The 72,089-nt window shown below is 39.5% G+C and overlaps 1 non-coding gene and 1 pseudogene across 1 annotated transcript; both read right to left on the bottom strand.

Moving 5' to 3' along the window:
* Nucleotides 1–22,247: 22,247 nt before the first annotated feature.
* Nucleotides 22,248–22,347, bottom strand: LOC113292091 (annotated as a pseudogene).
* A 26,113-nt stretch (nucleotides 22,348–48,460) lies between these two features.
* LOC113292007 lies at nucleotides 48,461–48,564 on the bottom strand. The gene has a single exon (XR_003331686.1). It is a non-coding gene; the product is annotated as a small nucleolar RNA R71 (small nucleolar RNA).
* Nucleotides 48,565–72,089: the final 23,525 nt, after the last annotated feature.

Here is a 72,089-nt window from a genome sequence, read left to right as displayed (position 1 = left end):
GACGTCATGTCAGATGTATAATTTTACGATTTTGACCCTAAGCTAAAAACCACCATCATCATTAAGTCCTCTGCTTAGCTCGGAACAAGAGCATTGTTGAGAGGTAAGCATAAGATGGTGACAGGCGAGGACAAAAATCGAAACGACAGGTCGTGAAAAGATGGTCAGGAAGGTTTGTCTAACCTTTTTCAAGAGGTAAGGAGAGTTCATGATCCTCGTGTTTGTCGGCCTTGCATAGATTCTATTTGTGGTGTATACCGTGAAGTGGTGAGATGAAGATCGTCGGCTTAGTCTGGCCATGCATCACCTTGGTTGGGTTGGGAAATATCGAGACGCTGGCTTGGCGAGTTGTTGGTGCAGTTTGGAAGGGGGCCGCATGCATTGCGTTGGCTTGAGCTCGGTACGGCGCAAGTGTTGGAATGGGCTTGGTTGATGGCTTGGCATGGAAGGCATGACGTGGACGGTGATGCAAGGCATGACGCGGTTTGGTAAGGTAAGCATAGCGCTGACGGATTGGCACGGTGGTGGCTTGTCTTTGCGGGCATGGTTGCCTCCTTTCCTTATTTGACTCACATAGGAAGTCCTTTCCTTATTCAAAACCCCGCAAGTGTTATGCCCGTAGAAAGGGAGCGTTATTCCTTCTCTTTATGTCACCTTGTCGGCTTTGTTTTTTCAAGTCTCGGTGCTGGCGGCAGAGAATTAACAACGTGGGAAAGCGTGTCTTAAACATGTACTTCCACGTTTTTTTTATCAAACCCTGATTCACCTCACGTCCAGGCATTTCCTCATGTTCGCTGGTAGAAAACGGTTTCATTAGAATCTGATGTCACGCCTCAATCCGCGGCTAGTAGGAGGCTTTCCTTTTCGGGACGTCATCGCTCTGCTGGATATAAGAGATGATCTTGAATCCTTCATTCGCACAGGTTGTCCTGAAGTCGTGTCTATCCTCTATCCTTTCTTTGGGTTTGTAGCGCATAATGGGATCTCCAGTGATAGACGTGCCTCCAACTCTTTGGGGATAAACTTTGGAATCGGCGAAAACCAGTCTTCTTCTCATAGGGAGGCGTTGAATAGAATTGAATCTCTGTTCCGTGAAGCTGGCGAAATTATTCGGGACATATCTTTGAAGGAAGAACGGGAAGGCGGCAAAGCATCCCAGTGCGTTGGGAGGCTTTGGTGCAACAAAACCTCTTTACAACTGATGAGTGCTAAAAAGTGCATATTTTTATATATTTTTCTTGGCATTTAACTCATCTTTTGTGCATTAATTCTACATTTTATCCCATATTCTGTATTTTCATTGTTTTCAAGAATAAATATTTTTCTTACTTAATCTTGCATTTTTAGGTAATAAATGAAGTTCGGATGAGTCGCGGAGCGAAAAGAGCAGAAAAGTAGTGAAAAGCCGGGAAGAATTACGCAAGGAAGCCGCAAAGAATGGAGCACACGTCCAAAAAGCTAGGAATGGGCTCAAGAAGGAAGAATTGTTCTTAAAGAAGATATGGGCTTGGCATACCCAAGGCCCAAAACCCTTACCCAAACCCATTTTCTATATCCATAACCGCCTCCATTCTCAGCCGTTAGATGGGACTACATCGAAATCCTACGGTCGCTCCTTCGTAGAGCATCAAAATCTGAAGTCTCTACAAAACACCCCCAGTCTCTGTGGATCGACCCGTACTTGCACGAGCTACAACTGACGACCGTGCACTTGCGGTATTACTGTAGGCCCGCGTTTCATTTCGCTTCAATTTTATACGCTTTCCCGGGTCTACCAAGTTTTTGGCGCGCTGCCGGGGACTTGGCTGCTGTTGTGTTGAAGTTTTTTTTTCTTGTATCTTAGTTTGCTGTTTTTGCATAACTTGCTGCGCATCTTACTGTTTTGCATTGCATCTTAGGTTAACTGCATCTTAGTGTAACTTGCATAACCATTGCATTTGCATCTTCCCTGTTTCAGTGTAACATTTTTTGCATTATTGCATCATAACTTGCATATTCATCTCTTGTCTTTGCATACTCACTTGCAATTACATCTTGCTGTTCTTACTATTTTGTTGCTGTGCCTCACTTTCTTCTGTGAGCTGCAGGTACAACTGAAGTCCTGCTCTGTGCCTTGTGGTGCCTCTGAACTTGTGGTGCTGCTGCTGTGGAGCTGGGGCTGCACTATTGTTGCTAGAACTTGTGCTGCTGTGGTGCTCCTGCTGGTGCCAGGCCAAGTCTGCTGCAATCTCTGCTGAAGCTGCTGCAGCTGGTGTAAGATAAAGCCCAACTAGGCTTGTGAAGTGAACTGATTTGAACCAAGCCCAACTGGGCTGTAAGCTGCAGAAGGAGAAGAAAGACCAAAGCCCAACTGGGCCTTGAGTGTTGAAGCCAAAGCTTAGGATGATCCAAAGCCCAACTGGGATTTTGCAACCAAACTGAGCAGCTGGGCTGTGCTTCAAAGTTAAGCCTAAACCCATTAAGAGAACCTAACCTGTGGGCTTCCATTTTTAATCTGTGGGCTTGTAATAATTTTTTTTTATTTTATTTTTAAAAATAAAACTAATTATTTTCAATTGTTTTGCACTGTCAATTATGTTCATGATGTTTTAATTCCATTTGCTAGGGATTTGATGAAACCTTAGTGCACTATTGAATGATGAATTGCTAGGAAGGCCTGTTTTGCTTGAGTAATGGGAAGAAGTTGGTGCTCTGATATGCTTGTGATTGACTGTGCTTTCAAAAGACAGTCAATGCTAGGGGCAAATCAGTGAGCAAGCTGATTTTCTTCCCATTCTAGTTGGATGCTTAAGTTTTTAAACCTAGAATTGCATTGTTTAGCTAGGACACAAGGTGGATTCTAAGCCTTAGCTTAGCCACAGCTGCAAACTCCTCCCTGCCCTTGGCTAACAGCCTTGGTTTATTTGGCTTTGTTTCCTGTTAACTGCCACTGTTACCTTTGCTTCATTGTCTTTATTCTACTTCACTGTCACATTTACTTCACTGCCTTGCACTTAGAGAACTAGCTTAGTAAAACATAAAGCTTCAACTATACACCCTAGTCCCTGTGGAGATGACCTGTTCTTGCACATACACACTACAATGACAACTGTGCACTTGCAGTTTAACATGTAGGCCTTTCTGTCTCTCCTTATCCTTTGTCTTATTTTCTTACTCCTTTAAAAGCCTACCAACAACCCACTGTTAGGGCGGGACAGTTTGCTTCTCAGTTGAAACGGCGAAAGACCGAGTTTGTGAAATTTTTAGGAGAAAATCAACGTAGCTCCCCTGTCCAGGACGGTGTCATAACCCTTGGTTCTGATGTAAATGAATTGGGAAATTCTCCTCGAAAAGTCGCTGAGAAGACTTCCGAGGAAGATGATGATGCTGCGGCCGATGAAACTGAAACAACTTTCGGAGTAGAAGACGAAACTGTTTTCCGTGACATTGGGGAAGTCGTGGTGGCATATGCTGGGTCGGTTGTCGAGGAGGATGTCGGTAAAGAGACGGAGGTTGTTGCTGCTAAGACGACTTCCGGGTGGGATTTTGAGGCTGCTATTGTTGATGTGGCTTCCGGATGGAATCTTCGCTGCCCGAAAGACTGTTGGGGAAAGTGTTTGAAAGAGCTCTGACCGAGGCATCGACGATTCGCGCATTAACTTTCCATGACTAACTTCTCTCTTTTTATTGTTTTCATTCGTCGCTTAGTTGTCCTTATGTTTTGCAGACTTATTTTTTTTACCTTCCTTGTATTCGTAGCGAAGTTATGGTTTCTTTAATTAGCATCCCGCTTGCGGTTTCTATCTTTGAATAAAACTTCTCATTTTAAAAGACCCAAGTCTTCCATTAGAATGGGTTGATGTTTCTGCTTGTGATTGGATTCTCCATGATTTGGGATTTATTTGGTGTATGTTTTTTTCTTTCTGAGATTCAGAAAACTCATTCGGAAAGAAAGGTATGCTTTTGAATAAAAACGAAACCCTAATGAATAATACAAACGGTGAATTCATCTCCGGGAAATACAAATATCAAGTGGAAGGAGAAATTGCTGAAGAAAATACTAAAGGGAGAGTGCTGGAAGACAGTAGTACATCATTTTAGGGATTGAAGTGTTTGGGCCATCGTGAGTGAATTATCACACCTCCCAGCTTGTCTGTGTTGATGAGCTTGCAGTAACCCCCCAGAAGGACGTCTGCCACCAGACATGGCTCGTCTTCTTTTTCCTTAGGTGAATCGGTCCGAACAGGTATCTTCACCGTCATCTTCCCGACTTGAAACGACTTCGCTTTGACCACCATATCTCTGATTTGAAACGAGTTCGGTTGTTGTGTAACCGCTTGAATCCTGGTCTCGTCGGTTTCGATTGCATCTTCCAAATTCTTTGCAAAACATTTGAATGACCCAGCGCCCCACTCACATCTCTTGACAGCGTCCGCTCCGGTAATCGCGCTGAGTCCCCATGACGGGATAGGAGAAGAAATGACTGGTTGTAGAGAAGATCATTCAGCCAAACTTAGTTGCGTTTGGAACCTATGAGTTAGCATCAACGGGTCTTCTACAGGTGACCGAGTTCCATCGGTAGCTCGTCGATGCGGCAGCAGGTGGGACGGTTTGTTGGAGATTCTTTCGGGCGTTGACATCGGTAGAGGGGATGTTCCCAATTTCGTCTTGTTGTCGAGTACCCACAAGTTCAATATCATGTCGTAACCTAGTTCTTTGACAATGTGGAATTTTTTATGCGTTATAGCGTCTCCCATCATGATCTCGAGGTTAGTGTAGCCGTACGCGTTCAAGTCTTCCCTTCCCGGGCTCTCAATCACGGATGGGGAATGGGTAGCCTCTTGTTTCGTAAATCCCGCAGCTTTCAGAGTCTTGAAGGTAACAATGTTGAAGTCAGAGGCCACGTCGATTAGTGTGTCGTCGAATTCAATACCTCTTAAATAGGACGTGGTCAGCAGTCCCCAATTGTCTTTTTCGATTCCGCTTTCTAAGAGAGCTTGGGATCTTGGCGTGGCTTCCGTAGTGGTAAAAAGCCGTTTGCCCGATACGACACGATTGAGAAACGTGAAGATATATTGGCGATGTACCTTGGAAAGGTAGAGAATTTCGCATACGTGCTGCATCATGGATCGTACAGTCTCGTGCACGGAGTCCCCAGAGACTCCACAATTCCTCACCGAAAGTGGGTCTCGATGTACTCCCTCGTTTCCTAACTGAAGTTCCTTTTCCTATATTTTTTCTTTGAAAATATGTTTTAGTCTGTTGCAATCACTGGTTGGGTGATGAAAAAAATCTGTGGTAGTGGCAGTATTTGGGGTTTGCCATCTCAGCCTCAGTAGGTGGGCGTCTGGGAGATGGTAGTCTGATAACATCATCTTGAATCCATGCTTCAAAGAGATCGATCACCTATTCAATGGGAAACGGGAAATCCAGGCTTTCCTTCAGCTTCGTGATGACGCATAGGAGCTTTAGCGGTGACCTTCCGTGGCGGAATTGCTCATCGTGCTGGTGTTCGCGTTTAGGCTGCTGGTCTGCAGCTGGGGCCTTCCTTTTTCCTCCATCGTTTACTAAGCTCACAGAGGAGGGACCAGTGTTATACCGCTTGTTGATGAGATGTCTATTCCTGCGAGTTTCACGCATGTCTTCGGCTCTGGTTGGTCTATCTCTTTATAATAATGCTGGTGCTGTCGTTGTTGATCGCCTGTCAGCTTGATGGATCTCAGAGAATGTCTGGAAATGCAGGTTCTCTAGCAAGGCGCGGTAAATGGGAGCCATACCGTTGATGCATGAATTCCCCAGCCGTTGTTCGGTCACGTTTGCGTTATGACAGTCTAGTGCTTTAACCCTTAATCTCTTGACAAAATCATTTGGATGTTCGTTGTGACGTTGGTACATCCTTCCTAGGTCCGAGAAGGTAACTTGTTCAGACACAAAGAAGTACTTTTTGTAAAATGCGGTAACCATGCCACCCCAGTTGGGGATGCTGTTTGGCGCGATGTTGTTGTACCATGTGTATGCTCTTCCGGTAAGCGGTTTCGAAAACTCCCTCAGACGAAGAACGTGATTGTATTCATGTTCGCCTAGGGACTCCAAGAATCGAGAGACATGCTCACATGCATTTCCTGTGCCATCGTACAGGGTGAATTGAGGAGAGGAGTATCCTCTTGGAAGAGGAATTCTTTTTATTTCAGGTGGGTAAGGAGGTTGATGCTGATGCATGTCTATTTCATCATTCTTGATTCGATTCCGGAGAAGTTTCTCCAGATCCTCTCGTATGACAAAATTGGACAACTGATTTCTTTCCAATGGGGTTCTGGCACGAATCTCCTCGTCCGCGGAAATGCGTTCCGTCGAGGTGCTGGTGCCATGGGTGTTGGAGGCGTCTCTCATTGGCTCTGGAGGGCGTGACTCCTGCGACAGCCGTTCTGTCAGGGCTTTGAGAAAAACAAGTACTTCTTTTTGTGTCGATACCATGTCCGTCTGGGCTCTAGCGATAATTTCCTGTCGTTCCATCAAATCAGCGATGGTGATATACGGTCGGCTTCCTCTGGTTCCTCCGGTTTCTCGTCCCGCTGGTGGGGTAATCGGAGTCTTAGTGGCGGTTGGAGGTGCCATGCTTGGCGAAGTGTTGGGAGCGGTGGCGGAAACTCTGGCCATGGTGATTGGCGGCGTAACGCCTGAAGGAGCGCTCTCAGTACTTCTAGGATTAGAAAGTTGGGCAGGAACATTAGAGGCGGCAGCGGCTCTGGACTTGGTGATTGGTGGTTTTACACCTGAAGGAGTGCTTTCGGTGTTGCTGGGGTCAGTAGGCGGCGTAGTGATGCCGTTGGAAGTAGCGTTAACACTAGGGACAAATTCTGCGTTGGTGTTCTCGGCGGCTGATCCGGATCTGAGTTCCACCATGTTGGAGTTGGAAGTGAAAGGTGATGTCGAAAATTTGGAAGTTGATATTTCAACCGAGAGATTGATCTCCCACTGTGGTCGCCAATTGTTTGAGGGTGAAAACGATTTCTGCTGATTTTGATAATTTCGGGTGTGTGGGTGAGAAACGAGTTTAAACCCTAAAAAATGTACTGCAAGGGAGTACTTTAGATTCGAGAGATCAATCTGTACAAATCCGGCCTGAACCAAGAAATGTCCGTTGCAGACTTGCTTCGGTCGCAAAGTGAAGGAGAAGGGTTGGTTTTGGGGAGGGAAGCGATGAGAGTGTTGAGACCAGAATAGTTGATTCTGGAAGAGTAGTTGTTTCATGACTTGTATTAGAAAGTGGGAAGCTAATAGATGGAAACCTATCAAATATTTTCTGAGTGTTGTATCCTCCTGACCTGAACTTGTTGTTTGATGGAAATAGGTAATGCGTATTTATACTAGTCGAAGTGAAACTTACTTTGGTCTCATTAAGAAATGGAAAACAGGTGAATAAATGGGAGGAGGTGGTAACCGGTAACTTCTGGAATTGATGTTCCATGAAAGATAGCGTTTCGCCATTACTCCCTGTATTTACTAACCGCCTCAACTTATGACACTGTCTTATAACGGGCGTAGTATACGCCGCACGCTGTAAACCGCCAAACCAATACCCAATGAGCATCCCCCAGTTTGTGACATGTGTTGATGTCTCGAGCGTTTTCGTGGAAAAAATGTAGCATGTTGTTGTTGTCTGGCAAGTTGAGCTTGGGAGACTTGCCGACTCGGTGGTGACCTTCGACGGTCGAGATTCTTCATCTTAAGAGGAAAGGTAGCCGTTTATTATTATAACCCTTCGTTTGGTAGCCAGTGGAATGAAAGCATGATTAGTATGGCTTCAATATGGCCTAGTTTAGGCATGGCCAAAAGTTAGAGTTTTGGCTTTGGTTAGGCGCGACCAAACTAGGGCCAAAGGTCGCCATGCGTTATCTGGTAACCTTGGACGGCTAAGATCTGCATTTTAGATGAAAAAGTGGCCGTTGATTGTTGCAGGCCTCCGTTTTGGTAGCCAGTGGCATGAAAGCATGATCAGTATGGATTTAATATGGCCTAGTTTAGGAACGGCCAAAAGTTAGGGTTTTGGCTTTGTTTAGGCGCGACCAAACTAGGGCCAAAGGTTTCCATGCGTTAGCTGGTAACCTTGGACGGCTAAGATCTGCATCTTAGATGAAAAAGTGGCCGTTGATTGTTGCGGGCCTTCGTTTTGGTATCCGCATAGGGAAGGACGGCATGGTATGGCGCGGAAAGGTGGTTGGCATGCCATTGGCACATGTGGCATGGCATGCCTTGACGCGGTTTGGCGTGGCCAAAACTAGGGTTTTGGGCCAAAGGTTACCATGCGCTGTTTGGCGACCTTGGACGGCTAAGATTTGCATCTAAGATGGAAGGGTGGTCGTTGATCATCGCACGCCTTCGTTTTGGTAGCCGCATAGGGAAGGACGACATGGTATGGTGCGGAAAGGTGGTTGGCATTCCATTGACACATGTGGCATGGCATGCCTTGGCGCGGTTTGGCGTGGCCAAAACTAGGGTTTTGGGCCAAAGGTTACCATGCGTTGTTTGTCGACCTTGGACGGCTAAGATTTGCATCTAAGATGGAAGGGTGGTCGTTGATCATCGCACGCCTTCGTTTTGGTAGATCATAAGGAAGGCCGACATGGTATGGCGCGGCAAGGTGGTTGGCATGACATTGACACATGTTGAATGGCATGCCTTGGCGCAGTTTGGCGTGGCCAAAACTAGGGTTTTGGGCCAAAGGTTACCATGCGTTGTTTGGCGACCTTGGACGGCTAAGATTTTCATCTAAGATGGAAGGGTGGCCGTTGATCATCGCACGCCTTCGTTTTGGTATCCGCATAGGGAAGGCCGGCATGGTATGGCGCGACAAGGTGGTTGGCATGCCATTGGCACATGTGGTGCGGCTGGCATGGTTGGCATGCCTTGACGCGGTGGTGCGGCTGGCATGGTTGGCATGTCATTGGCACATGTGGTGCGGCTGGCATGGTTAGCATTCCTTGGCGCGGAGGTACGGCTGGGATGGCATGCCATTGGCGCAGTGGTGCGGCTGGCATAGTTGGAATTCCTTGGCGTGGAGGTGCGACTGGCATGGTTGGCATGCCTTGGCGCGGAGGTGCGGCTTGCATGGTTGGCATGCCTTGGCGCGGAGATGTGCCTGGCATGGTATGCCATTGGCACCGTGGTGCGGCTGGCATGGTTGGCATGCCTTGGGGCGGAGATGTGGCTGGCACGGTCTGCCATTGGCACAGTGGTGCGGCTGGCATGCCTCAGCGCGGTAGCATGAGTATTAGGGTTTGGCATAAATGATGTCAATCAGTGTTAAGGGTTCTGCCGTGGAACATGACCCATGTAAAAAAAAGAGGGTACCCCGGTAATTCTTACGTATGCATGCTGATTGATTCAATAAATGTGCTAATGGTCATAGTGACGTCATGTCAGATGTACAATTTTACGATTTTGACCCTAAGCTAAAAACCACCATCAACACATGGGAATTTTCTTTTTCTCTATTCTCCGAGGATGAATGGGCATCAACACTCTCAACTTCCGTAAGGACATCCTCCTGGACATATTCTCAAACAATTAACTTTTTATATATGAAGCATCATATTTGGCTATGTGGAAGAGTACTCACATCATTTTCTTCTTCAACGCTCGAATCAGAAATTTTTTACCCAACAGTAGAGAATTGAAGACCGTCAATACTTGACGGAGAAAAGTTCTGTAACAAAATAACAAATATTGGTTTTACGATCCCGGTAATGCAGATAGAAGAAGTCACGGCGGAAAAGTGTTAACAACTCACCAAAGAAACAACCGGGGACTTTATGATGTTAGGAAGCAGATTACAATTCTTGTTCCTACCTTCTCCACCGTGAATGACTGTTTCTGCTTCCGAGAAATTCACTTCAAGACAAGGTATCACAGCACGACCATCCTGCAAAAAGAAATTTATGCGATAATCAAAGGCAATTATTTTAATTTTAGGAAGAATGTGCAAAAAGATACATACTGGTGAACATCCTGGAGATGTCTTTCGCTTATCCCCGCCGGAGATGTGTTTCAATCTTGGTCGAGAAGCAATCATATAAGCATAAAGAGGCTCTTTCACCAAAGGTTGGCCAACCATTATGAAGTCGTGTAAACGCTCAACCTGCTTATCCCAGAAGTCTATGTAACCTGGAGTTACATATGTAATTCGTTCAGAACCAGGGAACCAGTAAGAACCTCCTTCCGCAGTATGCGATCTAAACAGGTTTTAAGTTGTTTTACTGGTGGTTTCTTCCTTCGAAAAGTTGGAACGCATTGATCCATGCCCATATGACGAGCCGCTCTATCAATGTTATATTCTTCTACTGAAAAGTCTCCATATATTGTTGATACCAAGTGACCTGGAGTACAACTCAACATAAAATATCTCTCGCCATCGCTCAAGTCAATGCCAGATTTCATAGTCATACATTCTCTGGTATTGAAAATTTGAAACTGAGAAACATAAGGAGGAATCAGCACCCAGGGGCAGAAATTAAACTCAGATTCATTGTCTAACACCTCAATGAAGCGTGTCTTGGATTGAGGTTGCTTTGTAGACTAACGCATAATCCTGGCATTATCCCTCTTAGGAAAAATACGGCGAGAATCAGCAGCATTCAGCCCTTGCAAGATGCTGCGGGGTATAGGTGCATAACTATTGAAGCGTTCCCACATCAAGGCCTGGAGAAACATCGTTTTGGCGTAGCATTCAATCTTCATAAAGCCATTCGAAACACTGGAGTCTATAACTAAGGAATCCAGGTTAGAGTACAAATAACCCAATAATAGACTACCTATGGGAACTTGTTCACCTTGTGCCATCTTAATAGAAAAGGGATTACAAATGGTTTTTTAGCAAAGTTCCGATGTCTTCAAACACGTCCCTGGACAACCATAAACACAAGAAAGCGGCAATAGATAACATACTGTCAGGCTCGTCAAGAGGAATATCTCGTGGCCACCAGTGTGTTAACCAGTGGGCATAACAACCTTTGCCAGACGCCTTATTAATACTCTCCATCTCGGCTGTCAAGATATTAGAAACTGTTGTCTCCTCTGTTAAAAGCTCTTTAGGGAAGTTACCTGTGATAGGTAGGTGCAACAAAGCAACTACATCCTCCAAGGTAATAGTAAACTCTCCCCATCTGCATATGAAGGTGTGAGTTGGAATGCACCAGCGAGCAAGTAGAGCTACAATACCTCGCGCGTCATGAAAAATGAACAAATCTCCAGACGCTTGGATATCTCTGGTCACCTGTGATCTATCCAACATGCCTCTAACGCGAGGAAAACCCAGCATGTGTCTCGCCCATCCAGAGAATTTTCTAAAGGCCTTCTAGAAAGCTTGAATTCTATAATTGACGCAAGGAAAAGTCCTCGTTCAAGACAAAATCGAACGGATGCTCGAGGAGTCACCATTTTCTTCTGAACAACCTCTCTAGGATTTATCAAAAGGCGAAATGCTGGATATTGAAGACGTTTTTCAGTTCCCGGTTGAAGAGCGAAAAATGCATCATCTATGTTTGGAACGTTTTTGAGCCCAGGAGTTTCTTCTTCTTCTTCACCAGCAGAAGTCTCATCCATACATGCATCGTCTCTGGAGGCATCATTTTCCTAGGAGTCATACATCCTTGCGAAGTAGCTGTAATGTACACAAAGCATTCTACTTCAGTATATCATCACACAAGGTGCAAGCTTCGATAATATGATAGAGTTATATAATCTGACAACAAAATAGTTATGCAGACATCTACAAAAATGGTAATTCTTAGCTCTTACCTCTTTACAATTTCACTAACACAGTAATTGTGACATAAGAGTTAACACTCCAAACTAGTTCGTTCTTTGAAACCTGCATTAACGAACAAAGCATTATCATTTGAAAATCGGAACCCGATTTTTCATAAAATCATGAACATAATTTCATAGTATAAACATCCACAGATGGACTATGAAATTCACACCAAGACGATATTTCATCATAAATAAATTGTCTAATTTCGAGGATTACTCAAAACCCATGTTTTAATTTTACGAAATCATAATTAACGTGAATAACTCATGTAAATTTTCAATTTTTTTTATCTAACGTGAGCAAACTCACGTAAATAAATATGTGGCATTATATTTTATTATATGTCACGGTTCCACATATATAAAAAAAAATCTCTTTTCCTTCGTATGAGCATTTTTCTTTGAAACGAAGGTTTATTTCGGTCTTGTGAAAAGATCACATCTTTTAAGATGAAGTTTTGGTTTCCATGAAATCTCATAAACAAATTTTATCACTGGACACAGGTCTATTTCAAAAGAAAAATCTCTCTCAAGTTAGGGATTATTGCTAGTCTCTTGAACTAATGATCGAACGAACATACGTTTAATATAACAAGGGTTTTCAACAAAACTCACACTCATATATACACGTGTATAGAATTTTAACATGATCAAATCATGAACAACTCATGAAATCAGCAAGCAAAAAAAAAAAAATTGCCACGTACCTGGTCGGCGCCGGCTGTAAGTTGGCCGGACGGCGCTCCGGCTAATTTTTTCCTTCTCCTGCTGTTGACGTAAAGGACGTGAAGATGATGAAGGGAGGAGGTGGTGGTCGGTCGTGGGAGAGAAATAAAAAAAAGAGAGGGATTAATTCTCTTTTATATCAATTTTATTTCCAAAACCCAATTCCATAAGGATTTCCTTTTCGGGCCCGGCCCGTGAATCCTAAACCGACCAAGGTTCCACCATCAATTCAGCGGTTCTACACCAATTTATGCTCGTTGGGTGACGCTCTATTATACCACTGTGGGTTTCATTCAAACCATGGTTTGCTCATTCAGTCAAAATCCGGTAACGTCTTATCTTATGACTAAGTTCTATTACTTATTTTATCTGTAACTGGAAAATCACCATTCAGTGCTGACTGAGGAACATGATTGTCCCTCACTAAGCAGGGGACTTAATGTAGATGGTAGATTTTCGATAAGGGTTAAAATCGTAAAACCATAATTATACATGTTCCTGATCCGGCAATCAGATGAGTATTGAGGCTCATGTCTCTCATTGAAGCATGAAAGCTCATGCCATAAAATCTCTGACTGAGAAGGTTGTCTTTCAGAGTATATATAGACGTGTAGTCTCTCAGCTGAGGCAACGACACATCTCATGAATACTGAGCAATATCAGTAATTGTTTCTATATAGAATCTAAATATTGGACGGCTCCTAGACAGCATGCCTGCTAGTATAGAGCAATAACGTCTTCAGGATGCAACAAGGTTTTCCCTGACTATATTAGAGAAATATGACGTTTCAACAAGCTCATATATCTCAATTCTCAGATAATTAATTCTCCTAGACAACATGCTTGCTAGTATAGAGCCATCAATTAATTATCTCTAATCGTTAACTGAATATTTTACGATTTTTCGTAATATTTCTTCACTTCAATTTGTGGTTCTTCCCAGCAGAATTCCATGGGTTAGTGATAAATATTCAACGTACGGGCATCTGAGCAGCTCTCGAGTAAGCCCCGACTAAAATGGTGCAAGTGTACTCAGCAATAATGCACAAACGAGCACCTGAATGCACAAACGAGCATTCCAAAACACGAAGGAACGATGAACCTATGCAAAATGGGAAGAAAATAATAAAATATAAATCGAGGCGCTGGGGGACTGGGCCTACCGGTCGGCCGGTCCTGCCGTGTCCAGTCCCACGCCCAATTTTATATTTTATTATTTTCTCTGATCTCATGAAAATCCCTTCATTTGAGAAAATCTCCTTCGTCTCAAGGAAACTCCCCAGTCTCATGGTGTTTCCTCGTATCAAGGAAATAATAATAAATTAGGAAAGATGTCATGGGACCGGGCTCACTAGCCGGCCGACCATGCCCTAGCCGTGGCTGGTCCCACACCTCATGACTTTTTATTTTTTTATTATTATTTCCCTCATCCCATGAAAATTCCTTGAATTCATGAAATTTCCCTTAAGTCATGAAAATCATGCAAAATTAGGGAAACTCATGGGACCAGGCCCTAGCCGCCGGTCATGCCCTAGCCGGTCCCACACGCTCCTTATTTTATTATTATTATTTTTTATGTTTCCCTCATCTCATGGAAACTCCCTGATTTCAACAAATTCCTTGGTTTCAACAAACCTCTTGATTTTATGATATTTCTCTAAAATCATGAAAAACATTATAAAATTGGGAAAAGTGCCTTGGGACGGGATCTTTGGCCGGCCGGCCATGCCTTGGCCATGGACGGTCCCACACTTCATGACTACCTATTTTATTATTATTATTTCCATAATCTCATGGAAATTCCTTAACTTCATGAAATTCCCCAGTTTCATGATATTTCCCTCACATCAGGGAAAATACATAAAATTGGGGAAAGGTGCTGCGAGACCGAGCTTGCTAGCTGGTCGGTCATGCCCTAGCCTTGGCCGGTCCCACACCTTCTAATCCCTTATCTTATTAATTATTTTTTCATCATCTCATGAAGATTCCCCAGTTTCAGCAAAACCCTGAATCCTTCATATTTTCTCAAAATGTTGCTCAAACGCGCATCAGAAAATATCGAAACTCTCAGGACTGAGACACGGACATTATGGTGACACGAGCATGTCTCCTTGACCGACCAAGGCTGGCCCTGAGGATTTCAAAGAGCCGTTCCCACGTGTTTTAACAATTTTGACCTAATTTGCTCAATTGCTCATATTGGGTCCAAACTCTTCCCAAACAACTTGGAGTTTGCTCAAACGAACATCAGCTGGTCCCATGATCACCAAGGGCCTGTCTCATGCCCCCTTGGTCGGTCCCTCATCTCTCCATAATCAGGTTTTACTACCTGATGCTCACACGAGCAATATTCTAATAAATGATTAAACCAGCATTTGATCATCTTTTCACCAACAGATCTTCAGGAGACTTTGGTATTTTGCTCACTTGAGCATCTGGGAGCTACACAGTCGATTCATCATCCCATGTAGCCGGTCCCTCCTTCATATCATGAACGGTTTTCAATAAATCATCGATTAATCATCAATTCATCGATTGATCAAAATTAGGGTTTCGAATCCAGACTCCAGAGCTCTGCAAAAAACATAATTCTGAGCAGATTCAAACATTAACAATTTTACGTTGATCCCGTGGTCAAAATTTTAATAATTACGCTCGGCTCAGTTTCCAGCATCTTAAATCAACATTTCCTCGGACGAGCAACATTTGTTCAAATGAGCAACATCTGCTCACACCAAAGAATATTGGTTCAATTATTAATATTCAACAATTCATCAAATGAGCAACATTCGCTCAAATAGACAATATTTGTTTACGCTGAAGAATGTTGGTTCAACTATCAATATTCAATAATTCATCAAATGAGCAACATTTGCCCAGACTAGCAATATTTGCTCAGACTAAGGAATATTTGCTCAGACTAAGGAATATTTGCTTAGACTAAGGAATATTGGTTCAACTATCAATATTCAACGATTCAGCAGCAAAGTTTGCCCAGGTTATCAACATTTATTCGACAATGATATTTTCTGTCTCAGCAAACATGTTCGATTCATGAGTCTCAGAATATTTGCAAATTATGTTCAACTCAACAATACAAGGACTCATAGTCCCATAAAGTCAGCAACTGACTAACTAAATACACGTCTGTCTTGCAGACTCCACATTCATGAGATATCAATCGTGTCACATGGGGGGATATTAACTAGGATTTTGGTCTGGCGGTCTACGACACGTGTGTTCATACACACGATGAGATTATGAGCAAGTTGTGCAATCAGTTGGAAGAGTTAGCAAAGTAGTGGGTGGAAAGTTAACCAAGTCTCCGCACGACGAGCAACTGGTTTCAACACGATTTTCCACTTCCACACTCTTTGACTCCAGCAACTGTCACATTTCATGGGGTCATGGTGTTTTCAATTCAGCAATATAAAAGGCCTCAGGATCATGATTGAAACAGACAAGAATTTTTCGACAAGTTCACACAGACAATCCTTCGTCTACACGAACTCATCGTCTGAGCAATCACTTTCAATTGAGTAAATTCAATCATTTAGAACCTTCTTACGCAGAATACACAAAACACCTACAATCTCGATCACCGTTGATCTCACACATTTCTCAGCTTCCCTCCTACAGATCATCCCATCCTCTCTTGTGACGAATTGACTCTGCAACGACCATTATTTTGGTTTAGGCCGGAGTCCTACAGATTGATCTCTCGAACTTAAATCACTCCCTTCATGCAGTGCATTTGTGTAAGGTTGAGAATTTGCTCGGTTCAAGGAGTCTCCACACGGTCATCTCCTCAATTCCGTAAAAACCAGCAAATCATTTTTCCCCATTTACAGTAAGGAGAGCAACTGTACCTTGGATCGGTGTGAGATTGATTGGGGTTCAACTACAGTCCAAACCGAAGTTAGTTTGTAGTAGCCTAGTGTATGTAGCGGCTTAATACAATATGTGTTCAATCTGGACTACGTCCCGGGGTTTTTCTACATTTGCGGTTTCCTCGTTAACAAAATTACGGTGTCTGTGTTATTTCTTTTCCGCATTATATTTTGTTATATAATTGAAATATCACAGGTTGTGTGTTTGAATCAATCATTTGGATATCCGACCTTTGGTTGTTGATTGAAATTGATTGATACTTGAACATTGGTGTTTGGTACCGTTAAAGTGATTTCTCTTGTATTCAATTAGACTCGCAGATTTCTATTTGCTTGAGTAAGAATTGAATCGGGAAAGAGAGATATAACTCCTTGGTATACTTTATTAAGATGAAGTCTAGTTGATTCCCTTGATAGTATATTGGAGTTAGTTCATACAGATTGCTAATCGAAATATTGGGTGTGGTTGTTGTACCCCGCTTTTTCAAATATGTTAAGGGGAAGTTGCTTAACTGTAGCACCCAAGACTCACATATCAGGACACCCACCTGATAATACGGTTAGGGGTAAGCAGGTTGGGTGTATAAATCCATATCTAGGTTATTATCTCCACCAAGTTCAGTTTTCTCTCTCTCAGTATGACCAAAGAGACAATATCTCCACTAAGGGTTATTGCCGGAAAGGCATGGCCGCTGATGGATGTTAGTCGTCGGTTCGAGAGAAGCTCAGACAAAAGTTAATCATTGAGAAGATAATTTTTACGAAATTGGCAGTGAGTTAGACAAGAATTCAGCGAGAAAGAGGAGGAATGGATTGGGTTTGCCATTTATTAAGAAAGACAAGGAGATGATGGCTTTTGACTTTCATCAGAGTCTTTGAAATTCCTTAGGTAGCATAAGGGTGGATTGTCTACCAAATCCTCTGGATTATGATTTCGTTCTTCAGAAGGTATGCCGAGAGAGGCATTTTATCAGAGATTACTTTGTTAGAGTGTAACCATGCTCGTCCTAAGATCATTCATATCCCGTATTTTCCTCGATTATGTAAAATATGGCTTTTGTCCAAGCAGAAACCATTTTTATCTTCAGAGTGATGTGGCTGTAGGCATCCTGGATTCCTCTTCATAGTTTTTGAACTTTATTAGATCAGCTTCTTGTCGAGTGATGCACACAACTTTGAGAGTTTTGATTGGTAGGATGTTGATGGTAGTTCCAACACCAATCAACATCCATCCAAATTCAGTATCTTTGAGACTGGTAGTGGAAACTAGTCCGTGGTCCTACTTTTCTTCTTTCCTAGAAGCATTTCGGTTTCAGTTGAGAAGGATAAGCGCTTGCCTGACATAACATGGTTGAGAGCAGTGAAAATATCTATATGTTGATATTTCCATAGGTAAATCATTTTGGACAACAACTCTATTAGGGATCACAAAGTTTGTTAACTGTAGTGTTGATGGTGATTTTTTTATCTTAGGGTTAAAATCGTAAAACCTTGCATCTGATGTGACGTCACTCTGCAAGGAAACGGAGCCATGAGTGTTAACCTCTCCGCTGGAATATTCATTGAGCCGTTCAATATACTTACATGAAATTTATCCAGACTGGCGAATGTAGCAACCATCCCAGATGCTCTGTAAATTTCGGCACCTCACCTGTATTCACTTAATATAAGTTCCTTTGAATGCTTTCTATGCTATATTCCCCGGCTGAAACCTTAATGTTGATATGGCATGACAATTTGTGTTCACTCTCAGAAGAGTAACACGAATTTCCAAATATCAAAGATAAGGTCTTTGCATAAGGCATTCAATCAGAAAGCATGCTGCTCTCTGGAAATAAACTTAAAGAACTCTGTGTCAACACATAGAATTCAATCAATTACTTTTGCACCTTGCGCAATATACCAGACCTTGCTTGTCGAAAGTAAACCTAGGCAAACTAGGAAATTAATCCGCCATGGACTAGGAGGTGCAAAACCTTTGCCCGGAATCAGAAAATAGGGAGGCATGGCCATGCCTTAGGCCAATTTGGCGCCACTTGCCATTGGCCACGCCCCTTCCTAAACCGGCCATATTCCCTCGACCAATCGTGTCGCCTCAAATTAGGCACGCGCACATAAGTTGTGGCTGGGCCCGTACTTGCGGGCCCCGCTTCCCATCGACCAATCAGGTCGCTCAAAAGCCGCGACACTCTCGCTAGAAGTGTAGCCGCGCCTTATGTTTGGCCAACCCCTTTTCTTGGCCAATCAAGTCGCTCTAAACTTGCCATCATACATTAAAGGACAAACGCACCCTGCCGCCCCACCATACTAACTGGCAAGCCAAACGCGCCCTGCCACAAACAACATATTAATCAGCATACCAACATGCCACTCTGCCACAGTAACGTGCCACGAGCCACTTTAGCCTTGGCCACGCTGCCAAGCCCTAATTCTTACCACGGCGCCAAAACCTAGCCTTGGCCACGCCACCAAGCCCTAATTCTTACCACGACGCCAAATTTAGCTTTTTCCATGCTACAACGCCATTGGCATGCTGCTATGCCACGGCTACGCCACCGGCATGCTGCTAGCATGCCGTTATGCCATGGCCTCACCAGGCGCCACTATGCCAATGGCACGACTCCGCTATACAACAAGATGCGGCCATAATCAATGGCCATCCTTCCTCATGAGATGCAATTTATAGACACATTTTTGTGTCCGATTTGTCTCGATTCTATATATTGTTAGGGCTCATTTTTGTACTTATTATGATGTTTTATTTATTTATAGGTACTTTTGGCTAATAAACATTTTTGGAAAAAATTGGCTCGAAAAGTTGTCGGAAAGCACCCGGAGGACATTTGCTATCCGGACTCTCACTTTGGATAAGGGGTAACCTAATTACTAAGGGGTATCCCATTTCCAGGCATTTGCTAATCGTACCCCTACTCTGGATAAGGGGCAACCATCTTCAACATTCAAAAACCAGGTTTTGGCGGGGGAAAATAGTGCAGTTAAAGAACAGTTTTGGCAATCGTGATTTGGAGGAGTTTGAGGTCGATTAAACCTCTGATTTTCATAGGATAGACTCCTTATGGGTCTAGGAATCTGATATGGGTGTTTAAATCGATTAGATGGGCTCAATCGACGGATTTTTCTCACAACAAGAAAATATGGAAAGTCACGTGTGTGACCTGTTTTAGGGAATTTTAGAGAGATTAAACGCTGTAAACCTTCCCAAAGATTTGTATCTATCTAAGGAAGAGTTTAGAATAAAAAGGAAAGCTCAGAAACGCGTAGAAATCCTAAAACAAGAAATTGTCGCAACTTGGCCGTGAAGAGAAGGAAAGAGATTTTGGAAGATTTGGGAGAGATTTAATCGGTATTTTTGATATAAATAGATGTCTTGGGTCATATAGAAGAGGTGTCGAGAGTTTGGGAACCTAAGGAGAGCCAGAGAAGAAGAAATCAGAGCTTTACCAAACTCTGTTTCTGCTGTGCTGCTGTGAAGAAGAAGAACGCGAAGAACATTGACCTCGGTAACAGTCGCAGAAAAGTGTCGTTGTTTAACAGCTGAAGAACATTAAGCTGTTCAGGGCAGTCTTATTCTAGGGTCTTAAATCAGCGACAAAGCAACAGTTTTTCTGTAACAGTTCCATTGTAACAGCTGTTTTGCAACACCAATACACTGTTGCAAACAGTCTGTGTTATTACTTTTCACTCTTTTAATCATCTTTTGAGCAACAAACACATATTTTGAGATCATGATTAATATGAGGAGCTAAACCCCATTGCTGAGGCGATAGAGGAAGCTATTTTTCCAACAAAAAGTGGTATATTCTATTTTATCTTTTTATTTGCAATAATTATATGATTTTGCCTTGAACTATTATTGAATATGATTTTTATTTGAGTGATTGTGATCTATTTTGATGGAGTATGCTTAGTTTTAAGACTTTTGATGCTTCATACTTGGTATTTAAATTACTTTTGAAAATCTACTTGTTGCAATATTTTAGAATCAAATTAAACAAGAAAATTGCATAAATATAAGTATTGGTTTAATCACTTTGAACTTGGAAAATAGTGGAATCTTAGCCTCAGTGTTTCTTTTAGTATTGATATCATTTGATTGAGTTTGCTATAATTTTTAGTGAGTTTTCTATTTTAATATTAGAATTTAAGTCTAATTAATATCCTTCACAAGTCTGAGAATCGAACCACTTTTACCACTATCTACAAATCACATCAATTTTTGGCGCCGCCGACGCGGACTTGTTTTTAGGGTTTTAGATTATTTTTTTATTTTATTTTTTATTATTTTGTCTTTTTTTATGTTTTTGGGTATTTATCTTGTGTCTACAGGTTCTGGATCATAAAGAAAATTGAGCCAAGGAGTTTGGTGATTTCATAAAGACTTGGAGCTAAAGATTAAAGCAAAAAGAACAGAAAAGAAGACAATTTTTTTTAGACAATTTTAGTTTAGGGTTTGTTTATTTTATTTAAAAAAAAACTGTATTAGGGTTTATTATTTTTGTAATTTTTCTTTATTTTTTTGGACTTTTGGACTTTGGGACATTATTTTTTTATTACCCTACGGAAGGGTACTTTAAATATAAACTGTTTGCAGAGAAGGAGGACAATTACGATATTGTCTCTGCACCTTGGGTTCGTACACTAGACATCGGAGTCAGTGGCCCGAGTCGACTACAACCGATTCATCCCCCGTCTGGAACGGGAGGTAAGATTCTAAACACTCGCGAATCCCCTGTCAGCGAGTTACTGGACTCCTTCGTATGCATATATGTTGAGGACTGAATACGGACATTTATTTTTCTAGTAAAGGGCAAGGCCTGGCCATACAAGATAAGGGTTCGGATTTCATCACCGTTCTCTTCTTGCCCGCTTTAGGAACACGTAACCTACGCGAACCTAAGCCTAAAATTTTGACTAGAACGAGACCGATAGGGTAACGAGCTTAACAGGAAAGTCATTCGAAAAATATTGGTTACTCTTTTAAGCATACTTCGAAGTTCTTGACGGTTTCTGTAAGTTGAATGCGTGACTGCGCCGCCTTGTAATACCGGTGAGGCCTTGGGTATCAAAGCTCCACCGAGCTTCCCTCGCCTCTATTCAACTTACGTTAACTCGGATTGATTCCAGAGGGGTTTGCTTAAATTGTAACGAATTCCCGTTCGAAGGATTAGAAGCTGGTCTAGAAACAATCTAAGTGGAGCCATCATGCTTTTTGTTTGCTAGAAATCAATAGGTTTGATTTGGTTGAGTCGGCCTTGATCTGTGTTTGCTTACCCTTCCAATTTAGAAAATTCTATTGTATGCCTGAACGTAAAAGAGACGCACTAGGTAGATTTTTAAAGAGAAACCTAGTAGTTCGAAGCGTCTCGATTACCTTAATCTAGAAAGTCCGGCTTTTGAAGAGTCTGTTTTTGAACGTTCTTTGACTGAGGAGAGAATCCATGTTCCGATAGCGCCAGAAATGGCAACTTTGAAAGCTTTGTTGAATCCAACTAGGACTACCCGTCCTTCGTGTATTAAGTTAGCTGAAACGGAGGCACCCTATGAACTGAAACCTGGGACCTTACAGATGCTCCCAATTTTTAGGGAAAGAAAATGAAAACCCTTATTACCATGTTAGGGATTTTGAGGAAATTTGTAGTACTCTAAGAATTAGAGGCTTAGATGATGATGCTTTGAAACTTAGGTTATTCCCATTTTCCCTGAAAGATAAGGCCAAGTCGTGGCTGTATAGTTTGGACTCCGAGTCAATTGAGACATATGAACAACTTACATCTGCCTTTTTCAATAAGTTTTTCCCTAGGCACAAAACATCGTCTATTAGGACGCAAATATGCACATTTTCACAACAAGAGGGAGAATCTTTATATAGGTATTTGGAAAGGTTCAATGATTTATTATCCCAGTGTCCTCATCATGGTTTAGAAAAGGTTAGGCTAGTTCAGATCCTTTATGAGGGTTTAGATTATTCCACAACGACCATGGTTGAGTCTCTATGCACTGGTGGATTTGAAAACCAAACTGTTGATGCGGCGATGGAATTTTTTAATGAAATCGCCGAAAAAACCCAGCAATGGGAAAATAGTAGGGCACCCCAGAAAACAATTCTTTTAAGTAGAGGAAACGTTAATAGGGTAGAAGGAGGCTATGAATCAGATGCCAAAATTGCTGCTATAGCAAAAAGGTTAGAAGCCTTAGAAGTGGGCCAGACTAGTGGTAGAGTGGAGCCTTTTTGGGAAGGCCAGAATATTGAAGAGCAGGCCAATGCTCTTTATAATAACACTAGATTTGATAACCGTCAAAAGATTGACCCATATTCAGAAACCTATAATCCTGGTTGGAGAAACCATCCGAACCTTTCGTGGTCTAAGGGCCAAAGTCAAGGTCAGTTTAGTAATTCTAATGCTCCCCCAGGTTTTGGCTATACTAAGAATCCTTCAGGACTAGCTCAGTTTCAGAATCAGTCAGATAAGAAAATCCTAAGTTTAGAGGAATCTCTCGCCTTGTTAACTCAGCAAACTGCAAAATTCCAGTTATCCGTAGAACAGAGTCTACAAGCTAGTAACAGGATAGGACAAGAAAATAGTCAGGCTATTTCCGAGTTAAAAACCCAGGTTGGTCTGATAAGTGATTCTTTGAGAGAAAAAGGTAAGTTTCCTAGTCAAACACAACCCAACCCTAGAGGAGTTCATGAATTAGGTGCAAAACCATCGAATCAATTGAATGCTGTTAGAACCCTTAGAAGTGGTAGAGTTGTAGACAATAAGGTAACCATGCCCGATAGTGAACATACTGTAGTTCACCCCTCAGGATCTCACCTCTCAGGACCAGTAGCTGAAGAGACTGATAAAGTTTCTGATGATGTGAATTCGGTTCCTGAAAGGTCTGATTTTAGGCCTAGAGCCCCATTTCCTCAGCTATTAGTACCAACAAAGAAGGAATCGAACTTTAATGACATAGTGGAGGTTTTTAAGCAAGTTACCATAAACCTTCCCTTATTAGATGCAATTAGGCAAATTCCTGCTTATGCCAAGTTCCTTAAGGATATGTGTACGCGAAAGCGAAAACTTAGCGTCCATAAGAAAGCCTTTTTAGCTAGTCACGTAAGTTCAATCATTCAGAACACCACAACTCCAAAGTACAAAGACCCAGGTTCTCCTACCATTGCTTGCACAATAGGTAACTTCCGGGTAGAAAAAGCTTTACTTGACTTAGGAGCCAGTGTGAACTTACTGCCATTCCATGTATACTTACAGCTAGGACTTGGTGAAATGAAACCTACTCAGATGACACTGCAGTTAGCTGATAGGTCTGTTAAAATCCCTCGAGGTGTTATCGAGGATGTTCTTATTGAGGTCGACAAGTTTATTTATCCAGTGGATTTCGTGGTCCTAGATACCCAACCTGTCCCTGACCCAGAGAACCAGATACCTGTGATTTTAGGTCGCCCATTTTTAGCTACGTCTAATGCGATCATTAACTGTCGAAATGGTGTGATGAGTTTATCTTTTGGTAATATGACTATGGAGATGAACATTTTTAATGTCAGTAAGCAACCTCATGAGCTAGATGACACATGTGTTGAGGAGGTGAACATGATAGAAGCCTTAGTTCAGGAGTCATTACCAAACATCTTGTCTGAAGACCCATTAGAAAGTTGTCTATCCCATTTTGGTTTAGATTTTGACGACGATAGCACTATTGAACAGGTGAATGCTCTATTAGATTCTACCCCTGTGTTAGACACTGATAGATGGAAAGCTAGGTTCGAACCGTTACCAGTTTCTGAGACTACCCTAATTCCTTCTTTAGAAGAGCCCCCAAAGTTGGACCTTAAACCACTACCCGATACTCTAAAGTATGTTTTTAGGCCCATCTGAGACTTTACCTGTGATTGTAGCTTCCAATTTGGATAGTGATCAGGAAAGTAGGCTAGTAAATGTACTTCAAGACAATAAGGAAGCTTTAGGGTGGACTATAGCAGACATTAAGGGTATAAGTCCTACTGTGTGTATGCATCAGATTAGAGGAAGACTCCAAACCTTCTAGGGAGATGCAACGTCGACTGAACCCTAACATGAAAGAGGTAGTTCGAAAAGAGGTGCTTAAGTTGTTAGATGCGGGTATTATTTACCCAATTTCAGACAGTAAGTGGGTCAGCCCTGTTCAGGTTGTCCCCAAGAAATCAGGTATCACTGTAGTCCAGAATGATAATAATGAATTAATCCCAACCCGAGTGACCACGGGATGGCGTGTGTGTATTGACTATAGGAAATTGAACAAGGTCACAAGGAAGGATCACTTTCCCCTTCCTTTTATCGACCAAATGCTAGAGCGATTAGCTGGACATAGTCACTATTGCTTCTTAGATGGCTACTCCGGTTATAATCAGATCGTTATTGCCCCAGAAGACCAAGAGAAAACCACTTTTACCTGTCCCTTTGGTACCTTTGCGTATAGACGCATGCCTTTCGGGCTATGTAATGCCCCTGCAACTTTTCAGCGTTGTATGATGAGCATATTTTCTGATATGGTAGAACGGTTCTTAGAGGTCTTTATGGATGATTTTTCAGTGTTTGGTTCATCTTTCGATGAGTGCTTGCATCATTTGACATTAGTGTTGACTAGGTGTAAGGAAAAAAATTTAGTGCTTAATTGGGAAAAATGCCATTTCATGGTTAAATCAGGAATTGTATTAGGGCACATCGTCTCTTCAAAGGGTATAGAGGTAGACAAAGCCAAAGTTGACCTTATTAAGACTTTACAGGTCCCAAAAACCGTAAAAGATATTAGGTCATTCCTAGGGCATGCAGGTTTTTACCGTCGATTCATTAAGGATTTTAGCTTGATTTCTAGACCTCTTTGCAATTTGCTTGCAAAAGATGTTAAGTTTGTCTTTGATGATGCTTGTTTAGAGGCTTTGATAAGCTTAAAACTTTACTCACTACTGCCCCGATAGTCCAGGCATCTAACTGGAACCTACCTTTTGAGATTATGTGTGATTCTTCAGATTATGCTATAGGCGTCGTTTTAGGACAACGAGAAAACAAATTACTTCATGTGACTTATTATGCTAGAAAACTCTGAATGATGCCCAAATGAACTACACAACTACCGAGAAGGATTTTTTAGCCATCGTGTTTGCCTTGGATAAGTTTAGGTCTTACCTGTTAGGTTCTAAGATCATAATCTATACATATCATGCTGCTTTGAAATACCTTTTATCTAAGAAGGATACCAAACCTAGATTGATTAGATGGATCCTATTGTTACAGGAATTTTCCCCAGACATTAGAGACAAAAAGGGTGCAGAAAATGTAGTAGCAGATCACTTGTATAGGCTAGTTATTAGTTCCCCTAGTGAACAATTGTTCTCTGTTTCCCAATCACCTTGGTATGCAAATATAGTGAATTATCTTGTTACTGGTCGAACCCCTCAACATTGGGGTAAGCAAGATCGTTCTATGTTTTTAGCCGAGGTTAAGCATTTCTTTTGGGACGATCCTTATCTGTTTGAGTATTGTCCGGACCAGATTATTAGGAGATGTGTATCTGAGAGTGACCAGTCTAGTATTATCTCCTTTTGTCATGAACATGCATGTGGGGGTCATTTTAGTGCTAAGAAGACTACTGCTAAGATTTTTCAGTGTGGATTTTACTGGCCTTCGTTTTTTAAAGATTCCCATAGTCATTGTGTTTCTTGTGAGCGTTGCCAGAAGTTAGGAACCATTTCCCGTAGAAATATGATGCATTTGGACCCTATTTTAGTGATTGAGGTCTTTGATGTGTGGGGCATTGATTTTATGGGTCCATTTCCTATTTCGTTTGGTTATCTTTACATACTTGTCGTTGTAGACTATGTGTCTAAGTGGGTTGAGGCGGTTCCGTGTAGAACGAATGACCACAGGGTCGTAGTCCAGTTTTTGAAAGAGAATATACTTACACGTTTTGGTACGCCGCGAGCTATAATTAGTGATGGAGGTTCACACTTTTGTAATAGACCGTTTTCTCTTTTAATGAAACAATACGGTATTACCCATAAAGTAGCAACCCCATATCACCCTCAGACTAGTGGTCAGGTAGAGGTTTCCAATAGGGAAATTAAACGTATTCTAGAGAAAACAGTTAATCCAAATAGGAAAGACTGGTCGTCGAGGCTTACTGATGCCTTATGGGCTTACCGTACTGCGTTTAAGACACCCATTGGAATGTCACCTTATCGTTTAGTGTTTGGCAAGGCATGTCACCTGCCTGTTGAGTTAGAGCATCGAGCCTATTGGGCTATTAAGAACTTAAACTTTTCACTTGACAAGGCAGGAGCTCAAAGAAAGCTCCAGCTCAATGAGTTGGACGAGATTCGTAGAGATGCATACGATAGTGCTAAGGAGTATAAGAACAAAATGAAACTTGTGCATGATAGGAATATTTTACGAAAGTCATTTTCTCCAGGTCAAAAAGTTCTTCTGTATGACACTCGTTTGCATCTATTCCCCGGGAAGTTGCGCTCTCGGTGGACCGGTCCTTTTGTGGTCCGTACTGTTTTTCCTCATGGCGCTGTTGAGATTGAGACACCAGATGGTAGTAGTTCTTCGAAGGTTAACGGTCAGCGATTGAAGCCCTTTTTAGAGCCTTTTCCTACAGGTGATGTTGAGGAGGTCCCTCTGGAGGACCCTGTTTACCTTGATTGACCATCGAGGCGATTTTGTATGTTGTATAATATTTTTGTAGGTTTTTGGTTACACTTCACCCAGGTACTATCTTTCCGACTTCTCTCTTTACTATTTCCTCATGTTACTTATTTTTTGGTACTGTTCTTTGATTAGAAACATTGAGGACAATGTTAGATTTAAGTTTGGGGGTGGGGTAGAACTTTTTGTTACCTTTTCGTTGCAATAAATAAACTCCAGAGCCTAGAAATTTATCCCTATTAAGGATAGCACTAACCAATCTAAGTGGATGGAAGCATTTTGGTTGTAGGAGTTGAGGAACCAATATGACTAGATGGCAACATCTAAAGAGTCTATTCATAAAAGCACAGAGCTCAGGTGTTAGAAATAACATGATAGTTTCACCATATATCGTTGAGTCCTTTTCACTTCTGTTTTTATTTTGTTTTGTTTTTAAACTATGTTTCTCTAAGTGATTAGGTGGGGCTCACGATTCAAGTTGTTACCAATGCTAGGGGTGAATTAGAGTGATTGAGATACCCAAAAAAAAAAGAGACCAGACCATCTGACAAACTGGAATAAATTCAATAAAGTCGACCACTGGAACCCTTGTATATGCCAGTTGTGTTGACCTAAAGTTAGGATTATCAATCACTGGTTCCCTTATATATGCCAGTGTGTTGATATTAGTCAGACTAGTATCTCAGTCCATTAGGATAGGTTCATTTTGGCGGACACCTTCAGACAGATATGAGAAACACCGTTCACCTAGTAAACATCAAAACCATCTATGTTTTTCTATATCCATCTTCTTGATCTATCCATGTGATTAGTTTCGACTCCGGATATTGATGTCCATAGTGCAACTATCTGAGTAGAGCTCTGTCACTTCATATGAATTTTAGTATGCTTGAGTGCAAACTCGTGTACAAAAATTGGAATTTCGCATCAGGGTACTTCCTCCTGTAGTCAATAAGTATGCCGACCAAGGAGATTATTTAGTGCCTTACAAGGTTCTGTGTAGATAGCTAGGGTCTGAAGTAAAAAGGTTTTGTGGGTATACCTCTGGTAAGCCCTCCGGAGACAACACTCCGCAACTAGGGACACCTAGGGGTTTAAAGGCTTATTGCATACGCTAAATACAATCGACGATGCCTGCGACAGTGAGTTAGGATTTTATTTCTATTTTATTTTTGCTCGAGGACTAGCAAATAATAGGTTTGGGGGCATTTGATAGACACATTTTTGTGTCCGATTTGTCTCGATTCTATATATTGTTAGGGCTCATTTTTGTACTTATTATGGTGTTTTATTTATTTGTAGGTATTTTTGGCTAATAAACATTTTTGGAAAAAATTGGCTCGAAAAGTTTTCGGAAAGCACCCGGAGGACATTTGCTATCCGGACTCTCACTTTGGATAAGGGGTAACCTAATTACTAAGGGGCATCCCATTTCCAGGCATATGCTAATCGCACCCCTACTATAGATAAGGGGCAACCATCTTCAACATTCAAAAACCAGAAAATTGGCGGGAAAATAGTGCAGTTAAAGAACAGTTTTGGTGATCGTGATTTGGAGGAGTTTGAGGTCGATTAAACCTCTGATTTTCGTAGGATAGACTCCTTATGGGTCTAGGAATCTGATATGGGTGTTTAAATTGATTAGAATGGGCTCAAACGACGGATTTTTCTCACAACAAGAAAATATGGAAAGTCACGTGTGTGACGTGTTTTAGGGAATTTTAGAGTTATTAAAACGCTGTAAACCTTCCCAAAGATTTGTATCTATCTAAGGAAGAGTTTAGAATAAAAAGGAAAGCTCAGAAACGCGTAGAAATCCTAAAACAAGAAATTGTCGCAACTTGGCCGTGAAGAGAAGGAAAGAGATTTTGGAAGATTTGGGAGAGATTTAATCAGTATTTTTGATATAAATTGATGTCTTGGGTCATATATAAGGGGTGTCGAGAGTTTGGGAACCTAAGGAGAGCCAGAGAAGAAGAAATCAGAGCTTTACCAAACTCTGTTTCTGCTGCTGCTGCTGTTGAAGAAGAAGAACAGCTGAAGAACATTGATCCTCGGTAGACAGTCGCAGAAAAGTGTCGTTGTTTAACAGCTGAAGACATTAAGCTGTTCAGGGCAGTCTTAAATCAGCGACAAAGCAACAGTTTTTCTGTAACAATTCCATTGTAACAGCTGTTTTGCAACACTAATACACTGTTGCAAACAGTCTGTGTTATTACTTTTCACTCTTTTAATCATCTTTTGAGCAACAAACACACTTTTTGAGATCATGATTAATATGGGGAGCTAAACCCCATTGCTGAGGCGATAGAGGAAGCTATTTTTCCAACAAAAAGTGCTATATTCTATTTTATCTTTTTATTTGCAATAATTATATGATTATTTGCCTTGAAATATTATTGAATATGATTTTTATTTGAGTGATTGTGATCTATTTTGATGGAGTATGCTCAGTTTTAAGACTTTTGATGCTTCATACTTGGTATTTACAATTATTACTTTTGAAAATCTACTTGTTGCAATATTTTAGAATCAAATTAAACAAGAAAATTGCATAAATATAAGTTTTGGTTTAATCACTTTGAACTTGGAAAATAGTGGAATCTTAGCCTCAGTGTTTCTTTTAGTATTGATATCATCTTTGATTGAGTTTGCTATAATTTAGTGAGTTTTCTATTTTAATATTAGGATTTTAAGTCTAATTAATATCCTTTACAAGTCTGAGAATCGAACCACTTTTACCACTATCTACAAATCACATCAGCAATCTCAACCATTCAAGTTCGCCACCGAACTGACAGACTTATGGATAATTTCAGGCGACCAGCTGGCTAAATCTAGTGGCCACGGCTACGCCAGGCGCCACTGGCGCCACCGTGCCACTGGCATGCACGAGCCATGCTAGCCACGCCACATTGCCACTGCGCCATTATCATGCGCCAATACAAGGTAGCCATAATCAACGGCTACCCTCCTTCATGAGATGCGATCTTAGCCACCGAAGTTCTCCACTGAACTGACAAGCTTGTGGCAAGGTTTAGGCGACTAGCCAAAACGAGCCTAATAGCCTTACATGCTATTTCCCTGCGGTAAGTCCCTTGACTTTGACTTACCACACGTAGAAAAGTGCTACATATTTTCCACGAAAACACTCGAGACATCAAACATGTCACAAACTGGGGGATGCTCATCAGGGTATTGGTCTGGCGGTTTACAGCGTGCGGCGTGCAATGAACCCGTTACAAGAAAGTGTCATGAAGTGGGACAATTAGTGGTGGTAAAAGTAACGGTGTAAACAATTCACTTCCTTCATCATGGAAGCATAACGTCTGACAGTTATACGTTACCCTATTCTTCACCACTCAATCATTTCCACTTCCTACGAGACCAGGGTACGTTTCAATATGGTTTGTATAAATAACTTCACTTATTTTCACCAAGAACAAGTTTTGGTCGGCAACAACACAGTATCTAGAAATCATCTGGTAGATTTCCATCCTACTAGCCGGTTCTACTTTCAGATACAAGTCATAAACAACCACACCTTCAGAATCAACTATTCTGGTCTCAACACTTTCTTCGCTTCCATCACTAATACTAACCCTTCTCCTTCACTTTGTGACCGAAGCAAGTCTGGAACGACCAATTCTTGGTTTAGGCAAGATTTGTACAGATTGATCTCTCGAATCAAAAGCACTACCGTGCAGTACATTGTTTAGGGTCTAGACTCGTTTCTTATCCACACACACGAATTTACCAAAACCGGCAGAAACAGTTTTCACCCACAAACAATTGGCGACCACAGTGGGAGATTGATCTATCGGTTGCAAATTCAATGAAGCACATCGTCCAAGAAAAGATGGATTCAGGAGAATTGCGTCTGGGGACTAGAGATTCTCTGCTTTACCGTGGATCGACATAAAAATGTTCCACAGACAATAAGGGAACGACTGGGGACTTCTCTCGACAATGAGGGAATCACATAAAGACTCGGATTTACTCCCTGAAGTTTCAATTTTGGTGAAAGACCCTAAAGCGAGTAAGTTTTGTCAGACAATGTTTACACGATCTATTGTAAATACGATCTTAATGTTTTGGGTTTTCACATTTACAATGGAAGCCGATAACCCAATCATCCCAAGATTTCATATCTTTCCCTTTCTCATGCAACACTCACGGTTTTGCAATTTTCCCTGAATGAATTTGCTACTTGCATTCGCAAAGCGAATTTTGACATATCGATTGATCAGAGGGCCATTATTCCAAAAATAATCCAAAAACTCTTATAAGAAGCAATCAGTTATCAATCCAAAAACCAAAAAATCAAACCATAACTAGGCGTTTCTTTTTCCTTTCAAAAAAAAAAAACCTAAGAAAAGGAAGTTCAGAAATAAAAACATTCAAGGAAAATTGCTTAACAATGGCTCGTTCTTCTTAGAGAAAATGTCCTTCATGCTTTGAAGAGCCGCCTGTTTCAGCTTCAACTCCTAGGACAACTTCTCGACTTCTGCCTCCTGTTGATTAATCAAATCCGCGGAAGGTACGTCAGCTGCTTCAGCCTGTAACCTTTGGACCTCATAAAGACCTTCATAGAACCAGGAGACGTTGAACTCAAAGCCCACGCACACGTCCCGGTGAAACTTCCAGCTTGAGATTACATCTTCAGAAACAGTATGGCCAGTCACATTGCACATGTCATGAATCGAAGATAAAGCTTCTTCCACGCGCTTGACCAGCGCAAATCGTCTAGTGATCTTCTTGGATGTGGAATATGTCCATATCTTTCCCATATCTTGGTATACAACGCCTCATACTTAATTGGTACGCTGAAACCTCCAACCAGCACGTGACCTTCATGGGGATTCAAAAATAGAGGGTCAAAGGTGGCGCCTGCAACTGATTCCGCAACCAGCAGGGGTTCCTTGGCGACAATCGCACCTGCAACCATGGGAGTATTTCCTGTCATCTGAAACATGGAAACATCTTTACGATGATCAATCTCCATCTATGGGTTGCTAACAGGTACGACTTCCATGATTGGAGACAAAACCACATCTTCGTCACAACGAGTCTCCATCTCAGAGTTATCCTCGATGGCTTCTTCCTGTGATAATGCCGATTGAGTATTTATTCTGAATAAATAAATGGTCTAACAAAAAAAGGGGGATGTGGAAAACTCACCGACTCATTTGTGGGCCCACTGGAAGAAGACTCGTTGTTGTATTCAGAAGTGCTCTTCTCATCACCGGATCTCGAACTTTCTTCCTCTTCAGATTCTTCTTCAAGAGATTCAGTCTTGTCACTTCCTCCCTCAAGAGGCACCGTCATTTGGCCGTGGGAAATTCTGGCAAAAATATTCGAGTTTCCAAGACTCTGAGTCAAAAAAAAAAAAGAGTCAGTGACGAAATGGAAAACTTATGTAATTCAGTCAAGACAGTGAAGAGAATCATACACACCTGCGTGTTGAAAGAACTGAAAGTCACAAGAGCCGTCGAATCCGATTGGAAGCCACCTGCACGATTTTTCGACGTTGATCCTTCTTACGGGGACTGTCTGCATCCAAGCTAGAGGACTTTCGCTTGCCCGAAGGAAGCTCTTTCAAAAACTTATGCTTCGCTAGAACCGCATAGAAAGTTTTACCAAGTGGATTTGTCACAACATCTTGCACGAACTGATGAATGGTGAGAAACTCATCTTTCCAGAAGATATTATATTTTGGAGTCGTAACAGGTTTTCATTCTGGGAGCAAGAAGGGAAGACTTTTATCCGGTGTAAAGACGCTGTAATCAAGAATAGCGGGTAACGATTCATCTGGAGCTGTCAGCGGGCGACGAAATGGGACTCCCTGATCAAAGACCATATGTCGAGCAGCCCTGTCAATGTTGTAAGAGACTACTCCACAAGATCCCCTGAAAAAATATGGCACGTACCCAAATATGCAGCTTCGCAAGAACACAGTTTCTTTAATGCTCATATTCTCGTCAGCAGAATGCAACATCACGTTCAGTGCGGAAGAAAAAGTGTCTGGTTGGACTATGGAGGCATGGGCCGGGGCCCAAGGATGAAAGTTAACTGCATGCGATTTGTCAAGAAAATCAATGATATTTGCGCCAGGTCTTGGACGTCTCTCCAACCAATGGAGTATCCTAGAACCGCCATATGCATCAGGAAACAAGGTTCTCGGGTTAGGAGCGTAATTTTTGAAATGCTTCCACAACCACGCTTGAAGAAAGGCGACGCGGATATACGAGTCTACTTTCATAAAACCATTAGAGGCGTACATGTCTGCTACTAAGTGATCCAGATGAGTGTACAAAGAGCCAAGAAACAAACTGCCGATGGTAAGAGCAATGCCTTTCGCTAGTTTGATAGCAAATTTGATGTGCTTTTGTCTTATGTCCTTCTTACTAGAGCCATCTTCGAAAACATCTCTGGATAGCAAGAGAATTAAAAATGCAGCAACATGGAGTGTATCATCCAGCACTCGATCCGACTCCGGCATATCAGGGAACCACTCAGACACCCACCAGTTATAGAAGCACTTCTCCTCATAATTATTTCGAACATATCATGCTGCTTTTGTGACCAAAGTGGCATGTATTTCTTCTTCTTCCTCAGATAAGATAACATCAAATTTCCCAACTATTGGAAGACTCAACAGAGCAGCCACGCTTTCCAAAGAAATAGTCAGCTCAACCCATCTAGATATAGCCGTGTAAGTTTCCGGACACCATCTGGAGATGAAAGTAATCAAGACTGGAATGTCTTTTCTGATTTGAAGTGTTGCAGAAGCCATGACAGCATGCACGATTTTCTCCCCAGTCAGATTAGCTCTTACATGTTCTCGGCTCATCATGAATTTCATCCATTTGTCATAAGAGCGCAATGGACTGCGGCAAATTTTGAAGTCTATGGGAGAAGCTGGATACTATTTCTTATGAAGGAAAAACCTCATTATGCGCCCTGGAGTGACTGATTGAACTTCTCCATCATTCTCTGAATCAGTCAGAAGAGTTGCCACGAATTTGGGATGGGTCCTTGTAATCGTAGCATACTTCATAAAAAACTCATCATTTGTGTTCGTCTTGGAGTTGTTGGCACTTCTCGACGCGGCGGCAGAACTGCTTCCAGGTGACATCTTAACAAAATTCCTTATGCTTTTGAAGTAACTACAACGAAGCAAAACAGAAAAGTTATTACTTTGGAGAAAAAACAGTGCATAAAGGTTTTGTCAGAATCAAGTACGGTGATAAGAATCCACGGAAAGTTTTCTATGAGAATCTTTATTTGGCCACAACTCATAAGCATGCATAGACAAAAGGAGCACGCATAACCAAAAGAGTGGGGCCTGATACTCGCTTCAACAAGCCATGTTTTGCCGCGGGAAACGTGCCCCTAGCCAAAACCGTGTCTCGCAGCAGGAAGTACGCTCTCGGCCAAAGGGAGAGTGTGTCCCACCACAGAAATTGTGCACACGACCACAAAATGAAAAGGAAACCCTAAAGCTAGGTTTTCATGGGAGAAGAACAGATGGCGGCCACCCATCCATGCACGCCTACTTTGGATAACAATTGGCTTCCTTACTATCAAAGTGACGGCTAATATTACTACGATACTGCTAGCAGAAGAGAATTACTCATAAAAAAGTATTTCTATGGGTTTATGGAGGATATGTTTATGGCTAGGGTTTACACCAACAACAACAAAAAAGGGAGGAGAAGAAACGTTGGAACACATACCTGGAGTGCGCTCGCTTACGCTTTGCTGCTAACGCGGAGACGTAGAAACAAAGCCAATATTACAAAAATAAAAGATGAGCGATACCTTATATATATATATATATATATTAGTTTTGGAGTCTGAGTAGGAGAAGGTTTCCTTTTATAATCACAACACTTTTGGAATTCGAGTGGAGGAAGGTTTCTTGTTTGAGCTATGCACGAAAAAAGGCAACCGGGCCCGCGGAGGAAACGGTCCATGGCACCAACAGTCCACGGCCAAGACAATGCCTAACAATCCGCTTCCAAGAAGACATATCTACCGCTCCACGCTAGCGCCAACAGTCCGCGTTCAAGCCCCGTGCCAAAGGTCCGTATTCAAGCCAACAGCCATCTCGGCCATTCCGCATCCAAGCCAGCGGCACCATCTCCGTACAGCCAAGCTAGCCGCACTACTCCACGGACATCCCAAACAAGCCACACCATCCGCTTTTCCGTAACCATCCAAAGCGGCGCCATCTTAGCCGTTCGAAACAGCGCCATCTCCACCAGCCAAGGAAGCGCCATCTTAGCCGTTCGAAGCAGCGCCATCTCCACCAGCCAAGGAAGCGCCATCTTGGCCGTTCAAAGAAGCTTCATCTCCATAAGTTCTGTGACCCTTCCAGCTAGCGCCATTCACCGATTCACGGACCAAATTGCCGTACCATCTCTGCCAATCAGTAGCCAAAGTTTTAGCGCTGACATCAACACCCTATGGCCAAGTAAAAATTACGCAGAGCCGCCAACACAAGGGTCACAGATTCCTCATGCCTTCCGTTAAAGGTTAGTTGAGTTTTCCTGGCAATATCTTCACGTCTTTCCCTTTCGATTTTACTCTTATCTGTCACCATATCATGCTTACCCCGCAACAACGCCACTGTTGCGTGCTAAGCAGGGGACTTAATGTTGATGGTGGTTTTTTAGCTTAGGGTTAAAATCGTAAAACCTTACATCTGATGTGACGTCACTCTGCAAGGAAACAAAGCCATGAGTGTTAACCTCTCCGCTGGCATATTCATTGAGCCGTTAAATATACTTACATGAATTTTATCCAGACTGGCGAATGTAGCAACCATCCCAGATGCTCTACAAATTTCGGTGCCTCGCCTATATTCACTTAATAAAAGTTCCTTTGAATGCTTTCTATGCTATGTTTCCCAGCTGAACCCTTAATGTTGATATGGCATGGCAATTTGTGTTCACTCGCATCAGAGTAGCACGAATTTCCAAATATCAAAGATAAGGTCTTTGCATAAGGCATTCAATCAGAAAGCATGCTGCTCTCTGACAATGAAATTAAAGAACTCTGTGTCAATACATAGAATTCAATCAATTACTTTTGCGCCTTGCGCGATATACCAGACCTTGCTTGTCGAAAGTAAACTTAGGCAAACTAGGAAATTAAACCGTCATGGACTAGGAGGTGCAAAACCTTTGCCCAGAATCAGAAAACAGGGAGCCGCAGCAGCAAAGGGAGGCGTGGCCATGCCTTAGGCCAACTTGGCGCCACTTGCCATTGGCCAAGCCCCTTCCTAAACCGGCCATATTCCCTCGACCAATCATGTCGCCTCAAATTAGCCACGCACACATAAGTTGTGGCTGGGCCCATACTTGTCGGCCCCGCTTCCCATCGACCAATCAGGTCGCTCAAAAGCCGCCACACTATCGCTAGAAGTGCAGCCGTGCCTTATGTTTGGCCGACCCCTTTTCTTGGCCATTCAAATCGCTTTAAACTTGACACCATACATTAAATACCAAACGCAGCCTGCCGCGCCACCATACTAACTGGCAAGCCAAACGCGCCCTGCCACAAACAACATATTAATCGTCATGCCAACATGCTACTCTGCCGCAGTAACGTGCCAACATGCCACTCTGCCGCAGTAACGTGCCACGAGCCACTTTAGCCTTGGCCACGCTGCCAAGCCCTAATTCTTACCACGACGCCAAAACCTAGCCTTGTCCACGCCGCCAAGCCCTAATTCTTACCACGTCGCCAAATTTATCTTTGTCCATGCTACAACGCCATTGGCATGCCGCTATGCCATGGCTCCACCAGGCGCCACTCTGTTATACAACAAGATGCGGCCATAATCAATGGCCATCCTTCCTCATGAGATGCAATATCAACCATTCAAGTTCGCCACCGAACTGAAAGACTTGTGGCAAATTTCAGGCGACCAGCTACCTAAATCTAGTGGTCATGGCTACGCCAGGCGCCACTTGCGCCACAGTGCCACTGGCATGCACGAGCCATGCCAGCCACGCCACATTGCCACTGCGCCATTATTAGGCGCCAATACAAGGTAGAATAATCGACGGCTACCCTCCTTCATGAGATGCGATCTCAACCACCGAAGTTCGCCACCGAACTGACAAGCTTGCGGCAAGTTTTAGGAGACTAAGCAAAACGAGCCTAATAGCCTTACATGCTATTTCCCTGAGGTAAGTCCCTTTACTTTGACTTACCACACGTAGAAAAGTGCTACATGTTTTCCACGAAAACACTCAAGACATCAAACATGTCATAAAATGGGGGATGCTCATCAGGGTATTGGTCTGGCGGTTTACAGCGTGCGGTGTGCAATGCGCCCGTTACAAGAAAGTGTCATGAAGTGGGACAATTAGTGGTGGTAAAAGTAACAGTGTAAACAATTCACTTCCTTCATCATGGAAGCATAACGTATGACAGTTATACGTTATCCTATTCTTCACCACTCAATCGTTTCCACTTCCTACGATACCAGGGTATGTTTCAATATGGCTTGTTAAATAGGCTTCACCTATTTTCACCAAGAACAAGTTTTGTTCGGCAACAAAACAGTATCTAGAAATCACCTGGTAGATTTCCATCCTGCTAGCCAGTTCTACTTTCAGATACAAGTCATAAACAACCACACCTTCAGAATCAACTATTCTGGTCTCAACACTTTCTTCGCTTCCCTCCCTAAGACCAACCCTTCTCCTTCACTTTGTGTCCGAAGCAAGTCTGGAACGTCCATTTCTTGGTTTAGGCCATATTTGTACAGATTGATCTCTCGAATCAAAAGTGCTCCCGTGCAGTACATTGTTTAGGGTATAGACTCGTTTCTCATCCACACACACGAATTTACCAAAACCGGCAGAAACAATTTTCACCCACAAACATGTAGTTAACGCACTGATCTATCAGATAACTTCAACACACTGGTAAAGTATGTACTGGTAATTAAAGGAATACAATCATGTACACCAATATTGCATCAGGAAGCATAGACAGTTGGTGTGAGATGATCAACGCATTTTACCGAAAACATTTCTTTGTCTGTGAACAGATCACACTATCCGATCTGGAAAGAATGTTCCAGAGGACTAGTGAACATCCAAATAATTATGTTAATAGGTTCAGGGTCCAGGCTTTGGATTGTCATAATCCAAATGTCAATGAAAAACAACATTGAGATTTATTCATCAACGGGATGATTCATGTCTACCGAGCATTATTGGAAAATCTACGTATCCAGACTTTTTCAGAACTTCGTGAAGCAGCTAAGCGATCAGCTACCACAACGCCTACTTTACTGGATAGATCTAATCCTGTTAAGACCGATGAGCCTTGTGAAGCACAAAACAACAGGCGTCTCTTCAACAAGCATTATAACCTTGGTCCCTCTATGAATGTCGTCAATGAGAAAATAAAAAAGAAAAGTACTGCTATGGATGCACAACAGCTTAAACATGTGACACCACCGCCAATACCGACACCATCTTATCTGGCATATGCCCATGACAAGATAATCAAGCCCAAGCTGCACCAGCATTGACTATATGTTAACAACTGCGACAAGCAAGAGAGGCTCAAGCGCCTCAAAATTTTCCCTTGCCCATGGAGGAGGTAATCGAGCTACTGGAGGTATGGATTCAGGATGAAGTAATCAAGCTACCTCCTATTAGACATCTACCTACTGAAGAAGATATGGAATATCCTAAGCATTGTCGCTTTCATCAATTCTTTAATCATCTAACAAGTGAGTGCAATGTTTTGAAATGTATCTTCAAGGAAAAAGTTGAGTTCGTAGAATTGAACCTGGGGACTGAAGGAGTCTATAGAAACCCCATGCTGACCAGAGCATTCAGTTTATCTGAAGAGCCAGTCAATGAAGCATTTCAATCCTTGATGGACCACTTATGCGAGTTTCTTTATCTATCAAAGGCACATATGAAAGATATCTTCGATGCTCTTAATCATGTTGTGTCAGGAAAGCGTTTGTCCCTGCTATAAGCACCTCCTCCACCACCATCCACATACAAGGAATTATATGACTGAGGACTGTTAATATCATTCCTCCCAAGACACTCAGAGCTGTGAGAATCACTCTTTCAGAGGCAATTGTCACGCCCCAACCTAAACACGTGCTTAGATAATAGGATTACAACCTAATTGAAGCATCAAACCAGGATTATCGATTTTAAGAAACATAACTGCATACATTGTCTCCACGTTAACCCAGCACTCTGATATTCATAATGAAAGTCTCTCGAATGATATAAATGTGATATTGTGTTGTTTTATAGAATAAAAAAGAATACATATAATAAAAGATACACAACACCTCTGTATCAACAGCTCTAAGCTACGAAAACGAACGTCTTCACGTACACCATCTCTTCCGGAAACTGAAACTGAAGTGGAAACGAGTGATCACATCGTCTCAAAGGGGTGTTCAGTGGAAACGTATAACTCTCAAGTAATCACTGACAAACTCTAAAGCGATAAACAGTTTAAGTACAACAATGTAGGAAAACAATTAACATAACATACACCAAACACTGATCACAACATCGAGAATATGAAATCAAGAAGAAAAGACATAATGAAATCTCATATTACACTTTCTACAAACAATCAAACATAACATGAACTTGTGTAATTTCCTCAGATAAAATATTGTATATATAGTATCGCACATCTCGCACTACTAATGGTATTGCACACCTCGCGCTACTTAAGGCAATATAAAATAAGTAAATGAATATCGCACATCTCGCGCTACTAATAATATTGCACATCTCGCACTTCTCAACTTAGCAAGAATCTGTGAGGGGTACACAGGCACTCCTCGCGGGGAAATTAAACAACGCATATCACATCTCATACTCATCCAATTGTACAACGAACATGCTCACAGATAGTAAAGACACATCATGCTCGCGATATAACTATAAACTAAATGATTACGAGAAGGTTACAAGAGTTCCCACCTGTTTTGATGACAAGCCACGCCTACCTTGAAATCCACATTCCACAGGTTCATCATCCTTTGAATCGTTCGTTATTAATAAAGACCAACTGTTAATCACACAAGCACTCTAAGAGCTTAGCCAAAAGGGCTCACATAATAATCATACAAGTTCCAATTAATTGCTAGGTAAACTATGTAATGGTTCTAAGCCCAAGTCCCCGAAACTAGCAGGTTAATCCAAGGCCTGGTCCATCTGAGTCAATTAACGGTCGCTAACAATCAATGGGGTCAACTAACAGTCAACTTCTAAGTCAAGGTCACAATCCAACCAAAGTAAGGTCAGGTCAGGTCTAGTCCGGGTCAAAGAGTTAACTCAGTCAGATGGCTGAATTGAAGGTGAGTCTGTTAGCTGACTAAACTGAATGAGCAAAGGCTAATGCATATGCCTTGAATCCTAGCAGTTCTGTAATGCACCAGAATAGCCTACAATTATTCTATTTTGCACCATAGTGGTGTATCACTTCTATTTCCTTTCTACATATCCTAGACCTCTTCCATGCATGTTATAGCATCACCATTACTACACCACCACATTGACTGATACTCCTCTATGCAATTCTGTCACAACCCACAACAACCAAACTTTATGTATCTCCATTACCAGCATCCATACTATCAACTCCATTTGTTGCTAGCTCCATCAAAATCTCAACCATGACAACTCAGGTCAGTCTACTCCATCCATTTCTGTATTCAGTTAATCATGTAGCCTGAACTCCGGCTGTTGTTATTCCCAAAACAGAGTTAACACTACCACCAAATGCAATTACCTATTAGATTTAACAATCTCCTAAACACAATACCAAGATCTCAATCTTATTTCTAAGCTTCTCAAGTCAGAATCTTTCAATTCAAATCCACTAACAGCTTCACAAACACAACAATCAACTCAACAACACCACATCTACATCAGTTCTGCAGTTGCAGGATTTCACCAAGGCCTCTGCCATAACAACATTTCGACCAACTTCAGCTTACACATCCTATAATCACATTTAAAATCTAAGAGTTATAACCAATTCCTAGTTGCTCCAAATGCAACTCAAATCACCACCTCCATTCACACTCAAACATCTGCAGCCAAGACTATGAGCTATTTTAACTCAGCTCGGTTCAACAAACCTGCAGTTTCCTCCATCGACTTCATTAACTACAATTGCATCTTCCAAAACTCAATCACCTAAGAAGCAATACAAACACTTGCAATTTCATTAATCTTCACATATCTATCAATATCCTTTGCTGCAACACTTCAATTCTGCTCAACCAAACTCTTCATCAAATCAAACCCTGTTCTCAAATCAACTCATATTAATTCAAGTTCAAAGCTTCAACACCTAACACATCTCACCAACAGACCACTGATTTCATTCTTTAACTCCATTCACTCACTGCAATAGCATTGTATGACCACCTCCAACAGTTCAAACTTAAACCCATTCATTTCTTTCATCTTCTATGATTCAATAACATTAGTTCATCATATAACCCTAATCTGAGATTTTCAATTCATCACCAGTGACTTGATTTCACCAATTATTCTTAAGAAAATAACAACCCCCCAGTTCGGTTCAATTTCTACCAAAATCCCTAATTTCTACTTTGGGGAAGAACAGAACATAAACCCCAATTCACTAATTCATCAGCTCATCACCTGAAACCAGAATTCTCCAAAAAAATTTACCTCGTCCAATGAAATAACACAAAACCCATTCAATTAAACACAAATTAACAAACAATTTCGCACAAGACTAATTCAATTCAACGAAACCCTAATTTACTTTTTTATTTTGATTCTTCATCAAAACAACATCAATCATCAATTCAACCACTTAGAACATGATATTTGGTTAATATCTTCCACAGATTTACCAGTGGAGATAACAATTTTATTTATACTAAAAGACATTCAACAAACAATTACAGATTTGCTTAAAAGTTTAACAAACCCTAAAAGACTGAACATGCTGTATAGTTTGGCAGTAGACTCTAGCTAGTAACTCGGTCAGACTTCTGACTTTGTTGAGAGTCTTTAGCACCGATAACTGTGGTATCCTTAACACAACATCAACCCCATTGACCTTCTTCTATCGCCAACTAAATATCATCATCATCAGTTCTACACAGAACCAATTTCAAATCCAGAAACCTAGCTTGAATTCTCAAATTCACCTTTGCATCGATTCTAAATCATCAACCCTAATGGACACCAACACCATCTCTTAATCCTTGACCATCTCCTATTTACTTGACCATAGTGTCCCTATTTTTCTCTCTCGATTCAAAAGAAGGAGAAGAGCAGAGTTCCAGAAGAGAAGAAGAAGAGAGAAGAAAACGAGACAAAAAAATGAGTTTTGAGGTTATCCCCGATGGGTTAAGATGATAAGAATATGATATAAGCACCCATACTTATGGATATGAAAAATCATGTGCCCATATAAGAATCTCGGTTTCCTTGATAACATCTTTCGGTGAAATTATTAATTTACCCTTCACACATCTCAGATGATTTTTTCTTCGTCTGGTATCCAACTGATGCGTTCGAGTAGTCTATTTCGCATAACTTTTCGAGATCTATTCAATAATGCTAGATTCATATCTAAATTGTTGTTAGATTAATTTCTATTAATTAGAATCTAAATTAACTAATCGAGTCATTAACGGTTACAATGTCTCTTGACCGGTTTAATAGCGTTGACGAGCTTACGAATCCTTACAGCTACATTCACTCCCACGACGATTAAGTACAATAAAGGTAAATCAAGAATGATTATTGTCACATCACTCTGAAGATGAAGACGAAAACTACTTGGACAGAAACCCAATTCCACATCATCAGAGAAGACCCGGGATATGACATGATCCTTGGACGGGAATGGCTACATGCTGAAAAGATGATTACTGGCAAGGCGTTTTCATCAATGTGTTCCTCTAATGAGGAAATCCCTGACCCGTAGGAGTTGTTCGATGGTCCATCTACAAATTGTTTGTAGTAATTCCTAACTTTGATGACAATGAAGTAGGAACGCGGAGAGGATACAATATTCTATGTCAAGAGGTTTTGCGCTCAGGCAAGTCTCGTTTCACTTGCATCTCTTTCATTAAGTTTTCCACATATTCCGTTAGATGGACTTAGTATTACTAGTAAGAGTACCACTGCTATTACTAGACATTACAAATGGATGACACCAATTCCTGAATCTCGAGTCGGAACATCCACTACCCTGGGTAGTGTCCAAGTATGTTGAAGAGCATCTAGAATTTCTCCCTGCGACATTGCAAGAATGTCCACATGTTCTACCAAGCAATAATGAAGAGTTTCAAAAAAAACATTCGCACTTAAAACCTGGATGCTAGCGCAGAGATGAGGGAAAAGCCGAAACAACATAAGATATTCAGGGCTAGTCCAATCAAACCTAATGTCTTTCATGTTGGAAATTTGGTACTGAAAGCAGCAAAGCGCGATCGTCATTCTATGATTGAATCTGATTGGGTAAGTCCTTTCATGATTGCCAACTCAACTATTAGCGGATACTAGAAATTAGTAAAAGCAGCAATACGTGAGAAATAACTTAAATAATTTAATTCTTAAAAATCACTTGAAGCTCAGAGCTCAGAACATTTGAGATTTAAAGCATTTAGGATTTTCTTATTTCGTTCGTACTTTCTATTCCTCTAAAATGGATGCAATACTTGCAACCAGCAAATTAAATATCTAGTCCTGTTGCATCCATTAAAACACCACCAAACTTCCCATATAGATGCCAAGCATCCAAGCCAATGACTTTCCTATATCCAGCCAAGAAACCCTCTATAGCATGCTTATAAAAAAGAGTCATTGACAAGAGTGTATTGTTTGTAGTTCCATAAGAGAAAGTAGCCACACTTCCAGGCATTTCTTACTGCAATTACAACAATAAAAAAATATAATGTTAGTACCATAAAGTTTATATTATCATTGGACTAACTAAAAACAAACATAACAAACACAAAGTTTAGTTCATATTGTTACCTTCACCATCTCACAAAGTGCATGAATTTTCTTGTATTGCTCCTGATAGCTACCATAAAGTTTCTGCAACACAATATTTCTTTCCATCCATGTTGTATGATAGTTAATTTTGACATTCATTATCTTGTTAAACTCAGCTTCCAAGGAATTAAGATCAGGGATCTTGGCTTTATTGCCAAGGGTCTTCAACCTATCCATGTACCAATCAGCTACAAATGCTCGATTTGCACATCTGTTCTTACCTTTAACACCACCATTACATTTTTGAATAAGATTCCAGCTTTAAAGAGTGAGTGTATGTCCTTCACCCTTCATAACTCTACCATCAATGAAAAAAAGACCGTTGGTCATCTTGCAGTTAATGCACTTCACCCTGATCTTTATGTTATTTGAATCACTGAGTTTAACCTGATGTTTGTGCTTCACGCGGTAGCCCCCCCAAGTGTTTCTTAAACTCATGTTTGCTAACAAACTTGCTTCCCTTAATTAGGATATAAGGATCTAGTTGTTGAAAACTAACACCCTCAAGTAACATTTCTTCAGCTTCCTCTTCCTTTAGATGTTCTGCATACTTTTCCTTCAACTTTGTGTTTGATAAGCCCGCAAGTGCGACATTTTTATACCCACATTTGTACTAGCTAGGTCTCCGTATCTCGCTAATAACTATATTTTAAAACTTATACAGGAATTACAAGTGAAATCCGTTCACCCGGAGGATAAATGACTTAGATCTGAAATTAGCACTTGCGACTTGCATTGCAAAAAGAGTCAGAGCTTATGGCCTGCGCCACCTTGCCATTTCATGGCCAGACATTTCTGTTCACAAACCAAAAGAATTTTCTTTGTTCTGTCAAGCATGTCAATCGCACTAGTGGCGACTAAGAGGGATAGAAGACGTGGCAACCTGTACGCCACATACGTTTTCTTGTATTCTCAAAACAAGAGAAAATTTCATTTCCTCTTTTTCTTTTAGTTTTCTTTCATATATGTTGGTGCAACTACAAATCAGGGCTTAATTGGGGGCGATTGATTTTAATCGGGGGCCTCACCAATTTTGTTTGCACCCTAAAATTTTCAGGGGCGTATCAATAGTAAAGTCAAAATACTGTTTTACCCCTTATTTTTTTAATTTTTTAAAAACTTTAAAATCAAAATCAATTTTTCTTTTCGAATTTTGTGTTTGCAAAATTTTTTTTCTGCTTAGTCATCATAAATTTTTTTCAAAAAATAACGACCCTCAAGAGTCGTCATTGTTTTAGTGACGACTCCAAACAGTCGTTATTATTCCAAAAACGACCCTCAGGAGTCGTCATTGTTTCAGTGACGACTCTAAACAGTCATTATTGCTTATAAAAGAATCGTTATCTTCTTTAAAGATTCATTAATGACGAAATACATTAAGATTCATTAATGGCAGAATACATTAAAGGATCGTCATATGCGTAGTTGAACATTAACGACTGTCTAGAGTCGTCGCTAAAACAATGACGATCTTGAGGGTCGTTTTCTAAATAATAACGACTGTTTAGAGTCGTCACTGAAACAATGACGATTCTTAAGGGTCGTTATTTTTTTAAAAATTTCATGATTCATATAAATTTACGCAGAATTTTTTTTTTCCAAACATAAGATTCGGAAAAAAAAAATTGATTTTGATTTTAAAATTTTGCACTAATTAAATAATATTACCACTAATTAGATAAGGGATAAATTAGACATTACCAAAATATTTGGATAAGGTGATCCAAATTAGGAATTGGGTGACCTTTTTTGTACTCTAGTGGGAGGCCCCAATTACTTTCCAAAACCCCGATTCAGCGGTGCTACAAATCTTACAGAGAACTAGAGATCAAGGTTTTCAAGGAGAGAAACAGATGATGGGAAAGAAACAAAGAGATGGGTTATTGATTGTTTGCGATGGGAAAATATGCAAGGCTGAATTGGTCCTGTTTTGTGATGAGATTCAAGACAATTCTATTTTTCTTAAAAGCAGCGATTGAATCTGGAGATGGTGGATGTCGATTTTTAACTATTCACAAAGGAGGTGAGACTAGTAGCTGTCGTTCCCTACTGTATCTCGGAAAATTGCAGGCAGTGATGGTTGATGTGGCCTGAAATTGGAGGTAATGCTCAGATGGAAAATGGAGGCTCTGTTGAGCTGAAATCCAGGAGAAGAAGATTAGGTCGAGTTGATTTGGTGTTGGGTTTAATTCAAGACGAAAATCAAACAGCAGATCTGGGTGGTTGGTTTGATGGGTTTTCATTGGGTTCGATCGGTCACAGACATCAGTTGAATTTGGGGGTTTCAACACCGATTGATACAGTTGATAGACCGCATCAGCGGCATCAGGTATGAGATGGCTTTCGACCTAACTTTGTTGCTGCTTAATGGCAGATGTATGGGCAGTATTTCAGGCAGTAATAAATGGAGATGGTCGAGACTTGTATCAATCTGTGATTTGAATTCCCAATGGAGGTGATGACTTGGAGGCTGTTGTGGTTGAATGGAATTACAGATGGATTTTGGGAGCTTGGCATTTCGTTGGTACGCAGTGACTAGGAGGTGAATGGAGATGGGCGTGTTGTCAGCCTGGAAGAAGGTGTTTTTGGTTAGCCGGACGGGGGTTGAGCTATTGCTGCTGCCGGTGAACCAAAGCATTCTAGCTGGTCAGGGATGAATTAGTTGGTGGTCAGATTTTGAGAAGGGCCAGGATTAGGAATGGGTGTTTGCATTTGGACTGGGCTCTGGAGGTGCTTGTACCAGTCACAAGGAGAGAAATGGGATGCATACAAATATCCAGTGAGATGGACTTCAGAGGATACACCGTTTTCAGGGAAGCAATTAGGTTTAGCTCCATTTTAATTGATTGATTTTCCATATGCTGAGTTTATTCATCTCGATATCATTTTTTATGGCTTTTAAGAAAGTTATGTCTAGCTAAGCTACTCATTAGGGTGAAGGATGAACTTGTAGGTTAAATCGCTTATGTTCTTAAACAATGGTTTCGAAAATAAAAGCGTAACTTCATGTTTGTGTCTCTCATATTTGGGTTGATTGTTTTATGAGTTTTTCATGTCTTATGCTTTGTATACTAAATTGTTGAATTCTTGAACAACATCCATATAGAACCTTGGTGACAAATGATTTATGATAATTCTTTGACTATATATGCCATGTATGCCTAGAACTTTGGATTTCTATCTTTAGGTTGAGAATAAATATATCCTCTTGATAATTCTTGTCTATTGTTCTTAACTGAAAATATCTTTCACATCCTTAAATGAGACCTTTGTGATAGAACATGAGTGAAACCTAACCTACAACGGATTTCGTAGCCCTAATACTTCCACATCCTTGATTACAATTTCTTATAATTTGCTTTATTCTACTTGTTAGATTATTTTCTTATTAAAATAATCTTTGAAATATTGCATCTTGATTAGTTAGTTCTTGATATTGATTAGTAGTAGTTTTCACACTCCTCGAGGGAACAAACTGTGCTTTATATTATGTGCAATTTTGATACCATGCATTTGCGGTAAAACAAAGTCGGTCTACCGACCCATCGAGTTTTTGGCGCCATTGCCGGAGAGTGGTTACACAATACTCTCTTATTGATATCATTAATTTTCTAGTCTTGTTTTCTGCACATAGTCTATTTTTGTTTTTAATATCTTTTAGTTCCTTTTAAGTAGTTTTTCTGATTTTGTTTAGATACCTTAGCGAGTTTGAAAAACGTAGTTGGAATCTTTTGGAAACCAGCCGAAAAGTAAGTACTTGAAAAACTCGTGGAGTTTTTACAAGGTGAGTATGAACTGAGTTTTGCATTTAGTTAACATATGCATGATCTACCACGTGGTCGGGCTAGAGAACAATTTGATCGTCTTGTTAGAGTCAACCCTTAATACATGACGGAAATAGATGATGAGGGTACCGGTTAAAAGTTTGAGAGATTATATGTACCCAGCTAGAATGTCTCAACTTTCATGTATTGTTTTGCCTACCACCGCAACAACCTATGAGATTAGAGCGAGCACCATTCAAGCACTTCCTAATTTCTATGGTATGGAGAATGAAAATCCTTACTACCAGGTTAGAGATTTTGAAGAATTATGTGGTACAATGAAATTCAAGGACTTAGCAGATGAGTATCTTAAACTTATGATGTTCCCTTTCTCCTTAAAGGATAAGGAAAAATTATGGTTAAATGCATTAGCTCCTTCATCAATTAGTACTTGGAATGACATGATTAATCTATTCCTATATAAATTCTTTCCGAGGCATAAAACTATTGTCATTCGTCAAAAGTTGAATAGTTTTTCACAACAAGAAGGAGAATCTCTTTATGATTATTTAGAGAGGTTCCATGATCTCTTGATACAATGTCCACATCGTGGATTTGATACTCCTCGGCTCACATTGATCCTTTATGAAGGATTAGATTTCAGAACGTTGACTATGGTAGAATCACTTTGTGATGGTAATTTCCCTGATAAGACTGCCGAAGAAGGTTATAAGTTTTTGCATGAAGTAGCCGAAAAATCCCTAGAGTGGGAGGCTAGAGAGTCCATAAGATCAATGACTAGTACTAGTACCAATTACAGAGTTGAAAATGAATTCAACTCTGAGGCCAAGTTTGATGTCTTGACACAAAGACTTGAGTCATTAGAAAGAAATGCTAATATTAAGCATGTTGAGTCTATTTCACATACATATTTTATTACTAATGATTTTTCTGACCGAAGAATTCCTAGTTTGGAAGAACGTATGGGTTTATTTATGCATCTCAAATTTCTATGGCGAACTTAGAGGAATAACTAAATAAGATTACTAGCCGATTGGATGAGCAAGACAAGGGTCAGTTCCCGAGTCATACAGCTTAATCCCAATAGTTCTTTTGAGGTGAGCACATCCGGTGCTAAGCGAACTCATCGTGTCCAGGACGCCTCTACTCTCAGAAGTGGACGAGTCATTGATAATCATGTTAGTGATCCCGAGGAGAAAGAGCAAGATAGGAACCCGCCTACCATTACACAGGTCACTCCTTCAATACATAAAGAAACCGCTGAAACCAAAAAAGGTAATTTTGATATTTCTTATGTTCCCCGTGCTCCTTTTCCTCAAACATTACTACCTCGTAAGAAGGAAGCTATCCCTAATGACATCCTAGAAGTGTTTAAACAGGTTAAAGTCAACATCCCCTCTTAGATACCATTAAACAAATTCCTTCTTATGCTAAGTTTCTAAGAGATATGTGCACTATGAAACGAAATCTGAATGTACATAAGAAAGCTTTCCTTACTAAACAAGTAAGATCGATTATTACGCAGAAAACTCCACCCAAATTTAAGGATCTAGGTTGTCCTACGATTGCTTGCACTATAGGAGAACATAGGGTCGAACATGCATTGTTAGATTTAGGGGCTAGTGTAAATCTCTTGCCATACTCTGTGTATGTGCAATTAGAACTTGGTGATTTGAAATCCACTAGTATTACTCTCCAATTGGATGATAGGTCCATTAAAATTCCTAGGGGAGTGGTACAGGATGTTCTTATACAGGTTGAAAGTTTTGTTTATCCTGTTGATTTTATTGTTTTGGATACTCAACCTGTTTCTAACCCTAGTTGCCAGATTCCTATCATCTTGGGTAGACCTTTCTTGGCTACCTCGAGTGTGGTTATCAATTGTCGAAATGGAATCATGGAGCTTACTTTTGGAAATATGAATATGGAGATAAATGTGTTTAGCCTTTCAAATTCATATCATATTTCTGAAACTTGTGAACATGTATGTGATGCGTGTCGTAACCACAACAAATTAGTGAATATTTTTCCACCTAATTAACAATAAATAAAGTGTAGTCAAGTTCGTTCCCACGAGGAGCAAGAGATTTTTAGTTGTAAAATTGTCACAAAAGGGAGGGGGGGGGGGGTTGGTTTAAGACTTTAAAAGCAAAAGAAAGTAAATAAAGCGATTAAAAGTTTAGGTTGAAATCAATATGATAAGTTAGATCAAGGAATCCTTCTTCGTTGCAAAACAATGATTCAAGTTATGTTCTTTTCCACTTTTTATTAGTCACAGATTATCACCAACTGTAGAAATAGCAGCTAGATCAGTGCTAACCCCTAAACCCCTTGTATCACCGGATACAGAAGTTCTCGACTACCAGATTCTATTTACCAAACCAGCTAGTAGTAGATCACTCAAGATGTAATTTAGTTAAACGCATTAAGATTTATGAATTTATTAGGTTGATATTAGTAGTTAGACTCTTAGATCAAGGTCTACTTGCTAACGTTGTTTTCACACACAATTGATCCACGGAATCCCTCTGCAAGGTCTCGTGTTTTCTACTTGTGTAAAAAGTCAAGAAACGATTACTTATCCCCTAACTTTCACTAGATTTAGATCAAACTAACAAATCAATATAGCGTGCACTCTAAACAATCTATCAATCAATCATAAACACTCATATTAGTAAAAACAAACGATAATCATGTGAAAACTTCAAAGTAGATTTAAAACAACACTCAAAACATGTTAAGAACTAGGAATTCATCCCCAATCAATAAGAAAATTAGTTACTCATGTTTTTGAAATTCACACAAATAATTATAAGAAGAATTTTTGAAGTTCACACAAATAATTAAAAGAAGAATTTTGAAAAGCAAGCAAAAACACAAGTGTTGTGTGTGTAAAAGGTTTAGAGGTATGTAGAGAAAAGTAGATAACTTCTCTATTTATAAGCTTCAATTTGCTTGCAATCCTCTTATGAATAGAATCCCTTTCTCTTTGTAGCTCAACTTCCAAATCCAAGTCTTTCTCAAATCTTCCATCTTCTCTTTCCAAATTCAAACCAAATTCTTCATCCAATTCCAAGTCCAAGTCTTCAGACCCATGATTCTAGAGAATTCTTCACAAATTTCTGTATTTTTGGTTGCCTGAAAAAGTTCTCGGGATCACCGGAATTCGGCCGTAAAAGTCACCATCGACCACCTGAGTTGTGTCGCCGGCTTCCTGAGTCAAACTAACAATCTTTCTGTGTCGTCGTCATCTTTAACGGTCCGACTGATGCCGCCGTTATCTTGTCAACTCACATGGATCACTGAATTGACTCGCCTAAATCGGGTTCTCGTCTATCACCGAGTTGACTCGCCGGAGTAGAAAATCCGACAGAGTCTCCTCTGTTTTCTGGGCATTTCTAGACCAATTTCAGGACGATTCTCTTCTTCCCTGTGACAATGTCCTAACATACATCTAACAATTCAATCAACTTCACTCAAAACCCATTCCTCTGTTGCTTCTCTAGGATGAGCTGAACACTTCTTCTAACTCTAACCATTCTCAATTCAGCTTTCCTAACAGCGACCACAAACAACACCAACTTTCTTCTCTGAATCTCAGTTCCACCATAAACCCAACTGCAACGAGAAGCCATCAATTTATTCTTGCTTCTCAACCCGTCAATAGCCGCCATCACTGCCAAAACAAACCAGACCCAAAGCTCCATTTAATTCGTCTTCTAATCGAATCATAACCTTTCAAACACAACAGCAGCCCCAGTTCCTCCTTCAATCCCAACAATTTTATCTTCCATATACGAGACCAACCTCAGATTCGACCTTATTTTGTTCTTCAGTTGCAGAAATCGAACCCTAATTCTTTCACAACCAGCCACAAAGCCATCTTTGATTCTTCTTCATTTCCAATTTCGTCTTCAAAATTATGCTGTAAGTCTTAATCATTTGCGGCAGTTGAGTCCATTTAATCCAGATCCCGTTTGTTTCTTCTCTATAATTTTACGGTAAACCCTTATTAAGATTAAATTGCAGTAAAATCATCGTCTCATCTCAGATTCCATTTATGTGCTCTTGATTTGGACAACAGACGCTCTTGAAACCCCTTTCCGTTTCTCGAACTCAACAGCAGCAGCCGCTTCATCTATTTTATCTTCTTAGTTTCAAGGGAATAAAATGAATGTAATAAAACCAAATGATCGAGAGGAAGAACTCTCGTTTTTAGGGTTTGTTAGAGCATAGCTCGGTTGAACCCACCAAGCGTTGTTATGTCAAGTTTGGTTGTCATATTTTAGTGAATCAAAACTCATTTTAAGAGTCGCTTGATTATGTACTAGAGTAAACTTCGTATAGGTTAGCTTGAAAGTATTAGGATATGAGAATTACAAGTATTTCGAAGACTTGAAGAAGTGAAGAAGTGAAGAATCTACAACGGCAACATCATCCTTCCACTTGAGGTTAGTGATATTTGACTTGAACTGTTTCATTCCCTTACGTATCTTTCAAGTCGTGCATATTGAAAACGAAACTGCGAAGCATGAACACTCTAGATAGACATAGTATTAAGGAATACAATATGAAGTTTATTTCTTAACCATTAAACTTTGTTGATAAGACATCGACGTAATCATTTAAATTCTATCGTGATTATGTATGGGTATGAGGTGAGGATTTCATCCTAGGAAACAATGTTTTACATGTGTTTTAAGGAAGTAAGTTCATAAACTTGTTTATGAATCGAAAAGGACATCGCTAGGCATTATTGGGATTGTTATTCATTGCATATCTTGTGAACATCCAATATGTGTGATTTAGTATAACCGCTCACGACTTGTTTGTGTTCTTGGTAAAACTATTCACAAAGGCCTGACTTATGTATTGGTATGACTTTTATTAGTGAAACCGATCTTAAGTAATCACCTGAGATGGTATGATCGAGTTTGTGATTTTTTGAACCGAATCTGGGTAAAGGGGAACCGATCCTATGAAGAGGTGCAACACATCACAAAGAGGAATCGATCCTTGTATGAGGTGCAACAAATTTGTAGCAAAAAGGGGAACCGATCCTATGGACATGTGCAACACGTTTTTAGGAAAGGGGAACCGATCCTGTGGACATGTGCAACACATATAAGTGAGATACCGTATATATGTGGGTAACCGATCCTAGTACCTAGTCTACCAAATTTTGGAAAGCTAGTGTGACTATGCACAATACTCACATGGAGGTAGAACCGAAACTTGTTTTGGTAGAACCGTTAAACCCATGATTTGTGATGGAGTGTTTCTTAATCAATCGCATAGTTCTTGAAAGTCAGATGAACCAATTTTAAACTTGTTTGTAAGCGTGGAAAATCAGTTTCAAGTTTGTAAGTATGAAAGAGGACTTACAAAGTAAAGATGTCGACATACTTTGAACACGTACAATAACGTTTATCTTTTCGTGTTCAAATTATTCCTTAATAGTTGCATGAAGAAAATCCCAGGATCAAAATATAAATAAGTTAAGAATCTTTTAATTAAAGTTGTTAATTTTATTTTAGGAAAATGAGAATTAGTAATGTGCATTTACTAGTTGAGATTTTCCACGGAGATTTTCGGTCATTATTTTGGACAGTGCATTTCCAAGAATTATGGAATATATTGAATATCTTTGAGAATATTTTCTATTTTGGAATTTCCTTGGTGTCCAAACTTTCCTTGTCTATAAATACTTGAAGTTTGCATTTCTAGCAAACTAATCCTTCGTGACATCAAACTTCCTCGGTTGTGTTTTTATTGGTGTAGCCGCCTATTCAGAGAAGAGACTAACCTAATTAGGAAAAATCTCTTACGGACGCTCAGTTTAAAGTCTTCTTTGGGATTGAGAAGCTCTCCGAGTACCGTTGGTGGGAAACTAGATAATTGCGGCTTATCTTGTGTTTTCGATTGATTTAATTGACTAACGGTGGTTGAACTTTGATTGCACCTAGTTTGTTTATGATTGAGAATCTTCTCTTCTGATATATGATTCACTCCAACTAGATCGAAGTTTCGACAGGGATCTTTAGAATGTTGTTAGTTCTAAAGACGATCTTGTGATAATCCATTGTTAAATACCCCGTTCTGTGCGTGATTGATCACAAGAGATTCAAGTTGTTGTGCGCAGGTGTTTATTGAAGATCTAAGAAGATTTGAAGACAAAGAAGATATTGAAGATTTATGATTTGGGGTTCATAATCTTTGGTGTGCACAATACTTGTTTCGGTGTGAGAGGATCGAACTATAATCGGTTTATCCTTGTGGTAGATTGGACTGATTAGTTGTGTAGATCGGTATCAATACAATTCTTTGTAATTAAAAGTATTGATTGCAAAATCTTAAAATTTACCTTTGGTAGTTGAACATAAGATAGATCTAAGAACCTGGAGAAGGAGTTTATGTTAAGATAAACAGAAGAGCCTTTGTCCGACTCACATCACTTGGTTAAATAGAGTTGATACCAAATATATTTGTTGTCCCTTTACTGTTTGGAATACGAACCAAATGAATTGTTCCAAGTACGTGACTTATTCATAAGTTGGAGGCGTGGGAATACGACGAAACTAGGTGAACTATAAGCCTAGTTGCTTGGTCTCAACCATACGAAGTTGGTTTAATTTTGTGTAGCGGCTTAATCCTGAGAGTATTCAATTCTGGACAAGGTCCCGGGGTTTTTCTGCATTTGCGGTTTCCTCGTTAACAAAATCTTTTTGTGTCATTTATTTTATAGTTCCCTATTATAATTGTTTTACTATAATTAAATTAAATTACACAAACGTTAATTCCTGTTTACTTGATAAGCAATCCTATTGTGTTTGGTTAAGTCCGAACCTGTTTATCAAGTAAACATACTTCGTTGTTGGATTGTCTCGATCTCATATCCATAGACGATCACACGAAGTGTGAACCGATTATTTTCATTGTCTCAACTCAGTCCATAGACAATCACTTTCGGAGAAAAGACTTATAGGTAGGAAAAGTTTTAGCTTGAGGTGTATTTGGGTACCCTCGCCTTTTCAATTGGTACCAGAGCAGGCAAACACGAAAAAAATCTAACAATATGTGTTTGGTGCGGTCCAACCTATAAGAATAGAATCTAATGGATGATTCAGTTAACGTGTTAACATGAATTGATTACTCCAATTTGTCTGACAACCAAATTGTGGAATCTCTTAGATCCAAAGAAATTTGGACATTCGATGAATGTCGATTATACCTCAGTCTCACAGAGGATGCCTCATGCAAAATCAACAGATAGCTATCAGAATTTGCAGAAATGGAAAGCAACTCTGTGATTTAAAAAATGAGATTAAGATATATGAAGAGAAGGAAGATGAGTCTTTGGCTAAAACTCTCAAGATCCTTGAGGACCGTAATAGGGTTCAAAATGAGGTTGATGAATTTCTCATGGAATTAGAAATCTCCAAAAGAACTAATAATTATAAAGGAAACCAACTCATTCATGAGTATTTAATGAACTACTCCGAAGAATCTGAAATCTATCATCATTTCTTGAAGATGATGTTGTGATAGACATCAATAATGAATCAAATTTTTTTTGTTTTGAGTTATCCAAAACAAATGAATCAAAATTGATTGAAAATGTCGATTCAAACCTAATTTTCTCACGGGTTGAACATTTTGATATTTGTCAAAAAAAACCTTGATCGGTTATACATCACAATGTTTCAGTATCCATGGTTTAGCCATTTTCGAATCCGGATCCATATCCAAATACAATATGGGTTTGGTGATAAAAACAAAGAATGATATTCTCTCTTCTTTCTCTACCTTCTTCGGTTCCAAAAGAACCCCGACAGTTCAAGAGGGTTCGAAATCTCTCTTCTTCTAATTTTTGCATGTTTGATTCAAAGGGTGAAACGTTGTTCAATCTACTCCTCAACTCAAAAGGAAACAAGGGTCGTTCTTAATCCACTCGATTTCATCCCAAGGAAGAAGATTCAATACTCAACAAGTCATATCATTTGTAAGTGGTTCTTTACTTTGCTTGTTGATTCAATGGAGAATAGAACTAGAAGAAGTAGAAATTTTGTTAGAGGTGAAGGTTCAAATAGAAACTCTATGCTTTATTCCACTTTGAACATCAACCATGAAAATATGCCTAGCCTTGTTTATGATGTTAGTTCTCAAAATTATTTTGTGAATGATGAGTGTGCTAGGAAATTCGGTCCAATCAAAGAACCCATCATGGAAATGTTGTTTGTTGATGTTTCAGACAAACATTATGTGAACTTTGTGAACCAACCTGAACGGGGTATCATTCATGAAATTTCCTTCAGGGAAACATCGGACCTTGTCAAACTTTTCTTGCTAATATGCATGAGATAAATTTTGAAGGTTGCATTTTTCGTACTATGATCGGTACAACATCGTTTGAAGTCAACAAACAAGTAATTTCAAAACTAATTCTCTATCCTTACATGAATACCTTCTTACTATGTTCGGATGAAAGGTTTAGAGTTAAGAATGATACTATTTCATTGAAAATTGGAGGAGTATGGTCAGGTAATTCATTACTCCTTCACAATGTTGAATTTCATCTAAAAGTATTTAGAAAACTTGCTACCGCAAATTTGTATCCTAGTAACATGCATAAAACCAAGTGGACTAGAGATGTTGTTGAACTTGTATATCATCTTGTCAATGGAGTAAAAAACTTTGACTTCTGTGGTCTAATGATTAGACAAATGATTACTATCCGAAAAGGTAGAAGAAGAACTCCTGGGTTTGCCTGTTTGATCACAAGAATATGCAGATCCTTTGAAATTGTTTGGCCAAACGCCAGGGTGAAAGTCCCAAAGAAACTAGGAGAAGGAATACTCAATCAAATGAGGGGACAAGTCTTCCATGCTCTTCCTCCTATCAGAATAGAAGGATATCCTAAATCTCTCAGGAGAAAACTAGAGAGGAAGAAAAACTGCATTATTGACCTGATTGATCGAGCAACAGAAATACATCCAGATCTTACCTATGATCTGAATGCTATCTATGATAGTTACAAAGGCACCTCCTCCTCTGAAGAAGAAGAAGAAGAAGAAGATACTGATTTGGACATTTCTGACTAATGTCCAAAACTGAATATGTAATACTATGTACATTATTGAATAACATGTGTAAGACTTGTTTCTTTTCCTCGCATGTTTACGTATTGTAGAAATTATGTATGTTTATGGGATGTTTGATTTTGGTTTTCTAACCTTGATATTCGATCTCATAATATTGTGAACCCTTATGGTTTGGGTGACTTTTTTATTTAGCATGACTAAGTTCTAGCCAATGTTGGTAGGATTTATCAAAGGATCATCAGGGGTTCTGGTAGAAACAATATGTAAAAAAGTCACAATATGTTGAATCGGTTTGGTTTAGCATAAAAGCATATGTGTTTCGACGGTTTTCAACTTTTGCTTACAATAGTTAAAAACCAGTTTTTAACCTTTCTCTGGTAAAGGTTGGTTGTTGTTATTCTTTTGTTTTACACAAGGATGAAAACATAATGATATTTCGATATCAATTCTCTCTGGAAGAAGATGCAAACATATTGGATAAGTAGATGCGAAATTTGAGGTAACAATATTGTTAGTTAATTGTTTTCCTGTTTAAGAAAAGCCTGATTTTTATTTCATATATATTTTGCTTTTGCTTAACAAAATTTCGGTACAATTGATGTTTTATCCATGATGTGTGTATGGATGTGTGTGTGATTCAATTGGTTCCAGTTAAGAAAAACTATTGTTCTCTTGCTTTGTTGTGTGGTATCAATTGTTTAGGCTTACAAAATTTCAGTGCAATTGCGGTGTTTTAATGCTTATGTTGATTCAATTGCTTCCGGTTGAGGTGAATAATTTTGCAAGTTGATTTATTTGGTTTGTATGAATTATTTATGGCTTAATGAAAGAAAAGGTTTACAGGATGGATTTTTTAGTCCAATTCGATTACGGATAGGAGAAGCTAAGTTTATCTTAGTTAAACTTATCAAAGTGGAGGTTTCAGTTATTCAAGTCTAATAGAATGCCTAAACAAGAAATGCTAGTTAACTAACCTAGTACTTGTCTTGTTTAAAAATTAAAGGTCTAAGTTATATGGATAATTAGAACCTGATGAGAGCAATAGAGTTATTTTTATTTTGGTCTTATCGAATGAAGCGATTGTATTTGTACAATCGGTTTAGCAAAGGGACTAAGTTGCTTAGTTGATTTTTGGTTTGCTAAACTAAATTGGGAAAATTGCTTCAGGCAATTGTTTCCTTGATAACATATCAAAAAATATTACTTTGTAGTTTCGGTTTTGATATTGGTTATCAAAAATGATGTGTGGAACCATCGTGCTTAACTCTATAAGTTTGCAAGTCTATTTTGAGATTTGTAAGATTCTTTTCGTGTTGTCCTTTATTTTTTCGTTTCTTTGTAATTTTGTGACAAAAAGGGGGAGAAATATATGGAGTAAACAAGTGATACTGGTATTGATTTTATATTGATTGGTATCACTAAGGAAAAGAACATTTATGCTTAAACGTTTATCTATCAAAAGAGTGAAAGCATAGACTAAGGGGGAGTAGCATATCATATTAATTGGTATAACAAAGATGTGGGGATTGATGAAATCTACCTATCTCGCCTTTAGAGGGGGTATTAGCTTTGTTATTATAATGTCAACAACGATATTTAAGGATTGAATGAATGCAGGTTATTGTGTTATTGAATTCGGGAATCAAGCATATGTATAATGAATTCTTGTAATTTGTTTATCCATATGATTGTAAGAGTTTTGTCACTAAAATTGACAAAGGGGAGATTGTTAGAGCATAGATCAGTTGAACCCACCAAGCGTTGGTATGTCAAGTTTGGTTGTCATATTTTAGTGAATCAAAACTCATTTTAAGAGTCGCTTGATTATGTACTAGAGTCAACTTCGTATAGGTTAGCTTGAAAGTATTAGGATATGAGACATTACAAGTATTGTGAAGACTTGAAGAAGTGAAGAATTAAGAAGATACAACGACAACATCATCCTTCCACTTGAGGTTAGTGATATTTGACTAGAACTGTTTCATTCTTTAACATATCTTTGAAGTCGTGCATATTGAAAACGAAACTGTAAAGCATGAACACTCTAGATAGACATAGTATTAAGGAATACAATATGAAGTTTATTGCTTAACCATTAAACTTTGTAGATAAGACATCAACATAATCGTTTAAATGCTATCGTGATTATGTATAGGTATGAGGTGAGGATTTTATCCTAGGAAACAATGTTTTACATGTGTTTTAAGGAAGTAAGTTCATAAAATTGTTTATGAATCGAAAAGGACATCGCCAGGCGTTATTGGGATTGTTATTCATTGCATATATTATGAACATCCAATATGTGTTATTTAATATAACCGCTCACGACTTGTTTGTGTTCTTGGTAAAACTATTCACAAAGGCCTGACTTATGTATTGGTATGACTTTTATTAGTGAAAACGATCTTAAGTAATCAGCTAAGATGGTATGATCGAGTTTGTGATTTGTTGAACCGAATATGGGTAAAGGGGAACTGATCCTATGCAGAGGTGTAACACATCACAAAGGGGAATCGATCCTTGTATGAGGTGCAGCAAGTTTGTAGCAGAAAGCGGAACCGATCTTATAGACATGTGAAACACTTTTTTAGGCAAAGGGGAACTGATCTTATGGACATGTGCAACACATATAAGTTAGATACCATATATATGTGGGGAACCGATCCTAGTACCTAGTCAACCGAATTTTGGAAAGCTAGTGTGACTATTCACATTACTCACATGGAGATAGAACCGAAACTTGTTTTGGTAGAACCGTTAAACCCATGATTTGTGATTGCGTGTTTCTTAATCAATCGCATAGTTCTAAAAAGTCAGATGAACCAATTCTAAACTTGTTTGGAAGTGTGAAAAATCGGTTTCAAGGTTGTAAGTATGAAAGAGGGCTTAAAAAGTAAGGATGTCGACATATTTTGAACACGTACAATAATGTTTATCTTTTATTGTTCAAAGTTATTCCTTAATAGCTACAGGAAGAAAATCCCAGGATCAAATTATAAATAAGTTAAGAATCTTTTAATTAAGGTTGTTAATTTTATTTTAGGAAAATGAGAATTAGTAATGTGCATTTACTAGTTGAGATTTTCCAAAGAGATTTTCGGTCATTATTTTGGACAGATCATTTCCAGGAATTATGAAAACCGAATTTGGAATATATTGAATATCTTTGAGAATATTTTCGGTTTTGGAAATTCCTTGGTGTCCAAACTTCCTTGTCTATATATACTTGAAGTTTGCATTTCTAGCAAACTAATCCTTCCTGACAACAAACTTCCTCGGTTATGTTGTTACTGGTGTATCCGCCTATTCGGAGAGGAGAGTTACCTAATTAGGCGAAATCTCTTATGGACGCTCAGTTTAAAGTCTTCTTTGGGATTGAGAATCTCTACGAGTACCGTTGGTGGGAAACTAGATAATTGCGGTTTATCTTGTGTTTTCGATTGATTTGATTGACTAATGGTGGTTGAACTTTGATTGCACCTAGTTTGTTTATGCTTGATAATCTTCTCTTCTGATATAATATTCACTCCAACTAGATCGGAGTTTCGACAGGGATCTTTAGACTATTCTTAATGCTAAAGACGATCTTGTGATAATCCATTGTTAAATACTCCGTTCTGTGCGTGATTGATCACAAGAGATTCAAGTTGTTGTGTGCAGGTGTTTATTGAAGATCTAAGAAGATTTGAAGACAAAGAAGATATTGAAGATTTCTTATTTGGGGTTCATAATCTATGGTGTGAACAATACTTGTTTCGGTATAAGAGGATCCAACTATAATCGATTTATCCTTGTGGTAGATTGGATTGATTAGTTGTGAAGATCAGCATCAATACAATTCTTTGTGATAAAAGTATTGATTGCAAAATATTAACAATTAACTTTGGTAGTTTAACATAATATAGATCTAAGAACCTGGCGAAGAAGTTTATGTTAAGATAGACAGAAGAGCCTTTGTATGACTCACATCACTTGGTTGAATAGAGTTGATACCAAACAGATTTCTTGTTCCTTTACTGTTTGGAATGCGAACCAAAGGAATTGTTCCAAGTACGTGACTTATTCATAAGTTGAAGGCGTGGGAATACAGACGGAACTAGGTGAACTATAGGTTTAGTTGCTTGGTCTCAACTATACGAAGTTGGTTTAATTTTGTGTAGCGGATTCATCCTGAGAGTATTCAATTCTGGACAAGGTCCCGGGGTTTTTCTGCATTTGCAGTTTCCTCGTTAACAAAATCTTTTTGTGTCATTTACTTTATATTTCCACATTATAATTGTTTTATTATAATTAATGTAAATTACGCAAATGTTAATTCCTATTTACTTGATAAGCAATCCTATTGTGTTTGGTTAAGTCCGAACCTTTTTATCAAGTAAACATACTTCGTTGTTGTATTGTATCGATCTCGTATCCATAGACGATCACACGAAGTGTGAACCGATTAGTTGCATTGTCTCGACTCAGTCCATAGACAATCACTTTCGGAGAAAGGACTTATAGGTAGGAATTTTTTTAGCTTGAGGTATATTTGGGTACCCTCGACTTTTCAGGGTTAGAAATGATTGGGGTGGATTTAGATACCCGGTCACTTATGATAAGGGTTAACCAAAGTCCAGGCCATTATCCTCAGCTGATGTGTATTTAGTACTCCTTCAAATAGAGTTGCCCATTAACCTTTTCTCAGCCCCCAATAATGTCTTCCTGTGAAATGATAATTTTGGCATTATTTCTCTATTTTGGATGATTTCTTCTTCTTTTCTTCTGTGCGACTCCAGAATAGCTATAAAACTCAAAACACGCGTAAAATACATAATTTACAAGAAAAATAGCAAAGAAAACATAAACTATAGATATTAAATCAAGGTGTATTCTACACCTAACAAATTCCCCCACATTTAGATTTTTCTAGTCCTTGAGCAAGTCAAACTAAAACTTACAACTTCAAAGCATTCCAGCGTCCTAAGCATCCAAAGAGGTATGAGGACATAGAGTTTCTGCATGCTAGTAATAAAAAGTTAGAAATACTAAAGAACATATTCTCATTCTTAAATGTTGAGTGAGAAATAACTACACCATAATGAGAGAACGCGTGTTTGAGAGCGATCAATAAGCATTTCACCTCGACTTCTTCCTCATCAAAATGGGTTTTATGAAATTGCACTCAAAAGACGTACTTCTATGGTTCTCACATGTGTGCAGGTAGGAATGAAGAGAGAAATCCTGCAACACATTGAATGGTGGGAAGGACAACTTCCGAAATATTTTAAAAACCCGCATCTTTTAACATTTTGAAAAACCATTTTTCTGACGATAATTGAGGAAATCAACCACGATAATTGAGGAAATCAACCACTACTCTCACAGCATCCAATAAAAACATCTTCCGCTCCCCGTCTTCATCTTCTTGGTCTTCGTATTCAACAATTGATGATAAACTCTCGAACTACGTAGATCCTTGACAATTTGTAACTCTTTACCTTCAAAATCCTTGTCGCTTGAAAATTCTTTATATATTTTTCTTTCCCACGGCTTATTAAATACAAAAATAAAATTTCTCTTGTCTCATTTTTTTATCTTCATTTTTTTTGATAAAGACAAGAGAAATAAAATACAAAACAAAGTGAAAATATAACAAACAATGGCCGTTGGAAAAGTAATTTACCGCTTGATTCTTCACAACTTGTATCGTCTTGAAATCATAAACTTCAATAATTCTCATGTTTTTCTTTTCTTTGCTCTTGTAAATATAAGTCTTCAACTTATGTTCATTGTATTGTAAGTCTTCAACATATATACATAATTCTGCTCTTGTCTAGTTGCTTTACTTGGATATGAATTTTGCTCTTTTCTTGTTTTGTTGCTTGTTAACCTTGAAAGTCTTCAAATTTACTTGTAGATTTTGATGTCGCTCCCTTGTTGATGATGATGGTGTTTCTATGGACCCGTTGTTGTCGAGAGAGAGAATGGTGCTAACTGCAAATCGAACTACAAGAAGGAGGTTTTCATCTATAGACGTCACCCTCATGATTGACAAAATTAGCACTCAAGAGATCAAAAATAATGCTGAAAATTGGTGTGAAGTTGGGTAGCTCGCCATTCTACCCGGAATTAACGTACGGTAACATACACTCAAAAGAAAGCTCTTTAGTTATTTATAAAGAAATCTGGTCGGTGCCTCACATGATATAAATACGGGGAGTCTCCACTAATGATTGATCAGCAACTCTAATAATCCATTTCCCTCTGCACCTCATTTTCCATCGGCATGATTAAATCCATTATTTAACACCCTAACAAGTAACAAATCCGAACGTAATTCCCTAACACTTCCAAGTTCAGTTATGTCAGTTAGAATTCTCTATGTAAATATACCTAGAAGTATGCTAGTGACTCTAAAATCTCTAAAAGTTAGAGGTTTTATGCATTTTTTCTTTTTCTTTTTTAAAATGCTTAACCACTTCCCCACATTTAAACCTTACATTGTCCTCAATGTAATTGAATCCTCCTCGTAAAGTCAAGGTGCCTAATATGATATGGAACAAGAAAAATAAACAAACAAAAATAAAAAGAAAAAGGATAAGAAATACAAAACCTATGGGTTGCCTCCCATGAAGCGCTTGGTTTAATGTCCTCGGCCCGACTTAGCTCTTGCTTCGTACTACTCCTCCAGAGGAAGTAAATATTCAAATGGAAGTTCATCCATATTCACATAAGCGATGTTCTCATAGTATGGCTTCAATATATGTCTGTTGACCTTGGAAATCGAGTTGTCTCTAAGACTAGTAATTTCAACTGTACCATAAGGGAAAACGTTAGTAACAACATATGGTCCAATCTATCGGGACCTTAATTTTCCAGGAAATAATTTAAGGCGAGGTTGATATAAAAGGACTTTTTGTCCCACTTCGAAGCTTTTACGAGAAATCATCTTGTCATGGAAAAGCTTAGTCTTCTCTTTGTATATTCAGGCATTCTCGCAAGCATCATTACGTATTTCCTCTAGCTTATTTAGTTGTAACTTACCTTGCTTCCCCGCTTCATCATACTCCATATTGCATTTTTTATCGCCCAATAAGCCTTATGTTCAAGTTCAACCGAAAGATGACAAGCTTTCCTATAAACTAACTGAGATGGATACATACCAATCGGTGTCTTCTACACCGTTATATACGCCCAAAGTGCATCATTGAGCTTAAATCTCCAATCTTTCCTTGTTGTATTCACCGTTTTCTCAAGAATGGACTTAATTTCACGGTTTGAAATTTTCGCTTGTCCACTAGTTTGTGGATGGTAAGGCGTACCAATCTTGTGTGTAATGTTGTACTTCTTGAGGAGAGCGTGGAAATACTTCTTGAAATGTGAACCTCCATTGCTTATCACCACTCTTGGTGCACCGTGTTTTCTCTTACAAAATCATAAACAACTTGAGAATCTAGCTTCTACCCATTTCGAAATATAATCTACGGCAAGAAGTATATAAAAATTTCTAATTCGAATTGACAAAAGGGCCCATAAAATCGATTACACTCAAAACATGTTAACAACTAGGAATCCGTCTCCAATCAATAAGAAAATTAGCTACTCATGTTTTTGAAATTCACACAAATAATTATAAGAAGAATTTTTGAAGTTCACACAAATAATTAAAAGAAGAATTTTGAAAAGCAAGCAAAAACAAAAGTGTTGTGTGTGTAAAAGGTGTAGAGGTATGTAGAGAAAAGTAGAGAACTGTTGTGTTACCACAACAAATTCACAACAGAAGATAGGGTTTATTCTCAAATCACAAGGATAAGATCTTGGGTGAAACAATGAAACTATGAAGAACAAAGATATTAAAAATGGTTGATAATTCATTGACTAAAACAACAGCCTCTCTTACCGATTTATAACAACAATCCCTATTTGGTAAGGATAGCTAATCTAGACAGTACACCTATCCGCATCTAACCGGTGACTCTCTACTCATTAAGACATCCAATGATTATTAACGGGTAACACAATGAATACACCCGATGCACAGAAGCACGTACTCGATTATTACTAAGGGCACTCAGGTACATAACAATGCCACCCTCTCTGCAAAATCCTTGTCCTCAAGGATTAAAATCAGGAAAATGTGCATGGACATTTGCAGAGTCTTCCCAAGTAGCATTTTCTGCAGAAGCATTAGCCAATTGAATTAACATCTGATCAATCTGTCGACCTGCTCTGGAGATAGTTATGGTATCCAAAATGGCAGCTGTGTGACGCACAATCTGGCCCTCATGATCAACAACTGGGAGAGAAGGAGATGGAGTGTGAATAATACGAATCTTCTTTTTGAGTTGAGAGACATGGAAGACAGGGTGAATTCTGGATCTAAGAGGTAATTGCAGCTTATATGCAATAACTCCAATCTTCTGAAGAACTTGGAAGGGGCCATAGTATTTGGCAGAAAGCTTAACATTCTTTCTCAGTGAAATAGATGACTGATTGTAAGGGTGTAACTTGAGGTATACCATATCACCAACCTCAAAGGTTATATCCACTCTTTTGGTATCAACATAGAGCTTCATCCTCTCTTGAGATTTATGTAATCTTTCCCTTAAGAGGTTCAAAACTTCATCTCTTTTGTGAAGATACTCTTCAACAGCTGCAACAGAGGTAGTAACTGAGGAAGGGAAAGCAAAGTGTGGAGGTTCATACCCATATAAGGATTTGAAAGGACTCATCTTGAGGCTGGTATGGAAGCTGGTGTTGTACCACCATTCAACAAAAGGTAACTATTTCACCAACTCTTTGGCTTGTGGATGGACATGCATCTGAGGTAATTCTCTAAACAGCATTGACCCTTTAAGTTTGGCCATTTGTTTGAGGATGATAAGTAGTATTGAGGTTCAAGTTGGTTCCCAAAGCTTTGAACAGTTCTTACCAAAATAATCTGGCGAAAACTTTATCTCTGTCAGATATAATGGATGCAGGCAGTCCATGATGTTTAAGAACTTGATTGTTATATTATTTGGTCACAGAGATAGCTGTGTATGGGTGAAAGAGAGGAATGAAGTGACTGTACTTAGTCAGTCTATCAACCACCACCAAGATGATATTTTTCCTTTCACTTAAGCCTTCAATAAAGTTCATGGAAATGTGTTTCCAAGCCTGATCAGGGATTGGCTAAGGTTGGCGAAGGACTGCAGGATGTTGGTGCTCACCTTTTTGTCTTTGACAGATGTCATAATTTGAGACAAAAGTGTAGATGGCTTCTCTCATATTTGACCAGAATAAATACGTTTTAGCCATGATGTGGGTGGCTTGAATGCCAGAGTGACCACCCATAGCAGGAGAGTGCACTGAAGATAAAATATTTTTTCTGATATTTGCTGCAATACCCACATAGATTTTGTGCTTGAATCTCAGAACACCATCATGGTAAGAAAAATGTTCAATGGCAGAAGTATTAATTAGAAGCTGAGATATTATATATTGTGCTTTAACATCATCCACATAAGCGGAAGCAATATCTTGAGCCCAAAGAGGTTGAATGACAGTGAGTAAATGGCACTCAGCTTGTGGATGTGGTCTTCTTGATAAGGCATCATCAACTATATTCTCAGACCCTTTTTTGTATATAATCTCATGGTCAAATCCAAGAAGTTTAATGAGCCATTTTGTTGTACTACAGTATCAATCCTCTGTTCAAGAATATAATTAATATTCTGATGATCTGTTTGAATGATGAAATGGTGCCCTTGTAAGTAGTGTCTCCACCTTGTGACAACTTGAGCTATTGAGAGCATTTATTTTTCGTAAGTAGATAAAGCATAAGCCCTTGGGCCTAATGGTTGGCTGAAAAAAGAAATAGGTCTTCCTTGTTGCATGAGTACTGCTCCAATACCATTTTCACATGCATAAGCTTCTAACACAAATTCCTTAGTGAAATCAGGGAGATCCAGAACTGGATTTTGTGTCATGGCTAATTTGAGGTTGTTGAAAGCTTTAGTAGCTGTAGGGGAGCATGTGAAAGCATTCTTTTTAAGAAGCTCAGTAAGAGGCCTGTTGAGAAGTCCATAACCTTTAACAAACTTTCTGTAATACCCAGTGAGACCTAGAAAACGTCTTAATTCTTTAATTGTAGTAGGAATAGTCCATTCGTCATGCTGCTGATCTTAGCAGGGTCATCCTTAACACCTTCCGTATTGATAATTTGACCCAAAAACTCTAGTTCATGTTGAGCAAAATAACACTTAGAGAAATTAGCAAAGAGTTGGTGCTGCCTTAGGAGGTCCAAAGTGATTTGCAGGTGTTGAACATGTTCTTCCAAGCTAGAACTATAAATGAGAATGTCATCAAAAAAACCTAGAATGAACTTCCTCAGGTGAGCAGCAAATATATTATCCGTGAGTGCTTGAAAGGTGGCTAGAGCATTAGTGAGACCAAAAGGCATTACTCTAAATTCAAACTGGTCTTGGTGTGTTCTAAAGGTTATCTTGAAAATATCAGCCAATGCCACTTTGATTTGGTGATAGCCAGACCTGAGATCAGTTTTAGTGAACCACCTTGCACCATGAAGTTCATCCAATAATTCATCAATAATTGGAATTGGAAATTTTTATTTAATAGTGATGGAGTTATGTTTCCTATAATCAACACAAAATCTCCAATTGGTCTTTCTTTTTGACTAAAAGAATAAGAGTTGCAAACGGGCAGTGGCTTGGTTGGATGACTCCAGAAGCTAGCATGTTCTTTACCAATTCTTCTAGAACATATTTCTGAATATAAGGGCACTTATATGGTCTCACAGAAATAGGTTCAGAGTTTGGTTTGAGTGGAATGATATGATCCAAACTCCTTTGTGGTGGCAACTGAGATAGTTCAGAGAACATATCCTGATATTGTTGTAGAAGTGTAGAGATTTGAGGTGGTATTGGTGTTGAAATGGGTTGGGTAGAAACAGAAAATAATTGAGCTATGACACCATGAGTGTGTTTTTTGAAAAAGTTCTTAACTGCATTACCACTCATGTGTAACAAAGTAAATTTTCGGTGACTACCAAAGAGTGTGATCTTCTTACCCTTATGTTTAAATGTGATGCTAAGTTTGGAAAAGTTAAAAAGAACATCACCTAGTTTCTTGATCCAGTCAGCACCCAACACCATGTTACAGCCTCCAAGTGGGAGCAGTCTGAGTGGAGCACAAAATTTGTGATCTTGCATTGTCCACTGAAGTTGGGAACAAACACCAGTACTGATTGTTTTCTCTCCATTAGCTACAGTGACTAGGAGGTGAACATTAGGTGCAATGTCACATTGCAAAGTCTTAGCTAATTCAGAATCAATGAAGCTATGCGTACTCCCAGTATCAATAAGAATGGGAATAACTTGTTTCTTAAGAAGACCATGTATTCTAATTGTTTCACCACTAGAATGCCCTGTGAGAGCATGAAGAGAAATCTCCATGTCAGAATCAACAGGTGAAGTAGGATCCTCTATTGGATGGTCTTCTAAAATCTCCTCAGGTTCAGCTTGTACAGAAGTATCCACCATAAATAAATGCTGCTTAGCACAAACATGACCAGTTTTGTAGTACTCATCACAATTATATCAAAGACCTTACTATCTGCCTTTTCTAGCTTGATCTTGAGTAAGTCGTCGAATAGGAGGAGTTGGAGAGTGTACATCTTTAGGTGGTGGAGGGGGTGATGGTTTGGAGGTTGAAGGTTGTGTATAGATAGGTTTGGGAGGAAAATTGTTTCAAGTAAATTTTCTGGAGGTAAAATTGTTTGTAAATGACTTGGGTGGGGGTTTATGAAATTGTTTCTGATACATGACAGTTTGTTCTTCCATCCTAGAAAGAGAGTAAGCACGCAAAAGGGTAGTGGGGTGAAACATAAGCATAAAATTTTGAATGTCGGGCTTTAATCCCTCCAGTAAAACTGTTAATGAAATAGTTCTCTGGTAAATCAGGGTGTAACGTAAGTGGAAGATACTTATTAAACTACTCAAATAATACGTCTACATTATTTGTATGGGCTAGCTTATTGAAATTACCAACAATATTCTCATTAGTCGTATTTTCAAATCTCAAACAATCTTGGTGACTTAATTCAATCCAGGAAACAATAGATCTAAAAGATTGCAGGTTTAAAAGCCATGTTTCATCCTTATCATCAAGATGTATTGCTGCCATTTTCACTTTCTGCAGTTCATCAGTGATATTGTGGATCTGGAAATACTGATTGCACTTCTGAATCCAGGAGCATGGGTTATCGCCATCAAATCGAGGGAAGTCGAGTTTAGGTAGACGCTGATGAGTGAAGGTTTCTCGATCTTCATGATGGGTTCTTCGATGTGAAGACTCAGCTCAGTTTGGATCGATTTCATGAGAGGCTCTCTGAGAAAAAAAAAATCAATAAAAGACTCCATATGTGATTTGAAATCTGTAAGCGTATTCTCCATCTGAAGTTTGAACTCATCTTTAGTTATCATCTTATCGATCTTGTCATTCAATGAGTTGATTTGCAACTATTGTGATCATATTTATCTTGTAAATAATTGGAAGTTGGGTTACCGCTTCCTCCCATAATGAAACAAGGATTGAACGGCTCTGATGCCAATTGTTGTGTTGCCACAACAAATTCACAACAGAAGATAGGGTTTATTCTCAAATCACAAGGATAAGAGCCTGGGTGAAACGATGAAACTGTGAAGAACAAAGAGATACTGAAAATGGTTGATAATTCATTGACTAAAACAACAGCCTCTCTTACAGACTTATAACAACAAACCATATTTGATAAAGATGCCTAATCTAGACAGTACACCTATCCGCATCTAACCAGTGACTCTCTACTCACGAAGACACCCAATGATTAATAACGACTAACACAATGAATACACCTGATGCACAGAAGCACGTACTCGGATATTACTAAGGACACTCAGGTACATAACAATGCCACCCTCTCTGAGAAATCCTTTTCCTCAAGGATTAAAATCAGGAAAATGTGCATGGACATTTGCAGAGTCTTCCCAAGTAGAATTTTCTGCAGAAGCATTATCCCATTGAATTAGCATCTGATCAATCTGTCGACCTGCTCTGGAGATAGTTCTGGTATCCAAAATGGAAGTTGGGTGAAGCACAATCTGGCCCTCATGATCAAAAATTGGGAGAGAAGGAGATGGAGTGTGAATACTACCAATCTTCTTTTTGAGTTGAGAGACATGGAAGACAGGGTGAATTATGGAGCTAAGAGGTAATTGCAGCTTATATGCAATAGCTCCAATCTTCTGAAGAACTTGGAAGGGGCCATTAATATTCAGGCCGATTTTCTTCTTCCCTGTGACAATGTCCTAACATACATCTAACAATTCAATCAGCTTCACTCAAAACCCATTCCTCTGTTGCTTCTCTAGGTTGAGCTGAATACTTCTTCAACTCTAACCATTCTCAATTCAGCTTTCCTAACAGCGACCACCAACAACACCAACTCTCTTCTCTGAAGATCAGTTCCACCATAAACCCAATTGGAATGAGAAGCCATCAATTCATTCTTGCTTCTCAACCCGTCAATAGCCGCCATCACTGCCAACACAAACCAGACCCAAATCTCCATTTAGTTCTTCTTTTAATCGAATCATAACCCTTCAAACACAACAACAGCTCATGTTCCTCCTTCAATCCCAACAATTTTATCTTCCGTGAACGAGACCAACCTTAGATTCGACCTTATTTTGTTCTTCAGTTGCAGAAATCGAACCCTAATTCTTTCACAACCAGCCACTGTAGATGGTGAATTTTTGACAAGGGCTAAAATCATAAAATTATAATTGTACATACTCCTGATCCAATAATTAGATGAGTCTTGAGGCTCATGTCTCTCATCGAAGCATGAAATCTCATGCCGCAAGAACCTCTGACTGAGAATACTGTCTCTCGGAGCATATGTAGATGTGTAGTCTCTCAACCGAGGCAACGAAATATCTCATGAATACTAAGCAATTTCAGTAATTAGTTTTTTATAGGATCGAACGATTGGACGACTCCTAGACAGCTTGCCTGCTAGTATAGATCAATAACGTCTTCAGGATGTAACAATGTTTTGCCTGACTATATAAAAGAAATATGACGCTTCAACAAGCTCATATTACGCAACTATCAAATAATTAATGCTCCTAGACAGCATGCCTGCTAGTAAAGAGCCATCAATTAATTATTTCTAATCCTTAAATTTATTAACTGAATATTCGGAAACATTCTACGTTCTTCATAATATTTCATTACTTCAATTCATGGTTCTTCCCAGCAGAATTCCATGGGTTAATGATAAATATTCAACGAACGGGCATCTGAGCCGCTATCGAGTAAGCCCCGACCAAGATGGTGCAAGTGTACTCAGCAATAATACACTAACGAGCACCTGAATGCACGAACGGGCATTCCAAAATACGAAGGAATGATGAACCTATGCAAAATAGGAAGAAAAATAATAATAATGAAATATTGACTAAGGCGCTAGGGGAGAGGGCCCACCGGCCGGCCGGTCATGCCATGGCCGGTCCTATGCCTCTTTCTTTATTTTATCATATTTTATTATTTTTCCTTGATCTTATGAAAATCCCTTCATTTGAACAAAATTCCTTCATATCATGAAATTCCTTGATTTGATGATATTTCCTTCACACCAAGGAAATAATATAAAATTAGGAAAGGTACCATGGGACCGGGTCTACTAGCCGGCCGGTTATGCGTAGTTGTGGCCGGTCCCACACCTCATGATTTCTTATTATTTTATTATTATTAATTCCTTGATCTCATGAAATTCCTTGATGTCATGATATTTCCCTCAAATCATGAAAATAATATAAAATTAGGGAAAAGCTAATGGGACCGGGCCCTAGCCGGACGACCATGCCCTAGCCATGGCCGGTCCCACATGCCCTTTATTTTATTATTATTATTATTATTGTTTCCTTCATCTCATGGAAACTCCTTCACTTCAAGGAAACTCCTTGGTTTCAACAAACTCCTTGATTTCATG

This window comes from Papaver somniferum, chromosome 6 (genome assembly GCF_003573695.1).
Source record: "Papaver somniferum cultivar HN1 chromosome 6, ASM357369v1, whole genome shotgun sequence".
NCBI classification, from domain to species: Eukaryota; Viridiplantae; Streptophyta; class Magnoliopsida; order Ranunculales; family Papaveraceae; genus Papaver; species Papaver somniferum.
This window is presented reverse-complemented; position numbering and strand designations above follow the sequence as displayed.